The 72,089-nt window shown below is 44.9% G+C and overlaps 1 pseudogene; it reads left to right on the top strand.

The window, feature by feature from the left end:
- The first annotated feature begins 47,838 nt into the window (after positions 1–47,838).
- LOC141095347 (CCR4-NOT transcription complex subunit 2 pseudogene) lies at positions 47,839–48,759 on the top strand (annotated as a pseudogene).
- The last annotated feature ends 23,330 nt before the right edge of the window (positions 48,760–72,089 follow it).

The following is a 72,089-nucleotide window of genomic DNA, read 5'->3' as shown; positions in this document are numbered from 1 at the left end:
ACCCCAAAAGTTGTTGTTCAATTTGTCCTGAGTACGCTGATACCTCATATGTGGGAGAAAACTACTGTATGGGCACACGTCGGGGCTCGGAAGGGAAGTAGTGACGTTTTGGAATGCAGACTTTGATGGATTGGTATGCGGGTGTCATGTGCGTTTGGAGAGCCCCTGATGTACCTAAACTATTGAAACTCCCCACAAGTGACCCCATTTTGGAAACTAGACCCCCCACGGAGCTTATCTAGATGTGTGGAGAGCACTTTGAACCCCCAAGTGCTTCACAGAAGTTTATAACGCCTGGGCGTGAAAATAAAAATAACATTTTTTTCCGCAAAATTATATTTTTGCCCCCAATTTTTTATTTTCCTAAGGGTAACAGGAGAAATTGGACCCCAAAAGTTGTTTTGTAATTTGTCCTGAGTAGGCTGATACCCTACATGTGGGGGTAAAACACTGTTTGGGCACATGGCAGAGCTTGGAAGGGAAGGAGCACCATTTGACTTTTTCAATGCAGAATTGGCTGGAATTGAGATCAGACGCCATGTTGCCTTTGGAGAGCACCTGATGTGCCCAAACAGTGGAAACCCCCAATTATAACTCCAACCCTAACCTCAACACACCCCTAACCCTAATCTGAGCCCTAGCCCTAACCCTAGCCCTAACCCTAACCCTAGCCCTAACCCTAGCCCTAACCCTAGCCCTAACCCTAGCCCTAACCCTAACCCTAGCCTTAGCCCTAACCCTAGCCCTAGCCCTAACCCTAGCCCTAGCCCTAACCCTAGCCCTAACCCTAGCCCTAACCCTAACCCTACCCTAACCCTAACCCTAGCGGGAAAATGGAAATAAATACATTTTCTTTTAGTTTTATTATTTTTCCCTAACTAAGGGTGTGATAACGGGGGGGTTTGATTTACTATTTATGGCGGTTTTTATGTTTGGCGGCTGTCGCACGCTAAAAGACGCTTTTTATTGTAAAAATAGTTTTTGCATCACCACATATTGTGAGCTATAATTTTTCCGTATTTTGACCCACCTAGTCATGTGAGGTCTTATTTTTTGCGGGACGAGTTGACGTTTTTATAGGTACCATTTTCGGGCACGTGACATTTTTTGATCGCTTTTTATTCCGATTTTTGGGACCCAGAATGAACAAAAACCAGCGTTTCATGAATTTCTTTTGGGGGGTGCGTTTACACCGTTCCGCGTGCGGTAAAATTGATAACGCGTTTTTATTCTTCGGGTCAGTACGGTTACAGCGATACCTCATTTAGGTTGTTTTTTTATGTTTTGTCGGTTTTTTGCAATGAAAACAATTTTATGTAAAAAATAATTATTTTTGTATCGCTTTATTCTGCGAGCTATAACTTTTTTATTTTTTTGTGGATGATGCTGTATGGCGGCTCGATTTTTGCGGGACAAGATGACGTTTTCAGCGGTACCATGCATATTTATATGCGTCTATTTGATCGCGCGTTATTGCACTTTTTGTTCGGTGGTATGATAATAAATCATTATTTTTTGCTTCGTTTTTTATTTTTATTTTTTAAGGGGTTCGCTAAAGGGGTTAACTAATGGGACAGTTTTATAGGGCAGGTCATTACGGACGCGGCGATACCAAATATGTGTACTTTTATTGTTTTTGGTTTTTTTTATTTTGAAAAAATGGATTTATTGGGGAATTTTTTTTTTTTTTTTTACTAATTTATTTAGCGATTTTTTTTAAAATTATTTTTAACACTTTTTTTTTTTTTTTGTACTTTATTACCTTGTCCCAGGTGGGACATCACTGTCCTGTGACAGATTGCTGATCTGTCACATCACAGATCACTGTGACAGATCAGCGATCTGTCACAGGCACTGCTGCAGACTTCCTCATGCCTGCGCTTTGCAGGCAGTGAGGAAGTCAGCTCCCTGCAGGCCCCCGTCGCCATCTTGGATCCGGGGGCCTGTAGGGAAAGAGCCCCCCGCAGCAGCGCTGCACATTGCGCTGCCGTAGGGGGCTCAGGGAAGCACAGAGGGAGCCCCCTCCCTGCCGATGCTTCCCTTTAACCCCCGGTACACCGCGATCGCGTTTGATCGTGGTGTGCAAGGGGTTAACATGTCGGGGGCAGTCCGTGACCGCCCCTGACACATTGTGCCGGGTGTCAGCTATGATAATTAGCTGACACTCGGCCGCGATCAGCGGCGTTCACCACGTAGGCGCCGCTGATCGCGATGACGTAATATTCCGTCCATGGTAATTAGGTCCATGGTCACATGGACGGAATATTACGTCAATTGTAGGTAAGGGGTTAATGACCTATCGTCAGGGCTCATACACATGACCGTAAAAATCGGATGAGTGCTATCCGTCATTTTGACAAATAGCACTCGTTCCCATGTTATTCAATGTGGCCATGCACATTTCAGATTTTTTTTCCTCAGACCTAGTGGTCTGAGGAAAAAAAATCACAGCATACACGTTTTTCCTCCCATAATCGGCCATTCAAGTGTATGGACCCTTGAAAAAAATCAGGCCACACTCAGAGGACAAACTTCTTTTTTTAAGTTTTCCTCATCCGAGAAAATTAGATCACACTCTGATTTGCATAATTGGACCGTTTTTTTTTCGGATGAGAAGAAAATAGCCGTGTAGCCGTGGCCTTAGCCAGTACTCAATAAAGACCTTCACCTGGGACTTGGAAGATGTCTTTCACTACTTACTGGATTATCTTCAATTGGAAAAGACAATTTCTGCACCAGCATAGAAGAGGGTTCTTCACGGTAAGAGCAGTGAGGCTCTGGAATTCTCTTCCTGAGGAAGTGGTGATGGCCAACTCACTGAATGAATTTAAGAAAGGAATGGATGCTTTTCTTGTGAGTAACAGTATAGAAGGTTACGAATAACATAATATTATAGGTAGATGGTTGACCCAGCTTAGGGGAAGGAATTTTTTTCCCTATGGAGAAAATTGGCTTCTACTCTGTGGGTTTTTTGCCTTCCCCAGGATTAACAATGCAGAACAGCTGCACTAAAAATAGGCTGAACTAGATGGACATAAGGTCTTCCTTCCGCCTTCAAAACTATGTTACTATGTTACTATGGTTCCTTTTAGTTTTTGACTTTGTGTCCATTGATAGAGTGCTGCTGGTTGCTTTCTTCATTCCTGTCCTAGTCATAGAATATGTCATCAATATCAGATTGATGAGGGTCCAACCAGTGTCGGACTGGGGTGCCAAGGGCCCACCAGTAACATTGACTTTGGGGGCCCACTTTTCACCTGTATACAAATTTTACACCACCCTTGTTCACAAATTTATCTATATCTCTATATAATAATACACTGTATAATTTGGTTAATGAATGATGTAATGCTGCTTTTTTTGGAACATAGTGAATCAAGTGAATTACGACAAGTACTGCCCAAACAGTGGGATTGGGGCCCTGATTTGCACAGGGGCCCACCAGGGGATTCCCCTGTTCTCCTATGGGCCAGTCCAAGTCTGGGTCCAATGCTTGACACCCCGCTGATCAGCTGCTGTCAATTCTGGTGGTGGTCAGATGTAAACAGTGAACAGAGCTGGAACATCACAGCTCTGTAGACTGTATATTAGCCATTCTCAGTATCTGCAGCTCAGCTCCTATTGATGTGAATTTGGACTGAGCTGCATGACCCAAAATTGGCCACTATTCAGGAAAGGAAACTGCGCTCTTCCTGCCCCAGCACTGTAAACATCTGATTGCTGTCAGAGCTGAAAAAAGCTGATCACAGGGGGTGACGGGTCTCAGTGTCTCTATCAATCCGATATTGGTGGCCTATCGTGTGGAAAGGCCAACAATATTGTATGCCTTTAAATAAAACATTCATTCAACAGTTTTCTCATGTACAGTATCTGGTAAACTAAAGGCTAGAAGTTCTAGGAAGTTTCCACTTTAGCCATGTAATCAATGGAGTACTAAACACTGGGATGTCTGTGTGCTCCATGATTTATGTGTTCCCAACCTACAACCACGGTACAGGAATAGTCCCTTTTTGATTGTAAAGCCAGTTGCACACTAATGAAAGATTTGTAGTTCTTATGTGCATTGTATATGTTTATGCATATGAAGTCCATGTGAACAGATGAGGACTCGGAGCTCGTCAATGGCACGTTCTAGCAAAACTGATGATTTCCTTTAGCTCAGAAGATGACTAGAACTATCTATGTTGCAGAACAAAGAAAGATCTTGCAGAAGTAATCTACTTTATTACATATGACCCCGTATAGTAGGCATTGGCCTTTATGCCCTAAATTTTTTTTACAAAAAGAAATGCCATGTTCACCTTAGATATATCTCGCCAGTTTTTTTATGCTTGAGACACATACAGCTGATGAAAAAGCTATACATTTTATGCAACAGTCCAGTGTCCATAGCTGTACAGAATAAAAAAACATTGAAGGCAACTTTTGTGGTTCAGAACCAGGACCTAACTGAGATGTGCTGGCTGGATGTCAGAAATGATTGCATTAAAATTGGAATTAATTGGCATCAGTTTCATTCTGGCATTTCTGTACCATATCAGAGTAGAAAAACGCCAGAGAATACATGGCGCTTGAACCATGAATCAAGGGATGAGAAGTTAGGCAGGGTTTAGCAGGGAGAGCTTCAGCGCATCTGCTTTGGAGGGAGACTATCAGAGAAATCTATGTCCGGCCCATAGATCTTGGCAGCTCATTTACATATTAACCCCTTTACCCTCAAGGGTGGTTTGCACGTTCATGACCGGGCCAATTTTTACAATTCTGACCACTGTCCCTTTATGAGGTAATAACTCTGGAAAACTTCCATGGATCCCAGTGATTCTGACCTTGTTTTCTCGTGACATATTGTACTTCATGTTAGTTGTAAAATTTCATTCATATAACTTGCGTTTATTTGTGAAAAAACAGAATTTTGGCGAAAATTTTGAAAATTTTGCAATTTTCCAACTTTGAATTTTTTTGCCCTTTAATCACAGAGATATGGCACACAAAAAACTTAATAAGTAACAGTTCTCACATATTTACTTTACATCAGCACAATTTTGGAACAAAAATTTTTTTTTTTAGGAAGTTATAAGGGTTAAATTTGACCAGCGATTTCTCATTTTTACACCACCATTTTTTTTAGGGACCACATCACATTTGAAGTCACTTTGAGGGGTCTATATGATAGAAAATACCGAAAAGTGACACCATTCTAAAAACTGCACCCCTCAAGGTGCTGAAAACCACATTAAAGAAGTTTATTAACCCTTCAGGTGCTTCACAGGAATTTTTTGAATGTTTAAAAAAATGAACATTTAACTTTTTTTCACAAAAAAAATTACTTCAGGTCCATTTTTTTTAATTTTGCAAAAGTTATTGTGCAATTTGTCCTGAGTACGCTGATACCTGATATGTGGGGGGGAACCACTGTTTCGGCGTATGGCAGAGCTCAGAAGGGAAGAAGCGCCGTTTGACTTTTTCAAATTGGCTGGAAATCAGATCGGACGCCATGTCACATTTGGAGAGCCCCTGATGTGCCTAAACAGTGGAAACCCCCAACAAGTGACCCCATTTTGGAAATTAGACCCCCCAAGGAACTTATCTAGATAGTGGTGAGAACTTTGAACCCCCAAGGGCTTCACAGAAGTTTATAATGTACAGCCGTACAATTAAAAAATCACATTTTTCCACAAAAATGATCTTTTTACACCCAATGTTTATTATCCCAAGGGTAACAGGACCCCAAAAGTTATTGTGCAAATTGTCCTGAGTATGCTGATACCCCATATGTGGGGGTAAGCGACTATTTGGGCGCATGGCAGAGCTCGGAAGGGAAGCAGCGCCATTTGACTTTTTTGGCTGGAATTGAGATCGGATGCCATGTCGTGTTTGGAAAGCCCCTGATGTGCCTAGACAGTGGAAACCCCCCACAAATGACACCATTTTGTAAACTAGATCCCCCAAGGAACTTATCTAGATGTGTGGTGAGCTCTTTAAACCCCCGAGGGCTTCACAGAAGTTTATAACGCCCCGGGCGTGAAAATAAAAAAAAATCACATTTTTTCCACAAACATGATCTTTTAGTCCCCAATTTTTTTATTTTCCCAAGTGTAACAGGAGAAATTAGACCCCAAAAGTTGTTGTCCAATTTGTCCTGAGTATGCTCATATCCCATATGTGGGAGGAAACTACTGTATGGGCACACGTCGGGGCTCGGAAGGGAAGTAGTGACGTTTTGGAATGATATTTTTGCCCCAATTTTTTATTTTCCCAAGGGTAGCAGGAGAAAATGGACCCCAAAAGTTGTTGTGCAATTTGTCCTGAATAGGCTGATACCCCATATGTGGGGGTAAACCACTGTTTGGGCGCATGGCAGAGCTTGGAAGGGAAGGAGCATCGTTTGACTTTTTCAATGCAGAATTGGCTGGAATTGAGATCAGACGCCATGTTGCGTTTGGAGAGCCCCTTGTCGTAGCTGCTTTTGTTCTGACCAAGCGTCAGCTGTCCATATCACCAGTGAGTCCGAATTGTGAGGTTTTTCGCCCTTTCTGTTGCAAGCGCTTGGAGACAAAGAGACTTCAACACACAAGCCGTGGTCAAATCACTTTATCTGACGTAATGAAATATAAGACATGTTTTTATACCATTTACAACAATATGTGACTCTGGAGCTCATTTGGCCCCCACCATCACCTCAGGGTCGTACGTACCTTGTTTACAATATACCCAGAACACGTTGTTGAGAACAAATATGATAACAAGTATAGTTTCCTTGAAGACAGAGACTACTAGTCTACATAAGAATAATTCTAGCAATAATAAGGCAAAAGGCAATTGAAGTCTTAAAGGCATTTAAATTGATATAAAAGCAAACCATTAACTCTTCTATATCAATTTCCCCCTTTTGTAAATGGTATAACCTTTGCCACAGGGTCAGGTGATGTCCACAAAGGAGCTACTATCTCATGGGTCTAGTACCCATAAGGGGGCTTCCTACCTGCTTCGCCCATCCACCCTCAGTGTGGACACTCACCTTCCCCATCAGCAATGGCTACCTGGGGTCTATGATACACTACAGAAGGTTCAGCCTTAGATTTTTTTTTTCCACACATACATTATTCAGTAGCTTAAGTAATACATATATTAGCGCTTTTACGGCTACATAAAACAATAAGCAAAACAACAACATTTGCATACAAGTCTGCAAAATGCCAAAAATCCATCCTGCTAAGCCATTAAACCAATTTGCTGGATTTAGGAAAGAGAATGTGTTACCCCACCAGGAGTCTCTGTTTGCACTGTGTTGCTTTAACCATTGGTCTCTAAGTTCACCTATTTTGTTTATACCGGCCCTGATCTGGAGATTGCCAGCAGGGTCGACATAATTACAACAGGTGGGACCAATTATCTGACACATTCCTCCTTCTTTTGCGGTCAGGTAATCTAGTACTATAGTATGTTGGTTAGTAACTACGATTAATTGTCTCTGTATTGTATTAGTTTCATTAAGAACTTCCAAGAATCTGGAAAATCTGATCGTCCAGGTAGTCGGTAGCTTCCACTAATTTATCCCACATTTGAGCTATGAAGGGATATATTAGCATACTACTGAATATTTTATTTGTTATCCCCATTTCTACTAGATGCGGCCTACCATGTGGCTTATTGTCTGCAGCCCTTCTATACGAGGTGTGAATTGGAACTGCTGCAGTGTCTATTTTACTATGAGGAACTATGAAAGTGGCTAGTGTCAGTTTAGCAAGAGTGCAGACCCCTTTTATGTCCGGGCTCACCCACCTGTAGGCACGATGTCCGCAAACCAAGAATACTCAGTCAGGGAGAACACAAACGTGACCCGGGGTCTGTATACATTGGTATAAACTCAAAAGTCCTGACCTACTGTAGGATTATGGGCACAGCAATTATTATTCATTTGTTTTTCAATTACACCAGATGTACATTTACCCCTTTCTTTCCTTATTATTTTATCCATAGATGATTTACAGCCTTCAATACCATCCTGGTACATCGTCTTATTAACCTGTGTTTGATCATGAGTGTATATGCGGAAGCAATTATTGTCCTCACCACAGGTGTCTGCTCCAGTGTGTTGAAGACTGAACCACAGTCCATTATTGGTAATGGGGTCTGAGTGAGGGATTTCAGTCCTCCTCCTTGCGACCATATTTCCGACATCTGAATCATATTCCCGCCACCACATTTGTACCTTTAGGCCACGTTATATTAAACTGAAACCAGGGATTAGCGGCCCATTCGACTATAGCCAATGAGGCAGATATATCACGGGGCACACCTAGATTGAGTCCAAGTCTCATTGTGTATGCAGTTTGGGGTTAATACCTCCCATGTCTCCAGAGGTAAGGCTAAGAACGGCATAGTCCTCGCGGATACAGGGCTGTGTGTACAGATCCAACAGTCTTTCGGTTTCTGTCCTTCCATGTCCTTTATAAGAAGAGCATGATACCGAATAAGTTTGTTGTCCCAATCAGCATTTAAGAGTTTGTCCTGTGTCTCTGTAGAGTGCAGTAACCCTGTCACTGCCAGCAAGGTGATGAGGAGAACAGTCATTCTGCTGTTGACAGGACCTTCTTGCAGTGACTGGCGTGGATCCAGGTGGACTTTCCCTCAAGTTTTACTGAAGTGGATGTGGTCAGCTGGACTTGGAAGGGGCCGTCAAATCGTGGGTCCAGGCTCCTTCTCACGTGTCTGCGTATAACCACCCAATCACCTGGATTCAGCTGATGCACATCTGCACTGGCATTAGGATCTGGAATGTATGAGAACACATGTTTATGCACCACATTAAGTCTTTCCTGCAAGGCCTGGACGTAGGCTGTCATAGCACTGTGTTGCATTTGTAGCACCTGTGGGAAGTACAGACCAGTCTTTGGTCGGTGTGGTTTATTTTAGTTCATGTATCGTGGTTTTTGATTTCTGGAATGTTGTTTCTGTTTGTCTTATGTATTATGTATTGTGTTTTTGATATTTTTATAATAAAAGAGATACAGACCACCAGTCTTTGGTGCACTACCAAGAGGACTTCAGGAGACAAGCCTGTGTTTCTATTTGGAGTGTGTCTGACTGAAAAGAGTGCAAGAGGCGAGCTCTCCACCCAGCTCTTTCCTGTGTCTGCCATGGCCTTTTGAATTTTCAGTTTAAGTGTCCCATTTAGTCTTTCCACTTTCCCACTACTTTGTGGCCTATATGGTGTATGAAATGTTTGCTGTACACCCGGGGCCTGCATGACTTCCCTCAATATTTCTCCCGTGAAGTGTGTACCCCTATCTGTTTCTGTGGCTTCTGGGACACCATACCTGCAGATCAGTTCTTTCATCAGTTTGTCTGTAGTCATTTTAGCATTTGCACATTTTACCGGATAGGCTTCCGGCCAACCAGAGAAGAGATCTACACATACTAGGATATTTGCATACACTCCTACCTTGGTAGCTGTATGTCGTCAATCTGCAGTCTCTGAAACGGGTAGAGAGGCCTAGATGTCGCTTTCTTAGGGACTTTTACTGTTTTACCTGGGTTGTGCTGTGCACAGATGAGGCATGATTGTACAAGTTTCGCTGCATAACTGAAACCAGGAGCGATCCAGAAGGCATCTACCATGGCACACATGTGACTTTTTGAGGTGTGAGTGGGGCCATGTGCTGCTTGCGCCATGATTGGGAACAGGGACTTTGGTGGGCACATTTTATCCTTATTCTCCCATACTCCATTTGAGTTCAGCTCAGCTCCCAGTCTCCCCTGGTGTACCTTCTCTGTTTGGGCAGCCTTTTGCCGGAGGGATTTCAGGACATCTAGACCCAATGTGGCTGGAATACGCTGACTCCCCGCCACCGTCCACTGCTCTCTCTAGGCCGCCTTGTGCTATTTTAGCAGCCTCGTTCGCCCTTCTATTGCCCTCTACCTCCACGGAGTCACCTTTGTGTGTGCTTTTACCTTGACAATGCCAACCTGGACTGGTAACATCAATGCCTCCATCAATTGTTTCACCAGCTCTGCATTTTTAATGGGCTTCGAATCTGTGAAAATATTAGCGACTTTACCTGCAGCGGCTCTACACGCCTCAGTGAGTGCCTTCAACTCTGCCTCCTGCGCCGACATGTGAGGAGAGAGTGGTTCCGCTCGGATTACCTCATGTGAGGATACTACTGCATATCCAGTGTAGAATCGTCCATCCTGGTGGTATCTGGGGCCATCTCCAAATAGAAACTCAAAGTCTGCATTAGGAACAGGTTTTTCATGAACGTGTGCAAACCCAACTGTCTCCTGACTCATCAGTTCTATGCAGACATGTTCATGCGTCATGTCAAAGTATCCTTCCTCACTCGCCAATACGGTCACCAATTCCCCCTTTTCTGAATCCACAGGCAGGAGGGTGGCTGGATTCAGAACGTTACACCTTTTGAGGGTGACATACTCAGGAATTAGTAGAGCACACTCTAGTCGGAGCAATCTGGGCATAGACAGATGTTTTGGTTGAACTTGTACGAGTATGGCATGGATGTCATGTGGGGAATAGATTGTCAAAAGAAACGTCAGTGTGATCTCACATGCCTTTCCTAGTAGTAGTGCAGCTGCTCCTACCGCACGGACACAATCAATTGTATTTTGTGTGAGGTCCTGGGTCTGATGACAAGCAGTCATAAAGTGGTTGGAATATTTGTGAAGCGGACCTTATCCAAGGCCTACTGTAGGTCACTAAACCTAGGAAAGTGCATAGATGCTGATGTGACCTGGGTAGAGGGAGATCTCGAATTGCCTGTTTCCTGTCAGGTGTGTGGTACCTTCGGCAATACAATGTCCCAACAAATGTCACCTTTTGTTTGTAATACTGTAATTTGTCACGTGAGACCTTGCAACCCTTAGGGTCATCCACGTACTGTAATAGTACAATCAGCGGATGAGGTGATTGCCACTACTCAAGGATCCCTGCCATTGCTGCTGAATAGATGGCAAGGGATTTCTTTCCCCCTTTGTGGGAGGACTGTCCAACTATATTGTTCACTTCTATGAGTAAAGGAGAAAGACACTGACAGTCAGGGTGCAGGGGTACAGAGAAGAATGCATCTGCTAAATCAATGACTGTGAAACATTCTGACATTACTGGGATCTGTGACAGTATTGTGTGTGTGTGTTAGGGACGATTGAGGTCACACTCACTGTATCATCATTAATATCCCTTAAATCATGAACCTTTCTGTAAGTGTCAGCAAACCCTTGAGTCCTTTTTTTCCTAATGGGATACAAAGAGGTGTCGCAGGGGGAAGATCTTTGCAGTCCAGGGGGGGTTTCTTTGCACCAGAACCCCTGCCTTAACATACTCTCTAATATCTCTACTCAGGGCCATTGATTTGGCTAGGCTCAAGGGGTATTGCTTAAAACAAGGAGGAGTGGTTCCTTCTTTCATTTTAATCATGACAGGGGGAATGGGCAGCCGACCCACATCATTTTTCCCCCCCCTTGCCCATACAGTGCCGGGCCCCTGTCCCATTTCCTCATCCTCAGGCATTTTGGTGTCAGGTGTTAGTTTCACCGCTTTTGTCATATACATCATTGCCACAATCTTACACAAATGTTTATCTGAGAGGGGACTTGTGACTGTAATACCCTTAGGAGAGTACTGTATGGTGGCCGGGATCGCACTCAGCACATCTGCTCCCAGTAATTTCATAGAGGTATTGTCACTAACAATAAGTTTTGTAAGTACCACAATTCCAGCACCTCACTGTTTCTATGTCCTTAGGTCCCTTATTACGTCTCCACTTTTTTTCCTTGTGCTCCAGCATACATGACAGGTCATCTTATTGTCCTTGTCTGCTCAATTTCTTTAGCTACCTTAAGGAGGTCTTTCGGATCTACATGTCTCCATTCAGGTCTGGCTGTCTGTACTGCGTCTCGTAAGTCTTTGTTCATACCGTCAATGAATGCATTCACCAGTATTCTAACATCAAGTGGGTTTATGCAAATGTACCCCATGTCTGCCCATTTCAGCTGCAACCGTCCAAAGTACATCTCTACACTCTCTCCTTTTTGCTGTGTCACATTAGTCAGGAGTACGGACTGCTCTGATTGTTTCACTATAGCCCATTGTTTTAGTGACTCACAGTACGTCTCCCCAGACAGTGCAGATTTATCATCCATGCCCCAAGCCTGATTCTTTGTCACATCTGTGTGTGTCTTAATTATATGTCCTAGTGCGTCACCTGCCTTTAAACTCACCAACCTCTCTAGGTCTGCCCAGGTACACTTATATGTCTGCTGTACTTCCTTTATGTGTCTGTAAAACGGGAATGGTTGGTCTTCAGGGTCAGGCAGCTGCTTCAGCAAAGCTAGCTGGTCAGAGGGGCTCCAGGGATAATACACCTGCATCTTTCTTATTCTAGTCACACTTCTAGGTCCTGATGGGGTTGGTCGTCTGATGTCTACTGTCAGCTTACTCCTCAAAGGTCAATGTCCCCACTACCCACTATCCACACTATTATGTCACCTTCTTATAATCTTGTCTGGACAGGATCTAGTGCAACTCGCTTAGGTCAGTAGCACAGGTCACACAAGTAGCTATTCAGTCTGGGTTTGTCTGAGTCTGATCACAGTGTTTACAAGTCCATCTGTTTTGTCTGGGTCTCTGGTTACACTTTGTAAATCAAAACATTCATAATACACCTTCCACATGGCTGCACATTCATTCTCAAGCATCATTTATTCACTTGCTATTTTCTTCCCTTGTCTGTGCCTTTTTGTACATCCAAACATTCACACTCTGTTATTTTTGCCTTTTTTTAAATATTGGTCCAACCCTGTTTTACTGCTTCCTTTCTTCTCTGTCTTTTACAATTTGCATAGCTGTCTTGGGTCTCATTGGGGGCACCGACAGTACACAGAAAAAGTTGCCATGGCTTCAACCTTTTTCTGCCGACACCTCACCTTTCTTCTGAAATGCCCTCCCAGTGTGCCTGGACCTCTGTCTTACAGGCCACACTTAGCAAGTCAGAGAGAGCCTGCCAAGGTGTAGCGGGAAGGCTCCTTGCCTCTCACCCGGTAGACCTACAGGATGTAACGGGAAGGCTCTCTGCCTCTCACCCGCTAGATCAGCTGACTAGATAGGAATAGGCCCTTTTCCTTCTAGCCCAGCTCCATGGATTGTGGGAAGGCTACTTCAACTTAGACAGCTCACCTTTCTTCTGAAATGCCCTTCTGTGTGTCTGGACCTCTATCTTACAGCCCACACATAGCAAGTCAGAGTGAGCCTGCCAAGATATATCCAGAGGGCTCCTCGCCCTCGCCTCTCACCCACAACAAAAAACCCGCTGACTAAAGTAAGAAGGCCCAGGTGTGATAGGCCTCTGACCTACTTTATCAGCCGTACAGTCGGCTACCTCCTCTGTTGCTCCAATTTGCTATCCAAATCAATCACACAACTAGAAGCAGGTTCAAACACATTAATGACCAAACAATCACTTACATTTACCAAACAATCACTTATAATGACCAAACAATCACTTACAATTCCCTTCTAAATTAGGCACCATATTTTACTTTTAACTTCCAACTTCAATTAAGTACTGTTGCTTTAAAATGCACAAATCTTTCAGCGCGTACCTTACGGATAGAATTACAGAGAATTTTGAGCACAGCTCACACACAGCAGAGATAAGAGCGAAGGGAGAAGAAAAACTGCGCATCAGAGCGTCCTTCACAGAGTTCCGTAGTTCTTTAGACTTATCAAAATCAATTTCTACAAAGAAAACTCAAAATCACGGGATTTCACTGTAAGAGCAGATAACTGTATAATGAGATTAACCATGCCTTGCCCTTTTTCTGGCCAAATGCATTCAGGAAACTTTACAATGTAATGCCACATATAACACGAGCTATATCATTACTCAGTTCATTCAGTCTCAGATGTAGATTTGAAATATCTATAACGCATCTGTCCGGGATTCCACCACAACTAGAAAGGTAACAAATCTCTTGATCCAAAAATTATGTGTGATGATTCATTCATCACATTCAGGGACTTTTTTTATACTCAATTACTCATCTCTCATCTTATTCAGAGGTTCTCATAGACATAAATAACAGCCTGACTATCTTGCACTTTGGATTTGATTGACACTTTAACCTACAGCAGTGTCCACTGACACTCCGAGAACACCAAAGCCAACTTCTTACACAAGAAACATTGAAAACCAGAGCAACCAAAAACCACAGCCTTATACAAATTTACTGGCAATCCAAAATAACCACTGCACAGAGTCTATCCCAGACTTTGTGCTACACAGTACACCAGTACACAACCAGTTAGTATATTAGTATATTGCCAGAACAGTTTAACAGATAATACAGATGACAATTATTATCTTATTACTCTATTATTCAACTCTCATACAGACATACTCACCACTCACTGGTGATGTGGGTTCTTTTGAACCGTGCTGTTACAGTCTTACCCAGAGATATGTAGACATCCTTAGAGAGGTTGCAGATGCAGAATCAATGTAAGAATAAATGTTCTCACCTGCTGCAGCCTGGATTCTGCATTTTCAACCCTCCAGGAAGCTCCCACATACGGATTCCGAATAGACTGGTTTCCACGGCCCCACGTTGGGCGCCAAAACTGTCGTAGCTGCTTTTGTTCTGACCAAGCGTCAGCTGTCCATATCACCAGTGAGTCCGAATTGTGAGGTTTTTCGCCCTTTCTGTTGCAAGCGCTTGGAGACAAAGAGACTTCAACACACAAGCCGTGGTCAAATCACTTTATCTGACGTAATGAAATATAAGACATGTTTTTATACCATTTACAACAATATGTGACTCTGGAGCTCATTTGGCCCCCACCATCACCTCAGGGTCGTACGTACCTTGTTTACAATATACCCAGAACACGTTGTTGAGAACAAATATGATAACAAGTATAGTTTCCTTGAAGACAGAGACTACTAGTCTACATAAGAATAATTCTAGCAATAATAAGGCAAAAGGCAATTGAAGTCTTAAAGGCATTTAAATGGATATAAAAGCAAACCATTAACTCTTCTATATCACCCTGATGTGCCTAGACAGTGGAAACCCCTCAATTCTAACTCCAATCCTAGCCCCAACACACTCCTAACCCTAATCTCAGCCCTAACCCTAGCCCTAACACTAACCCTAATGGGAAAATGGAAATAAATACTTTTTTTTAAATTTTATTATTTTTCCCTAACTAAGGGGGTGATAAAGGGGGGGTTTGAGTTACTATTTATGCGGGTTTTTATGTTTGGCTGCTGTCATACGCTAAAAGACACTTTTTATTGTAAAAATAGCGTTAGGTGTCAGCTTCCTGTTGCTGCACAGCAGGAATCCTGAGCCTTGCATCCGGCAGTCTCCCATTCCTCTCCGGCCACAGAGGAGCCTGCTCAGCAGACTCGTCAATCCCGGTGCTCTGCTCAAACCAGCTCTGTGGGTTTGGTTGCTGCTGCCACCTCTGGCCCAGCTATAGCAACGCATACTGGTCAGCAGCGAGCTACTCCAGGGACAAAGTCCTTCTTTCGGTCCACTGAGCATGCCCGTGGGACGATCTCTGATTGGAGATCGGAGGTCACATGCTCAGGTCCTTCTCCAGCTCGGACTGGACCATCAGAAAGGTCAGGAAGGTCCTGGAAGGACGTGGCTATAAAAGGTTTGCATGGCTGCTCGGCCATGCACTAGTATAGACTGCATTATCAGACTATGATGAGTGATTGTCGTATGTATGTATGAATGTCTCTGGTGAATGACTCATTAAGTAACCCCTACCCTTGGTATGCATGTTTTGTGCAGCCTAGCCTGTTAAGAACCCAGGCTTAGGTGTAGGTAGGACAGAGTCTGAGACAGGCATCAGTGTCCACGGTGTACGTGCTCGACACTCCATAGTCAGTGTCAACAGTGGCGTCCGCAGGTGCGATGCCGCGCGCTCAGAAGGTCTAGAGGGACTCTGACCCCGTGTCCTTGGGGCAGAATTCTGTGACCGCTTTTTGTGCGCTCCATGGCCAGGCTCTGTGAGCTAAACAGACACCGGCATTTATGTTCTGTGGTGGCGCGGCTCTGTGAGTTAACAGAGTTCGCTTCTGTTCACCCTGGGTGACGTTAACCCACGTGTGACCTTTGGTACACCACTTTATACTTCCGCCATTACTAAGCAGCAGTTTACCACCCCTGCACGGTGGACCCCGGGCTGTGAACGCACCTACTATTATTTTATTATTTGGTGCGTTCTGCCAGCCCTAACATTATAGTAGCGCCAGGGTCTGGCTGGTAATGGCGGACAAACAGCGACTGCTGCAGTACATCCGGCAGCTGGAGGGCAGGTAGGCGGCTCTCGAGCGTTCAACCACTGCTGCGGATGTTACTGCGGTCGCTGCCCAAGCAGCTGCGGAGGCTGTCTCACGTGTCCCCACTATCATCCCTGCACCGATGTTATCCCACCTCCCGCTGCCCAAGAAGTTCTTGGGCGATAGTGCCTCCTGCAGGGGCTTCGGGAGCCAGTGCGCTGTTCAGTTAGAGCTGCTGGCTGCGCGATTCCCCTCTGAGCAGGCTAAGGTGGGATTCATCATTTCCCTTTTGGCTGGCAGGGCTCTGGAGTGGGCCACCCCACTGTTGGAGCATGGTGACTCCATGGTACAGAGAGCCTTTCAGTTCCTAGTCTCTTAGAAGCAGGTTTTTCTGGGTCCACAGGTTACACACGATACCGCGCTCCAGTTGTTGGCTCTGACACAGGGTTCGTCTCCGGTCAGCCAGTATGCCATCCATTTTCGGATGCTGGCTTCTGAGTTGGAATGGTCAGACAAGGCCCTTATACCAATTTTTTGGAGGGGTTTGGCTGACCACGTTAAGCACACTCTGGCCACTCGGGAGGTTCACGTCACTCTGGAGGAGCTTATTACCATCTCACCCACATTAATCTCCGATTCTTAGTGTGAGGGTTGGATCGCTCCCAGTCCAGAGGTTTAGGTTGGCTCCAACTTTTGCTAAAACTCTGGAAACACCGGATCGAGCGTCCGAGCCGTCGGTGGCTATTGAGGTGCCTTGCACGGGCTCTAAGTCCCGCTCTGCTCAAACCTCCACAGCCCGTTCCCATTGCTGACAGTGTGGTCACTTAGCGAATAGGTGCCCACAGCGCTCGGAGAAACGCCCGCATCTAGTGGCAATAGGAGGAGGTCTACTAGACACTACACCATTCTCCTCGAAGCTAACCTTCAAGGGGATGCTAGAGTTCGGCTCTCCACTCTGGCGGTAGAGGTTTGCGTTGATTCCGAAGCGAAGGGTAATTTTATGTCCTCAGCCTTCGCTCTCCAGCATGCAATCCCCTTGGTTATGCTACCTCAGCCGGTCACCATCAGAGTGGTGAACGGCTCGACACTACCCTCCCAGATTACCCATCAGTCTGCTCCACTAAGGCTCTCGCTGTCTCCATCCCATCACGAGACAGTGTCCCTCCTTATAATGCCTGAGGGTATCGATCAGGTTCTCTTGAGGGTTCCCTGGTTGCGTTGCCACTCTCCCCACATAGAGTGGTCCTCGGGGAAAATTCTTAGTTGGAGTAAGTCCTGTGAGGGTAGATGTCTGAGCTAGTGTGTACAAGTTGCCTCCACTGTGGCCCCCGCAGATCTTTCTTCGCTCCCTAAACACTATCAGCAGTATGCAGACGTGTTCTCCAAGAGAGCGGCGGAGACTCTTCCGCCGCACCGCCTCTATGACTGTTCTATAGACCTGCAGAGCCTCCTCGGGGTCTTGTGTATCCCTTGTCTCTCCCAGAGACGGAGGCCATGTCACAGTATATCAGGGAGAATCTGGCAAGAGGATTTATTAGGAAGTCGGTGTCACCAGCAGGGGCGGGATTCTTCTTTGTTCAGAAGAAGAATGGAGAATTATGGCCTTGCATCGATTACAGGGGTCTTAACGCCATCACCATTAAGAATAAGTACCCTCTGCCCCTGATATCAGAACTGTTTGATAGGTTGCATGGAGCGAGAGTGTTTACCAAGCTCGATTTGCGGGGGGCTTACAGCCTGATACGCATATGTGAGGGAGATGAGTGGAAGACGGCTTTTAATACCAGGGATGGCCATTATGAGCCCTTTGGCCTCTGTAATGCCCCGGCTGTCTTCCAAGACTTTGTAAACGACATCTTCCGAGATATGCTTTCCTCTTTAGTGGTGGTCTATCTGGATGATATCCTCATCTTTTCTCTAGATATGGATTTCCACCGGAGAGAGGTTTGCAAAGTCTTCGATCTCCTACGGGCAAACTCCCTATATGCCAAGTTGGAGAAGTGTGTGTTTGAGCAGGAGTCCTTGCCTTTCCTGGGCTAAATCATTTCGGCCCAGGGGTTGGCCATGGATCCTGCCAAACTACAGGCGGTGATGGATTGGCAGGAGCCTCACTCCCTCAAAGCAGTGCAGCGCTTAATGGGATTTATTAACTACTACCGCCAATTCATCCCGCACTTCTCGACTTTGGTAGCTCCCTTGGTTGCCTTCACCAAGAAGGGAGTGAATCCTAAATTGTGGTCAGAGGAGGTCTCCAAGGCCTTCCTCTCCATCAAGTCCCACTTCGCTAGTGCTTTCATTTTACATCGCCTCAATGTGGATAAGCCATTTATTTTAGAGGTGGATGCCTCATCCTTCGGTGCTGGAGCAGTCCTGTTCCAAAAGGATGCTCAAGGTCAGAAGCATCCTTGCTTCTTCTTTTCAAAGACCTTCTCGCCAGCGGAGACGAACTATTCCATTGGGGACAGGGAGTTGTTAGCCATGAAGTTGGCCTTTTCTGAATGGAGACACCTCCTGGAGGGGGCTCACTATCCCTTCCAAGTTTACACTGACCGTAAAAACTTGGTCTATCTCCAAACCGCCCAGCGGTTATATTCGCGCCAAGCCCGATGGTCTCTCTTCTTCTCCCGGTTCCACTTCACCCTACATTTCCTTTCCGGTGAGAAGTATGTCTGGGCCAATGCGCTCTCTCGCTCCGTGGTGTCAGCGGAGGAGGAGGAGCCTCGGTTAATTGTACCATCTGAGAGCCTGAGGACAGTGGCTCTGGTTGCCCTTGAGTCTGTACTCCCGGGCAAGACTTTTGTCCCTGCCCGTTTGCATCCAGAGGTCCTCTCATGGGCTCACGCATCCAGGGTGGGTGGACATTTTGGTACTAAGAGGACAGTTGAGCTTTTGGCGAGGACGTACTGGTGACCGCATATTGCTCGTGACGTCAAAGAATATATTCAGGCGTGCGTCTCCTGCGTCAAGAAAAAGCCTTCCGGGCAATGACCCGCTGGGTTACTTTACCCCTTATGGTTGGCATGGACTTTGTGGTGGGTCTACCCAAGTCCAGTGGCAGCACAGTTATTTCGGTCATCACGGACTATTTTCTAAAATGGTGCACTTGGTGCCTCTCTCTCAGCTACCTTCCGCACGGAGCCTAGCAGTGTTGTTCATCAAACACGTTTTCCGGTTACACGGCATGCCAGACAAGATTGTCAGTGACCGGGGTCCCTAGTTTGCATCTCAGTTCTGGAGAGAGCTCTGTCTCTTGCTCAGTATTGAGCTGAATCTCTCCTCGGCCTATCATCCTGAGACGAACGGGTTGGTAGAGAGGGCCAACCAGACCCTGGTCACATATCTCTGACATTTTTGTCTCAGCCAGGCAGGATGACAGGGCACCCTTGTCGCCGTGGGCAGAGTTCACCTTGAACAACACTGTGGCCGATTCCACCGGCCAGACCCCATTCCTCCTTAACTACGGCCAACATCCTCATGTTCCTGTCCCCATGCCCTTGTCATCCACCGACTGTAGGGTGACAGACTGGGCGGTGGAGGCACGTGATATTTGGGAACGCACCCAGGAGGCTATTCGGGTCTCCACAGACACACACCGGCATCCTGCTCCCACCTTCTCCCCTGACAACTTAGTGTGGCTCTCCGCCCGTAACATCAGGCTGCAAGTCCACTCCCTGTTACATTGGTCCTTTTAACGTTCTTGAACAGATCAGCTTAGTGGTGTATCATCTGGCCCTTCCACCACACTTGCCTATCTCTGACACCTTCCACGTGTCCCTCCTTAAACCTGTGCACATGTCTCGGTTCTCCAAGTCATCTGCCGGGACATCAGACCTGTCTTTGGACAAGTTTGAGGTCAATGCCATTGTGAGATGTAGGGTAGTGTGTGGTACAAAGTTTTATTTGATGGATTATGGTCCAGAGGCTCAGACCCAGTGGAGAATATCTACGCTCCACTCCTTATTGCTGCATTTGAGTGTAGCAAGGCTCAGAGGGGAGGGGGGGGTAATGTTAGGCATCAGATTCCTGTCGCTGCACAGCAGGAATCCCAAGCCTTGCATCCGGCAGTCTCCCATTCTTCTTCAGCCGCAGAGGAGCCTGCTCAGCGAGCTCATTGATCCCAGTGCACTGCTCAAACCTGCTCTGTGGGTTTGGTTGCTGCTGCCACCTCTGGCTCAGCTATAGCAACGCATGCTGGTCAGCAGCGAGCTACTCCAGGGACAAAGTCCTCCTTTCGGTCCACTGAGCATGTCCGTGGGATGATCTTGCATTGGAGATCAGAGGTCACATGCTCAGGTATAGACTGCATTATCAGACTATGAGGAGTGAGTGTCGTATGCATGTATGAATGTCTCTGGTGAATGACTCATTAAGTAACCCCTACCCTTGGTACGCATGTGTTGTGCAGCCTAGCCTGTTAAGCGCCCAGGCTTAGGTGTAGGTAGGATGGAGTCTGAGACAGGCATCAGTGTCCACGGTGCACGTGCTCGACACTCCATAGTCAGCGTCTATAATGGCGTCCGCAGGTGCGACGCCTCGCGCTCAAAAGGTCTAGAGCAGTGTTTCTCAACTCCAGTCCTCAAGACCCACCAACAGGTCCAGTTTTCAGGATATCCGTAGCATTGCACAGGTGATTTCAACACCTGCTCAAGTATTAATTCCATCACCTGTGCAATACTAAGGAAATCCTGAAAACATGACCTGTTGGTGGGTCTTGAGGACTGGAGTTGAGAAACACTGGTCTAGAGGGACTCTGAGCCCGTGTCCCTGGGGCAGAGTTCTGTGACCGCTTTTTGTGCGCTCCGTGGCCGGGCTCTGTGAGCTAAACAGGCACCGGCATTTATGTTCTGCGGTAGCGCGGCTCTGTGAGTTAACAGAGTTCGCTTCTGTTCACACTGGGTGACGTTAGCCCACGTGTGACCTTTGGTACACCGCTTTATACTTCCGCCATTACTAAGCAGCAGTTTACCACCCCTGCACGGTGGACCCCGGACTGCGAACGCACCTACTATTATTTTATTATTTGGTGCGTTCCGCCAGCCCTAACAAATAGTTTTTGCATCACTACATTTTGAAAGCTATAATTTTTCCATATTTTGACCTACCAAGTCATGTGAGGTCTTATTTTTTGCTGGACGAGTTGACGTTTTTATTGGTACCATTTTCGGGCACGTGACATTTTTTGATCGCTTTTTATTCTGATTTTTGGGACACAGAATGAACCAAAACCAGCATTTCATGAATTTCTTTTGTGGGGTGCGTTTACACCGTTCCGCGTGTGGTAAAATTGATAAAGCGGTTTTATTCTTCGGGTCAGTACAATTGCAGCTATAGCTCATTTATGTCTTTTTTTATGTTTTGGCGCTTTTATGCAATAAAAACAATTTTATATAAAAAATAATGATTTTTGCATCGCTTTATTCTGCGAGCTATAACTTTTTTATTTTGTTTCCTCATGATGCTGTATGGCGGCTTGTTTTTTGCGGAAAAAGATGTTTTCAGTGGTACCATGTTTATTTATATATGTCTTTTTGATTGCGTGTTATTGCACTTTTTGTTCTGCGGTATGATTATAAAGCATTGTTTTTTGACTTTTTTTTTTTTTTGAAGGGGTTCACTAAAGGGGTTAACTAGTGGGACAGTTTTATAGGGCGGGTTGTTTTTTTTTTGTTTATTTACAAAAAAAAAGAATTTATTAGGGATTTTTTTTAATATTTATTTAGAGATTTTTTTATAAATGATTTTTATACTTGTTTTTTTTTTTCACTTTATTATATTGTCCCAATGTGGGACATTACAATAAAGTGTCAGATCGCTGATCTTACACATTGCAGTGCCCTGTGTCAGATCAGCGATCTGACAGGCGCTGCACAGGCTTTCTCTGTGCCTCCTCCCTGCACGATTCTTCCCTAATCCCCCGGTACACTGCAATCATGTTCCGTGACCGCCCCTGACACATAGTGCCGGTTGTCAGCTGTGATAATCAGCTGACACCCTGTCGCGATCAGCGCCCCCCCCCCATCAAGAGCGCCGCTGATCGCTATGACGTACTATCCCGTCCCCGGTCATACGGGCCCAGGTACCGTGGATGGGATAGTACGTCAGATGTCAGAAAGGGGTTAAAGAAAATGTGGGTTTCCCTGGAATATGACATCAGATCACTGATATCAAGGTGTCATTTTATTCAACTTCCTATGACCTACATGCCCATATAGGCGGCTTAGGAGGATTGATCCTACTGACAGAATCCCTTTAAATAACTCATCAAATCCCAGGTCTTCATTTCCTAAACAGCATAAATAAAATAAACCTGAAATCTGATTAGATGTAAGTAAGGCTGGTTTCACATTTGCGTTTTTTAGCGCTGGAAAAAAACGCTAACCTGCGCATGCGTTTTTTCCCCTATCTTTAACATGGGTGCGCATACTTGCGCGCTTGTAAGCGCATGTATGCGATTTTCATGCGCTGCGTTTTTTTGGGGTGTGCGATTGGATTTTCCAGACGCATCATGTTGCATTTTTTGGCCCTGCAAAAAAGCGCATGCGCACATATGCGCACGTTTTGCGCTAAAAAGGGCCATTATAGCCTATGGATGCGCATATGTGCGCACTGGCATGCTCATGTAAGCGTTTTTTTGCATATGCGTTTTTTTTTTTTAACCATGGAATTTAGGGGTTTGAGTTAGAGTTAGGGTTAGTTAAGGGGGTTTAGGGTTAGGGTTAGGGTCAGGGTCAGGGTTAGGGTTGGGTTTTGGGTCAGGGTTAGGGTTTAGTATGGTTTGGTTAAGGGTTAGGGTCAGGGTTAGGATTAGGGTTAAGTATGGTTTTGTTAAGGGTTAGGGTCAGGGTTAGGGTTAGGGTTAGGGTTAGGGTCAGGGTTAGGGTTAGGGTTAGGGTCAGGGTTAGGGTTAGGGTCAGGGTTAGGGTTAAGTATGGTTTTGTTAAGGATTAGGGTCAGGGTTAGGGTCAGGATTAGGGTTAAGTATGGTTTTGTTAAGGGTTAGGGTCAGGGTTAGGGTTAGGGTTAGGGTTAGGGTCAGGGTTAGGGTTAGGGTTAGGGTCAGGGTTAGGGTTAGGGTCAGGGTTAGGGTTAAGTATGGTTTTGTTAAGGATTAGGGTCAGGGTTAGGGTCAGGATTAGGGTTAAGTATGGTTTTGTTAAGGATTAGGGTCAGGGTTAGGGTTAGGGTTAGGGTTAGGGTCAGGGTCAGGGTTAGGGTTAGGGTTAGGGTTAGGGTTAGGGTTAGGGTTAGGGTTAGGGTCAGGGTCAGGGTTAGGGTTAAGTATGGTTTTGTTAAGGGTTAGGGTCAGGGTTAGGGTTAGGGTTAGGGTCAGGGTTAGGGTTAGGGTTAGGGTTAGGGTCAGGGTCAGGGTTAGGGTTAGGGTTAGTTAGGGTTTAGGGTTTGGGTTAGGGTTAAGTATGATTTGGTTAAGGGTTAGGGTCAGGGTTAGGGTTAGGGTCAGGGTTAGGGTTAGGGTTAGGGTCAGGGTTAGGGTTAGTAAAGTCATGGTTTGGGTAGTGTGAGGGGCCACCTAAAAATGTTGGAAAAAAACGCAAACGCGGTAAAAACGCGCTAAAAACGCATACAAACGCATAAAAACGCTGCGTTTTTTTCATGCATGCTCATAAAAATGCTTGAAAAAAACGCAGCAGTTGTATGCTTATGTATGCGTTTTTTCAATGCGTTTTTTTGCGGGAAAAACGCGCTGCAAAAAAAAGCAAGTGTGAAACTAGCCTAATACTGAGTCTTTTTGCTAGATTCCCCCACAGGAAAGTATTCTATTACGATAGGTGAGTCAGTTTTCTAGCTTGGGAAAATGGTAGTTTTTTCACAACCTACTTTTGTACAAAATAATATGCAGCTTTTTTCAATTTTTTACTGCCCTCATCACATTGTAAAAGTCAGATAAAGAATATATAAACCAGGCTAAGATATATTCATTCTATGCACATTTCTAGCACTTGATTCTGTATATAAAAAAAGCTCACAATGCCATAAAGATTTATTAAGAAACCAACACAGAATTTTGAACTAATACATGACTTAAAGAGTTAAAGGGTTTCACTTCCATACGGGGGAACAGTGTGCTTATCATAAAAATAAGGAATATGAGGAATCTTTCATGATTTACAAGACAATGGTTTCATGATGACAAGTGAGATAGCGGACAGTTCTGCAATGTCTCCCTACTTTCCAATTCAGTAGTATGACATTTGGGTTTCTATTCTGCAATTCTGTAAAAACACAACAGAGGTCAAGTCGCAGAATATTTTCAGTTCTAAGCAGATAATTGCAGAAGCAGCCAAGCAAAACCCATCATTATACTTGTAATCTAAAAACTATATATGTTATTGGTCGTCTGGTATATTCTATCTGATGCTTACTCATTAGCACCCAATGCTCAAGTGACCTCACGTAGGTAGGAGCATTTATTAAAGGGAGTCTGTCAGCAGTTTTTTTTTTACTATTTTATCTTATAGCAGCATAATTTAGAGGCCCAGAGTCCAGCGATGTATCACTTACTCGGCTGCTTGCTATAGTTTCAATATAATCAGTGTTTTATCACCAGCAGATAATCACTGAAGAACTAGTTGCCTTGTGACCCTTTTGTCCTCCTGCTCTGTGTAGCCTCACCCCCAACATTAATTAGCAGCTTTCTGCCTATGCACAGTGTACACAGAAAGCTGCCAATCAGAGGTGTGGGCAGAGTCATACATACAGTAGCAGTAAAAAATGTACAGTACGTCTCAGCTGTATACCAAACAGTGTGCACAGAGCTTGAAACAGGTATTTTATTCCCCATTCATCATCTCTGGCAGAGCTGATGTTTTTCCATGGTATGAAAATCATCCACGAGAAGAATGAGCATGTTCTTTCCCTGCGAGGGTCAACGGCACACGCATGGCAGAAATACTAGTGTCACCCTTAGATTTCTACAACACATCTTCTTGTAAAATACATGTTGAATTACGGAATCCAATAAAAGATAAGATAAGATAATCCTTTAATCGTCCCACCATGGGGAAATTCAGAGCATTACAGCAGCAAGGCAGGAACAAGTACAGATGCATAAAGGCATTACATTGACATAGGTACATATACGAGAAAAAAAAAAAAAAGATATAACCGGATTATCACAACTTTGGATCTATCAGTTTACTGTTTGGGTCGTTCTCCGTTTTGGACAGTGCTGGTTATACAGCCTAACTGCAGCAGGAAGAAAGGACTTTCGATAGCGCTCCCTCTCACATTACGGATGAAGTAGCCGGTCACTGACAGTACTGCACATCTTTGTCACGGTCTCATGCATGGGATGGGAATCATTCTGCACCATGTAGCTCACCTTGGCCAGTATCCTCCTGTCGCCTACTTCCTGAACTGGATCAAGGGGGCATCCCAGGACAGAGCTGGCCCTTCTAATCAGTTTGTCCAGCCTATTCCTGTCCCTGGTTGATATGCCACTACCCCAGAATGCCACACCAAAGCAGATGACTGATGCCACAACAGAGTAGAAGAAGGATGCAAGGAGTGCCCCCCTAACTCCGAAGGCTCTCAGCCTTCTGAGCAGATAAAGCCCACTGTGGCCCTTCCTGTACACTGCATCCAAGTGATGGGCCCAGTCAAGCTTATTATTGAGGATCACACCAAGGTACTTATAGGTGTCGACTATCTCAATGTCATTTCCCTAAATGTTCACCACTACTGGTGGATTTTTTCCCTTGCGAAAGTCCACCACCAATTCCTTGGTCTTCCCGGAATTAATCCTAAGGTGGTTCCTCTGACACCACTCCACAAAAGCTTGGTTAGTATCTCTGTACTCTCTTTCATCTCCTGCTGTGATGAGGCCTACTATTGCAGAGTCATCAGAATACTTCTGCAAGTAGCAGCTAGATGAGTTGCACTTAAAAGCCGCAGTGTACAGTGTGAAGAGAAAAGGGGCAAGAACTGTACCTTGAGGTGCCCCTATATTGCAGATCACCATGTCTGACACACTGTCCCGAACCTTTACAAACTGAGGTCGGTTCGGGAGGTAGTTAAGGATCCAGGTGGAGAGTTGGAGGTCCACACCAACAAGGCCCAGCTTGTCTCTCAGTAGACCTGGCTGTATGGTATTAAAAGCACTAGAGAAATCGAAGAACATTATTCTCACAGTGTTCCCAGGTTTCTCCAGGTGAGAGAGAGTCCTATCTAGAAGGTGGATAATGGCATCATCCACACCAATGCCCGGCCTGTAGGCAAACTGGAGAGGGTCCATATCCGAGCTCACTAGAGGACGGAGACGTGTGAGAACCAATCTCTCTAGTACCTTCATCAGGTGTGATGTCAATGCTACAGGTCTATAGTCATTAAGGTCTTTCGGATAAGGTTTCTTTGGAACTGGTACCACACACGATAATTTCCACAGTTGTGGTACTATACCTATTCTCAGGCTCATATTGAACAGATATGTAATGATCTCACTCAGCTGGTGCCCGCCGGTTCTGATTAGCCTTGCACTGATGCCGTCAGGACCTGAAGCCTTCAAAACTTTGATCTTATCCAGTTCTTTTGCAACCTGGGTACTTGTGAAGAACAGACCCTGGCTCAGTTGACAAGTTGCAGCAGGGGGTGAGGTTATTGTAGCAGAGAGGTATGAATGGTATGCAGGGGCAGGAGTCTGATAAATAATAACAGACAATGACACAAGAACGATAGCATTTTTAAAGGTTTCCGGCAAATTTTACTATAATACCACATTTCAATTTGCCAAATCCCATAATTACAATGTGTAGACAAACTCTAATCTCCAAATCTAATCTAAATAATGGCACGAGGACACAACCCTTATGTATGTAATATCCTTTTTTTATTTTCCGATGTTTTCTTTCCTTCTGAGACATGACAATAATTTTATCTAATTATCCAGATTGATCCTAGCAATTCTTAAAACCGTAAATTAGCGCACACCTATAATCTATAAAGGTGCAAAACACACAAAACACTGCATGCAATACAATAATCACCGTGATCTACGCAAGATACAAAGAAGGTATTAGTTTACATGAATTTCATTTACATTGCATGTAGCTAAGCGTACATGGAGATGGTAATTGTAGCACCTGTCATCTGCTAGTTCATTCTGTGAAAAAAACACCTGCTTTTAGTAATTCAAGCTACAATGTCCGTCCAGCTACCTCGCAAGGCTAGGTGAACCTCTGTGGTGTAGCTGTATACTCTTTGGTTGTGGGCAAGGATGCATCCTTGGATGCAATTATCAGGATAGCAGGTATAGCAGCTGGGACCCACCAAGTAGGAGGCGATGACTATGGCAATGAATGAAATAATATAATTTGTTATCCTTAGCTCAAAGGACATTCATGCTGGCATTTATCTTCATGCTAGGTTTACCTTCTTAAATTGTCCTTTTTTTCTGGAGTCACAGAAAGCAAAAGGTTACTAAAATTGCTCATTAATTATCGATGTACATTAGGCTATTGGATATACTCATTTATCACTGTGTATATGTAAGCTACCAGTATTAGGGAACGTGCAGTACCTAAATAGTCCACAAGATGGGGGCCTAATAGTGTTTAGTTATTCAGCACACTGTAAACAGTTAATATAGGAGGAGCTGTCTGCAGGTAAGCAGGAGGGATTCTTGATAGTGAGTTAGTAGGGCTTTAGAGGCTGTACAGGGCAGACAGTTATGCAATGTTAAAGTGGAAAGTCCAGCTGTCCAGGGCCTAAGGTGGCCAGAAAGTACAACAAAGCAGGAAGGCAGGTCACTCCGTTATGTAGCAGCTGACTACTTGGGCTGATGCCCTTTTGTCCAGGGTGAAATCGACAGGGGGGAACTACTGAGAGTAGGAAAGCTGGGCAGGGAGGATGCTGTTGTGCTGAACGAGTCTGTACGGGCCTGGAAGAGGCTGAAGGAAGCAGGACAGTGTACAGGGAAAGTGAAAGAAGTGCACTATTTGGAAACTGTATCTGATGCTGTAATGGGTGTGGATGTGCTGAGACTAAATGCTAGTAAAGTTGACCGTTTTAAGTTTAAGCTGGACTCCATCTCTGTTTATGTGCAAATGCCTGGGGAGAGCTTGCAATGGGCTAGAAGTGAACCTGACGGAGCAGAGGACAAAACGACAGGTACATTGTTATTGTGACTGCAGACTTATCATTTTAGACAGGACAGTATAGTCCTACAATAGTATTATGGGCACCACATAGTCCTCAATTCTGTATTAAGGACACCATATTGTCCTACATATAGCATTATGGACACTACATAGTCCTCAATACAGAATTATGGGACCCCATAGTCCTTCATACAGAATTATGGGACCCCATAGTCCTCCATACAGTGTTATGGGCCCCATATATTGCTCTATACCGTATAATGCTCCCATATATTGCTCCATACAGTATTATGGATGCCATATATTGCTCCATACAGTATTATGGGTCCCATATATTGCTCCATATAGTATAATGGGTCCCTTATCTTTCCACCGACAAGGCCAATTTACTTTACTGAACCTGGCGGTGCCACTTTGTGCTTTGCCTGACCTCATTTTTGACAGTGTCCACCTTTTCCAGGCAAGCGCAAAAAAGCCATCAGTCACAATCAATCACAATTCTGTGCCTACCTGAAAGTAGTACTGCTAAAAATCAGATGGAATAGAGCACAAAGACTCTACCTACTTCTTTAAAGTTAATGGACTTGTCGGCCAGAATCTCATTTTTGAGTGTTTTAGACAGAAGCCCCAACAGGGCCTCTGATGTGTAGCTAAAAAGTAACATGAGCCTGGCCTTGCCTGAGTCTTGAGCTGGTGATAATGTTGTCATGCATGGAATCTTTATAACATCTTACATTTTTGCTAACTCTTCATTTTCATCATGAGTCTGACCAGATGGCAGACCTCCTTGGTTTTCATGTAGTTGTGCAGTCTGCAGGTAGTACAGAACTGAGAAAATATGCTCATTCAGCAAAGAAAATCAGACAGTGTGGGATAATTGTTGAATTTCTGTAAAACAAGATGAGGCCGTGATGATTAATAATTTGGGCTAAAAAGGCAATCACTTCCAGCTGTTTGCAGTCAGTATTAGATTACTGGAAAACTCGGAATGAAAATAACATGTTTTCTACACTTTTATCTTTCTACTATTTTTATATTCAAGTTTACATTATTTAAAAAAAGTTTTGAAACCAAGTAGACATTTATTTCCAATTCTAAAACTTTTGTATGATGAGTGTGCAAAGTTACTTCTATAGCAGAAGACAATTACTTTCTTGGGAAAGAAATGAAACTTTTAGTAGTTTTGCAAGTAGTGAAATATTTCAGAAACTTAAATGTTTAATGAGGCAGCTGTAGACTACTGATTCAGGTAGCAAGATGAACAGAAAAATAAAATAACAATAAACGGTATCGTCTCGTTAAAAGTCACCTCGCAGACCTGTGACCATGTAAATGCATGAGGCTGGAGGCTATGTGCCTCTATAAAGGTAATGGTACTTGGAGGTGACATAGAATAGCCTAAGTATTTCACAATTGAAGGGTTCACAAACCTCCTTTTTTAAAAAATATGTCTGCAGCAGCCAGCCTGTATTTTAATGTTTTGGCTAAACTGGGAAACAAAGCTGACTCCACCACACACTGTTATTTTTTCTTCCCCTAGTTCAGCCATTAAGTTTTAAAACAGGCGAATTGTTTAAATAGTAACTATTAGCTATTCCACATAAGATGCATATGACAAAAAAAGGGAAAGGAGTTAGGAATATATGTTTTTTTGAAAATACATATATGAAAAGTATTTAGTAAACTAAAAGAGCATAAAGTATGAAGACCATAAAATCCTGGACATTGGTAACAGAGCAGTGAATGTACTGTTGTAAAAGTAGGTACAATAACTGAATGCATAAGGATTTCAAATAATGAGCACAGTGGTCAAATATATGAGTTATATATAAAGACATAAGCATGGCAATTCATAAGTAAAGTCATGGCCAAAAGTGTTGGCACCCTTGAAATTTCTCCCAGAAAATGATTGCAGTTACACGTTTTGCTATACACATGTTTATTTCATTTTTGTGCATTAGAATAACATAATTTCACACAAAACTCCAAAAATGGGCTAGACTAAATTGTGGGTAAAGAACTTTGTTTCAAGCATGTAATGCTCAATCAAATTCACCTATAGCAAGTAACAGGTGTGAGCAATATAAAAATCTCACTAAAATCAGATAATAAGTGTAAAGTTGACTCAGTCTTTGCATTGTGTCTGTGTGTGCCAGACTAAGCAAGGAGAGCAGAAAGAGAAAAGAACTGCGGACTTGAGAACCAAAATTGTTAAAAGATATCAACAATTTCAAGCCTCCAGAGATCTTGATGATCCTTTGTCCACAGTGTGCAACATAGTCAAGAAGTTTACAACCAATGGCACTGTAGCTAATCTCCCTGGATGTGAATGGAAGAAAAATTGATGAAAGGTTGCAACACAAGATAATCTGGATAGTATATAAGCAGCCCTAATCAAGTTTCAAAGAAATTCAAGCTATCCAGCAGGCTCAGGATGCATCAGTGTTAGCGTGATCTATCCATCGACATTTGAATGAAATGAAACGCTATGGCAGGAGACCCAGGAGGAAAAAAGCTAGACTGCAGCTTGCTAAAATGAATACGAGTAAGCCAAAATCCTTCTTAGAAAGCGACTTGTAGACAGATGAAACCAAGATAAAGCATTTTGTTAAAGCAAATCATTCTACTGTTTACCGAAAATTGAATGAGACCTACAAAGAAAAAAACACAGAACCTACAGCCAAATATGGTGGAGGTTCAAAGATGTGTTGCGGCTTCTGGCACTGGGTGCCTTAAATGTGTGCAAGGCTTCATGAAATCAGAAGATTACCAAAGAATTTTGGGTCACAATGTAGTGCCCAGTGTCAGAATGCTGGGTTTGCATCCCAGCTAATTTGTCTTCCAGCAGGACAATGACCCCAAACATACTTCAAGAAGCACCCAGAAATGGATGTAAACAAATGTAAACAAAGCAATAGAGAGATCTGAAGTGGCCAGCAATGAGTCCAGATCTAAATCCCATTGAACACCTGTGGAGAGATCTTAAATTTGCTGTTGGGAGAAGGTGACCTTCAAATGAGAGAACTGGAGCAGTTTATAAAAGAAGAGTGGTTCAAAATTCCATTTGAGAGTTATAAGAAGCTTCTAATGGTTATAGGAAGCGATTGATTATGTTATTTATTCTAAAGCAATATTAAGTTGAGCGTGCCAACAATTTTGTTTTACCTATTTTGGAGTTTGTGTGTGAAATTATGTCTGATTTGCTTTTTTTCTGTTTCTTTTTGCTTTGTTCCAATACACATAAAGGAAATAAACATGTGTATAACAAAACATGTGTAATTGCAATAATTTTCTGGCAGAAATACTTCATTTTCTGAAAAAATGTCATGGGTTCCAACACTTTCAGCCATAACAGTATATGATAAAGATACTGTGACCAATAATGTAGTGCAGACTGCAAAGTTATCATATGAACAAAATCTACGAAGCACTTTTCGCTTGTTTAGTTTTCTCAGGGGGTACTTGCTCATGTCCTTTCCCTTTTTTGTCACATTCTGTATATTATTTCTATGAAAGCCTATAGGAAATTGCAAACAAATGCCAGAACTAGAGCATTCTGACCCCAAAATGCATGAGAAGCAAGTAAAAAAAACAACAAAAATACCTCGTTCTGGCTCTCATTGACTTGCAATGAGAGCCTGTTACATAGCTTCTGATTTCCGGCCAGTCAAAAGCTGGGCTCATAAGACCGCGCCATGGGACAGGAGTGGTGCCAAGAAATGGTGAAGATGCTGGAGAGTGAGGATATGAACAGGAGCAGGTGAATTTAGTACCACTCCAATGGCAAAAAAACACAAAACAATGGAGTGTTGCTTTAAAGTATGATCTGTGGTGTGGTCCTAGATGGAGTTTCTATTTTGGCATCTAGCCTAAAAACAGGGTTCTGTATTTTGAGAGTTGCACCACAGCTTCTATCATTGTCCTCAAACGAGGCTTTATCAAAAGGCGGTGATAGAAGCAGTGTAAGTGACACCTGCATTGCCCCCTGTTGATGATTAATTTAAGGGTGGATTTAGGACATCTTCAAAAGATGGTAAAGAAAGAAGTTGTGGTAAGTGACAGCGGGGAAATCAGTGCAGCCCCAACCTTCTGATGACACCTCATTTGACACGCCTCTAAAACAAAATTAAAGTAAATAACACATTTCAGTATTGGGTGGATAGTGAGAAGAATAGGGAATTTTACAATAATGCAAATTGTAAAATTGTAAACTTGTTTAGTTTGTAAAAATAGATATTAATAAAGGACATTTTAGGTATCAGACCACTCACTTAAGGAAGAATATAGGCAAAGATACAGTCTATTAGTTTTGGATGATATGCTAGTATTATAGTTAGCTGCTAGTGTTATCTTGTCACTATATAACTGTATTGTGGTATTTTGTGGGCTAAAATTGCAGGGCGGTGAAGGGTTTTCATTGCCACTTGTTTGTTGCATAAGGTTCCATTCTTTTTAAAGCCAATACTAATGTTACAGATGTAGTACCGTATTTGTTTTTAGTGTGATATTTGCTCTCTTCAACTAACTTGGATTGTAGAGAAAAAGCTTGAAATGTAAAATTTATACCTGGGTCCTTCACCTACACTAACCTGTCATTAATAATACTGGTGGGCTCTTACATGGAAGAAGGGTCTTTGGGCCTCGTCAGGCACCAGGGCCTAGATGTGACTTCCATCTCTGCGCCACTTACAAATATTCCCCTGGTCAGACACATAATAAAGAGGTTGTAATTCTTCTGAATAGACGTAGAGGTTATGTGCGGTAACCAATTACATGAACTGCAAGGGAGCGGAGTTGGGCTCTAATTGAAACTTTTTCTTCAAGGGAAGAGGGGAGTGAAGATAATGTACTTGTTTATTGTTAAATTTCCATTCACTTACCGTACCCATGTTACTGGCACCTGACCAGCCTTGCCTATTGCCAGCACATCTTCTTTATGACAACATTTAATTATTCTATAGAACTAGTGTTCATTTTGAGTCACATTGAAATGTAATTGTATTAAAAAGTACAAGGGGCTTTCATGTAATTACAGTACGGCACAGAAGCAGCAGCCTCTTGGTGAACAATAAAAGGTGTTTCTCCTGCTGTGAAATTAGCAGTTCAGCAAGTCAAATGAAATTAATGATGTTTCTGCACATTTCTACACGTCTAACACAAAGAGTTCGGAAAAAGGAAAGAAAAGAATTAACTACAAATATCATACTGTAAAGGTACTGTCACACTTAGCGATGCACCAGCGATCCAGACCAGCGATATGACGCAGTCAGGATCGCTGGTGCATCGCTAAGTGGTCGCTAGTGAGCTGCCACACAGGCAGATCTCACCAGCGACATCGCTGGGGACGGGGGTCGCTACTTACCTGTCACACTAGGCGATCCTGACGTCTTCCCGCCCGCGTCCACGGGTCGCTCGTCTCTCCACAGGAAGCTGACGACGAGAAACAGTCCTGGACGTTCTCGCGCGATCAGCGTTAACCAGCGGGGGAGCGGGTCGTAGGTAAGTATCACACACAGCGATATCGCTATAACATCACAAGTTATAGCGATATTGCTAGAGATTTCACTTAGGGTGACAGGCCCTTAAGGGGTGCTTCACACATAGCGAGATCGCTAGTGAGATTGCCGAAACGTCACAGGTTTTGTGACGCAACAGCGACCTCACCAGCGATCTCGCTACGTGTGACACATAGCGGCGACCGGCCCCCCGCTGCGATATCGCTGATCGTGCTCAAATGTCCTGGGCCATTTTTTGATCGTTGGTGTCCCACTGGCCAGCATGCACCTCTGTGTTGGCTTTTGTTTTTTCATATTATTATCTGTGCCCAGTGGACACCTACTTTATTTAACCCCTTAGTGACCACCAATACATCTTTTACTGACCTACGATATAAGAGTAGCATCCCCTGAGGGGTGACAATCCTGTAGCGGTCGGCTGTACAGTATAGCTGACATCTTTCTGCATCAGCCACGATCAATGTTGGAACAGATTATGGTCGTTTAACGCCTTAAATGTTTCTGTCAATAGTTACTACAGCATCTAGATGGTTAACAGGGTGTGGAGCTTCCTCTTTAACCCCAATGGCACCCTAAGATCTTGATCGTGTGGCCCTGATGTTTGCCATGGCTGTTCACTGCCAAATAATGGGCTTAACCCCTTTACTCCCAAGGGTGGTTTGCACGTTAATGACTGGGCCAGTTTTTACAATTCTGACCACTGTCCCTTTATGAGGTAATAACTCCAGAATGCTTCCATGGATCCTGATGATTCTGACATTGTTTTCTCGTGACATATTGTACTTCATGCTAGTGGTAAAATTTTATTCATATAACTTGTGTTTATTTGTGAAAAAAACGAAAATTTTGAAAATTTCGCAATTTTCCAACTTTGAATTTTTATGCCCTTTAATCACAGAGATATGGCACACAAAAAACTTAAGTAACAGTTCTCACATGTTTCCTTTACATCAGCACAATTTTGGAACAAAAATTTTTTTTGTTAGGAAGTTATAAGGGTTAAAAGTTGACCAGCGATTTCTCATTTTTACAACACCATTTTTTTTAAGGGACCACATCACATTTGAAGTCACTTTGAGGGGTCTATATGACAGAAAATACCCAAAAGTGACACCATTCTAAAAACTGCACCCCTTAAGGTGCTCAAAACCACATTCAAGAAGTTTATTAACCCTTCAGGTGCTTCAAAGGAATTTTTTGAATGCTTAAAAAAAATGAACATTTAACTTTTTTTCACAAAAAAATTACTTCAGGTCCAATTTTTTTATTTTACCAAGGGTAACAGGAGAAATTGGACTGCAAAAGTTATTGTGCAATTTGTCCTGAGTACGCTGATAGAGACATAAAAATACAAAAAATCATATTTTTTTTCCACAAAAATGATATTTTTGCCCCAATTTTTTATTTTCCCAAGGGTAACAAGAGAAATTGGACCCCAAAAGTTGTTGTGCAATTTGTCCTGAGTAGGTTAATACCCCTTATGTGGGGGGAACCACTGTTTCGGAGCATGGCAGAGCTCGGAAAGGAACGAGCGCCGTTTGACTTTTTCAACGCAAAATTGGCTGGAGTTGAGATTGGGTGCCATGTCATGTTTGGAGAGCCCCTGATATGCCTAAACAGCCGTACAATTAAAAAAATCATATTTTTTTCCACAAAAATGATATTTTCACCCTCAATTTTCATTTTCCCAAGGGAAACAGGACTCCAAAAGTAGATGTGCAATTATTCCTGAGTACGCTGATACCCCATAATGTGGGGGTAAACCACTGTTTGGGCCATTGGCAGAGCTCAGAAGGGAATGTGCGCTGATTGACTTTTTCAACACAGAATTGGCTTGACGCTATATCGCATTTGGAGAGCCCATGATGTGTCTAAACAGTGGAAACCCCCACAAATGACACCATTTTGGAAACAAGACCCCCCAAGGAACTTACTTCAGGTCCAATTTTTTTTATTTTTCCAAGGGTAACAGGAGAAATTGGGCTGCAAAAGTTATTGTGCAATTTGTCCTGAGTACGCTGATACCTGATATGTGAGGGTAAATCACTGTTTGGGTGTATGGCAGAGATCAGAAGGGAAAGAGCGCCGTTTGACTTTTTCAAAGCACAATTAGCTGGAATTGAGATTGTCCATGTCGCGTTTGGAGAGCCCCTGATGTGCCTAAACACTGGAAATCCCCCACAAGTGACCCCATTTTGGAAACTATACACCCCAAAGAACTTATCTATATGTGTGGTGAGAACTTTGAACCCCCAAGAGCTTCACAGACATTTATAACGTAGAGGCTTAAAAATAAAAAAAATCATATTTTTTTCCACAAAAATGATATTTTTGCCCCAATTTTTTATTTTCCCAAGGGTAACAGGAGAAATTGGACCCCAAAAGTTGTTGTTCAATTTGTCCTGAGTAGGTTAATACCCCTTATGTGGGGGTAAACCACTGTTTGGGCGCATGGCAAAGCTTGGAAGGGAAGGAGCACCGTTTGACTTTTTCAACGCAAAATTGGCTGGAATTGAGATCAGATGCCATGTCGCTTTCAGAGAGCCCCTGATGTGCCTAAACAGTGGAAACCCCTCCAAATCTAACCCCAACCCTAACCCCCACACACCCCTAACCCTAATCTCAACCCTAGCCCTAACCCTAGCGGGAAAATGGAAATAAATACATTTTTTTTATTTTTTTATTTTTCCCTAACTAAGGGGGTGAGAAAGGGAGGCTTGATTTACTATTTATGGCGGGTTTTTATGTTTGGCAGCTGTCACGTGCTAAAAGACACTTTTTATTGTAAAAATAGTTTTTGCATCACCACATTTTGAGAGCTATAATTTTTCCATATTTTGACCCACAATGTCATATGAGGTCTTATTTTTTGCAGGACGACTTGACATTTTTATTGGTACCATTTTTGGGCATGTACATTTTTTGATTGTTTTTTATTCTGATTTTTGGGATGCAGAATGAACAAAAACCAGCATTTCATGAATTTCTACAATAAAAACGATTTTATATAAAAAAATTATTTTTGCATCTCTTTATTCTGCGAGCTATAAAATTTTATTTTTCTGCTGATGATGCTGTATCATGGCTCATTTTTTGCAGGACAAGATGACGTTTTTAGCGGTACCATGTTTATTTATATTCGTCTTTTTCATTGCGTGTTATTGCACTTTTTGTTCGATGGTATGATGATAAAGCATTATTTTTTGCCTTGTTTTTTTTTTGAAGGGATTCACTAAAGGGGTTAACTAGTGGGAGAGTTTTATAGGGCGCGTCGTTACGGACGCGACAATACTAAATACAGTATGTGTAGTTTTGGTTTTTTTGTTTATATATATCTCAGTGACACACATATATACTGTATATCTTTATATTTCATAGAGAGATAGATAGAACATTAGCTAGTAATTCATTTGTCGGCTTCTGTAAAATCAATGCAGGAGCTGACAGGATAGAAGACATGGATTACATACACTAAATAGATGCAGAATAGGTAGATATACACTGGGTGCAGAATTATTAGGCAAATGAGTATTTTGATCACATCATCCTTTTTATACATGTTGTCCTACTCCAAGCTGTATAGGCTTGAAAGCCAACTGCCAGTTATGTAAATCAGGTGATTTGCATCTCTGTATGGAGGAGGGGTGTGGTCTAATGACATCAACACCCTATATAAGGTGTGCTTAATTATTAGGCAACTTCCTTTCCTTTGGCAAAATGGGTCTGAAGAAAGATTTGACGGACTCTGAAAAGTCAAAAAATGTTAGGAGTCGGATTTCTGCGTTTATTCAGCAGGGATCCAGATCCTCACATTCTGCACTCTCCTCCGATTTTTCCACTGCAGAGGAGATTGCCTTGCAGCAAATCTCTCCTGAGGCTAAGTCCTTCTGTCCTCTTACTGGGCATGCTCAAGGGACGATCTCCCATTGGAGATCGGGAGTCATGTGCTCAGGTCCCGCTCCAGTTCTCATTGGTCCATCTCAGAGATCTGGAAGCGTGCAGAAGGTCCCGGCTACTATAAAAGGCGTGCATGGCTGTTCCGCCATGCGCTAGTATAGACTATACTTGCTATGTGTGAATGGTGACGGATGTATGACTTTGGTGACTGACTCACACTTCCCTCTGATATTACGCATGGTGATAGGGAATTAGTTTAGTAGTCAGCGCCAGCCAGTGGCAAGCCTTAAGCCACTGGGCTCACCGCACCGCTACGCTAGCGTCCGACATCGCGATTGCTATCTGGCTTTGTCGTTGAGTTGCAGTGTCCTACGCCGCGCTGCAGTTGCAGCCCTTCTTGGCGTTTGCAGCAGCGACGTTGCACACATGGTAGGTCTAGAGGGACACAGCTCCCCTGTCTTGGGTCCTGCTCCTGTGACCAGATACTGTGTGTGCATTTACCTGGAGCCTGTGTCTCTAACAGGTTCAGCATTTTGTATGCTACCTGAAGCCTGTGTCACTAACAGGTTCAGTGTTTTGTATGTTCTTGCTGCGGCGCCTCTGGGTGTGATCAGAGCCCGCTCTGCACACTCCGGGTGAAGTTGAACCCGTGTGCATCATACTGCCATATTGCTCCTCTGTCATCACTCAGCAGCGGTTGTCACACCTACTGCACGGTGGACCCCGAGCGGCGAACGCACTTTATTATTTATTTATATTTAGTGCTTTCCACCGTTCCTAACATTATACTAGTGCCAGGGTCTGGCTAGTGATGGCAGAACAGCAGCAACTCTTACAGTGTATTCAGCTGCTTGAGGGCCGGCTGGCCACTCTTGAGAGGGCTCTCTCAGCTGCACAATCCACCGAAGCTGCTGTAAAGGCAATCACAGACGCGGTTTCCCGTATGTCCACGTCCTCCCCCGCACCGACAGTTACCCGCCTCCCGTTGCCCGATAAATTTTCTGGCGATGGCGCCTCCTGTAGGGGTTTCATCAGCCAGTGCTCCATTCAGCTGGAGTTACTGGCTGCGCGATTCCCTATGGAACGGGCCAAGGTGGCGTTTATTGTTTCCCTGCTGTCGGGCAAAGCGTTGGAGTGGGCTACGCCACTATGGGAGCGTGGTGACCCAGAGGTCCGGACCGCTGCTCACTTTCTAACAGCTATTAAGCAGGTCTTCCTCGGTCCATGGGTCACGCACGATACCTCTCTTCAGCTTCTTGCTTTGACTCAGGGTGCTCTCTCGGTTAGTCAGTATGCCGCCCGTTTTCGGACACTGGCTTCTGAGTTGGAGTGGTCCGATAAAGCCCTCATCCCTGTGTTTTAGAGAGGTTTGGCGGAGCACGTTAAAGATGCTCTCTCCACTAGAGAGGTTCCTGCCAGTTTGGAAGAGCTGATTGCCATTTCCACCCGCATTGACCTCCGTTTTTCAGAGCGCGATATGAAACGTGCTCAATCCAAACGGAAGGTTACTCCGGCTCCCAATATTTTTGAGCCTCTGGAACTACCCGAGCCAGAGGTTCCACCCCCAGAGCCCATGGAGGTGTCTTGTGCCGTTCTCCAGGCGTGTCCGGCACAAGACTCCAGTCGCGGTCTTATTTGTCAACACGCGGTGTCTCAGAACAACAGTGCCCCGCAACAGCCAAATTCTGTACCACCGGGTAAGACCCTTGTTCCTCCCCACCTTCGGCCGAAGTTTCTTGCCTGGGCACACACATCCAGGAGGGGTGGTCACTGTGGCTATATGCAGACCACAAAACTCCTGGCAGGGTCTTACTGGTGGCCACACAGGGCTCGGGATGTTAAAAAATATATTCGGGCCTGCGCCTTTTGTGCTCGGAATAGCCTCCTTAAGCGAAGAGCGGAGACGCCTGCTGACACACGGTGGCGTTCCACTTTAACTTCCGCTCCCGCTGTCTCCCACGGGTCCCTTCTCAGACCTGGCGATCTTGCCACCCCTGAGGCCTTCCACGTTTCCTGGGTCTCTCTGTCATCTACTGGGACATCAGACTTGCCTGCGGACGAGTCTGAGGCCTATACCTCTTACGGGCACAAGTTGGTGGATCGTAAGGCCCAGGGAGGGGGGCCCTAGGAGGGGGGGTAAATGTTAGGAGTCGGATTTCTGCGTTTACTCAGCAGGGATCCAGAGCCTCACATTCTGGACTCTCCTCCTATTTTTCCACTGCAGGGGAGATTGCAGAGGAGATTGCCTTGCAGCAAATCTCTCCTGAGGCTAAGTCCTTCTGTCCTCTCACTGGGCATGCTCATGGGACGATCTCCCATTGGAGATCGGGAGTCATGTGCTCAGGCCCCGCTCCAGTTCTCATTGGTCCATCTCAGAGATCTGGAAGCGTGCAGAAGGTCCCGGCTACTATAAAAGGCGTGCATGGTTGTTCCGCCATGCGCTAGTATAGACTATACTTGCTATGTGTGAATGGTGATGGATGTATGAATCTGGTGACTGACTCATTTGAAACCCCTTCCCACTGATATTACGCATGGTGATAGGGAATTAGTTTAGTAGTCAACGCCAGTCAGTGGCAAGCCTTAAGTCACTGTGCTCACCGCACCGCTACGCTAGCGTCCGACTTCGCGCTTGCTATCCGGCTTTGTCGTTGAGCGGCAGTGTCCTACGCCGCGCTGCAGTTGCAGCCCTTCTTGGCATTCGCAGCAGCAATGTCGCACACACGGTAGGTCTAGAGGGACGCAGCTCCCCCTGTCTTGGGTCCTGCTCCTGTGACCAGATACCGTGTGTGCATTTACCTGAAGCCTGTGTCTCTAACAGGTTCAGCGTTTTGTATGTTTTTGTTGCGGCGCCTCTGTATGTGAACAGAGCCCGCTCTGCACACTCTGGGTGAAGTTGAACCCGTGTGCATCATACCACCATATTGCTCCTCTGTCATCACTCAGCAGTGGTTGTTACACCTACTGCACGGTGGACCCCGAGTGGCGAACGCACTTTATTATTTATTTTTATTTACTGCGTTCCACCGTTCCTAACAAAAATTGTGAGATGTCTTGCAGAGGGATGCAGCAGTCTTGAAATTGCCAAACTTTTGAAGCGTGATCACCGAACAATCAAGCATTTCATGGCAAATATCCAACAGGGTCGCAAGAAGCGTGTCGATAAAAAAAGGCGCAAAATAACTGCCCAGGAATTGAGGAAAATCAAGCGTGAAGCTGCCAAGATGCCACTTGGCACCAGTTTTGGCATATCTCAGAGCTGCAACGTTACTGGAGTATCAAAAAGCTCAAGGTGTGCCATACTCAGGGATATAGCCAAGCTAAGGAAGGCTGAAAAACGACCACCTTTCAACAAGAAACATAAGATAAAACGTCAAGACTGGGCAAAGAAATATCTTAACACTGATTTTTCTAAGGTTTTATGGACTGATGAAATGAGAGCGACTCTTGATTGGCCAGATGGATGGGCCCAAGGCTGGATCAGTAAAGGGCAGAGAGCTCCACTCCAACTCAAATGCCAGCAAGGTGGAGGTGGGGTACTGGTATGGGCTGGTATCATCAAAGATGAACTTGTGGGACCTTTTCAGGTTGAGGATGGTGTGAAGCTCAACTCCCAGACCTACTGGCAGTTTCTGGAAGACACCTTCTTCAAGCAGTGGTACAGGAAGAAGTCGGTATTGTTCAAGAAAAACATGATTTTCATGCAGGACAATGCTCCATCACATGCATCCAAATACTCCACAGAGTGGCTGCCCAATAAATGTCTAAAAGAAGAAAAAATAATGACATGGCCCCCTTGTTCACCTGATCCTGTGGTCTCTCATAAAATGTGAGATCTACAGGGAGTGAAAACAGTACACCTCTGGGAACAGTGTCTGGGAGGCTGTGGTGGCTGCTGCACGCAATGTTGATCGTAAACAAATCAAGCAGCTGACAGAATCTATGGATGGAAGGCTTTTGAGTGTCATCGTAAAGAAAGGTGGCTATATGGGCCACTGATTTTTTATGTTTTGTTTTTGAATGTCAGAAATGTTTATTTCTAAATTTTGTGTTGCTCTATTGGTTTACCTGGTGAAAATAAACAAGTGAGATGGGTATATATTTGGCTTTTATTAAGTTGCCTAATAATTCTGCACTGTAATAGTTACATGCACAAACAGATATCCTCCTAAGATAGCCTCATGTTAAGGAGCTGAAACTCTTAAACCCTTCATCCAATTTTATTGTGGATAACCTCAAATGAAAGCTGAAAGTCTGAACTTCAACTGCATCTGAATTGTTTTGTTTAAAATTCATTGTGGTAATGTCTCGAACCAAAATTAGAAAAATGTTGTCTCTGTCCAAATATATATGGACCAAACTGTATATAAGGCAAAATAAATAACCCCAGGCCAAAATGTTCCTCCACCACTTGGGCTATGTTCAGACGCAGCGTTTTTGAAGCGTTTTTCAACTTTAACATTGCTTTCAACCAAAACAAATGCATTCACTGTGAAATGTCATTGTATCATTTACCAACCCTAGCTGGCCATGTGGTGTGTGACACATAAGCAGACATATCTTGTTTCATTTATGAAGGAGCGACTCTTAAAGTAACAGAGCCTATTTTTACAGGGGCATCAGGCAGCAGTAATCTGCTTAAAGGGCCATTATTAAACAGTGGTCTCCAAAACTCTCATAACCTATGCAGTGAGTGGATGGGCTGCCAAGAATTACGATGCACCCCAATACCCCTTTCACGAGATATCCAGGATGGCTTCCATAAAAAATGTTGCATTGAATGCAAGGCCTGCCCTGCTACCAAGTCATATGCACCCCAATAAGCCTTTGAACCCAGGTACTGGATTGTGCCAGGAAAATCCATTCACATTATTCATTTTGTACTCCCATTCTGTTTTCTTATGCATTGACTGCAAGGCCTGGCCTGCTACCAAGTGATATGCACCCCAATAGGCCTTTGAACCCAGGTACTCGATTAGCCCAGGAAAATCCACTTCACATTATTCATTTTGTAGTTTCATTCTGTTTTCTTATGCATTGACTGCAAGGCCTGCCTTTCTACCAAGTCATATGCACCCCAATAAGCCTTTGAACCCAGGTACTGGATGGACCCAGGAAAATCCACTTCACATTATTCATTTTGTCCTCCCATTCTGTTTTCTTTTGTCCTCCTCCTCCTCTTCCTCTTGTTCCCTGTCCTCAGGCCATCCATGATGAACAGACGGTATGACAGTTGTGGTTGTAGTCCCGTCTATAGCGCATAAAAGTAGCTCCTGTTCTTCCTCCTTCTCCTCTTCCTCACTGTCAACCAATCCACGTTGGGATGACACGAGGCTGGGCTGTGTGTCATCACCCTGTATGGTTCCTTGATCCATGTCTTCGCGCTCTGCCAGCAATGCCTCCTATTTCATTGTGAGCAGAGAGCTTTTCAGAATGCAGAAGAGCGGGATGGTGACTCATTATGGCGCCATCGCCGCTCACCATCTTGGTGGACTCCTCAAAGTTTTGGAGGATGCTACATATATCTGACATCCATGTCCACTCCTGAAGTCTTATGTGTGGTGTCAAACCTGAAACACGACAGCCTTGTTGATGCTGGTATTCAACAACTGCCCACTTCTGCTCACAAATCCTTTCTAGCATATGCAGTGTAGAGTTCCAACGCGTGGGGACATCACACACCAGTCGGTCAGCCGGAATCTGCAATCGCTGCTGAAGCACGGCAAGGGCGGCAGAAGCTGTAGCTGACTTTCTACAATGTGTACACAGGCGGCGTACTTTAACCAGCAGATCCGGCAGCTCCGGATAGCTTTTTAGAAAACGTTGAACAGCAAGGTTCAGAACATGGGCTAGGCATAATACGTGTGCCAGTTCGCCTCGCCTCAAAGCCACCACCAGGTTCCTGCCATTGTCACACACAACCATGCCTGGCTGGAGATTTAACGGTATCAGCCACACATCTGCCTGCTCTTTCAGAGCTGTCAACAACTCTTCAGCATTGTGCATTTTGTCACCTAAGCAAATTAGCTTCAGCACAGCCTGTTGCTGCTTTGCTTTAGCAGTGCTGCAGTGCTTCCAGCTTGTGACTGATGTGCTCATTCCTGACATGGAGGCTGAAGAGGAGGAGGAGGTGCAGGAGCTGTACACAGTGGGGGCAATCCTGATTGACGTAGGGCCCGCAATCCTTGGGAGGATGTGTTCCATTCCAAGGTCTGACTGGGTCCTGGCTTCCACTATGTTAGCCCAGTGTGCCGTCAGCGAGATGTACCATCCCTGGCCACAAGCACTTGTCCATGTGTCTGTGGTTAGGTGTACTTTCCCAGTAACTGCATTGTTGAAGGCACGGGTAATATTGTGGGACACGTGCTTGTGTAATGCCGGGATGGCACAGCGGAAGAAATAGTGGCGGCTGTGGATAGAGTACCTTGGGACAGCCGCCGCCATCAGGTTGCGGAAAGCTTCCATCTCCATGAGCCTAAAAGTCAACATTTTGCCCGCAAACAATCAAGAGATATGAGAATTAAGTACTTTGGCCTGTGGGGTGTTGGCTGCCTATTTCCGCTTACGTTCCAATGACTGGGGTATGGACAACTGAAGGCTGCGCTGGGACAAGGACGTGGACGTGCTTGATGATGGTGCTATTTGATTGTGGGCAATGGCAGGTGCAGGGCAGGAGGCATCTTTCATGCAGCGTGGACAGGGGATTGGCTTGCACTCACAACACTGGAAGAAGCAGTGGTGTTACCCGCAGACACTGTTCCTGGAGTCAGGGGTTGGGCCCACAAAGTCGGGTGCTTTGCTGCCATGTGCCTGATCATGCTGGTGGTGGTAAGGCTTGTAGTTTTGCTACCTCTGCTGATGCTGGCATGACAGGTGTTGTAAATGGCCTGTTTGGGGTTATCAGCAGAGTCTTTAAAAAATAACCAGACTCGGGAAGACCTAAGAGTTGGACTGGCAACTTCCGTCAGGTTGGTGTTACGGGGAACGGTTGCATGCCTTCTGTCTGCAGCCACCACACTGCTTCTTCCTGTCTGAAGTGATGCGACACCTACCTCCCCCTGTGTGCTGCTGTCCTCGCTCTGCATGTCCTCCTGCCAGATTGGGTCTGTTACTACATCATCCACCACCTCATCTTCCACTTCCCCACCCTGGTCCTCATCCTGACTTTCCGGCAATTGTGTCTCATCATCGTCCACCTCTTGTGACAGTGGCTGCTTGCCCCGCTTCTAGTGGACAGGTGAGAGGCACGAATCTCCAAATGGAAAACTGAACAGCTCTTCGGAGTGTCGGAGTGTGGGATCAGTTGTCTCAGGGCACTCAGCATGGTGGGAGGAAGGAGGATCAGGGTAAGGAATATGCGGTCCAGATTCACGGCTACTGTGACTTGACCATCTTGAAGACGGTGCTGGTGGTGGTGGAAAAGTAACTGGATGTATTATCTGTTATCCAACCAACAACCTTTTCACACAGCTCGGGCTTCAATAGTGCTGTCTTGCCGTGGTCCCCTAGGACTTCGGACACTAAGGTTCAGTGAGAAGATATGGGTGTTTTTGGTGGGCCAATTTCAGCTTGCCCACGGCCTCAGCCTGCACCATCACCATCACGTCCACTTCCCTGTCCCTTGCTACGCGCCTTGCCCATTGCAAATGGAATAGAATATTTTACACGTTCACTACAAAAGGGTGATTTTGGAGTCAACTTGTATGTGATACGTGTGCTTGAAAACCATACTTTTACCTATCTGAACTTTAGGTAAAAATGTTTTTGGCCTTATCAGATTTAATAATTACGTTAACAGACTGCAAAAAAATACAATATTTTGGCCCAAACTGGCCAAACTTTGAGGACACACAGATATCAGCTGGCACGACGATACCACTATGACAAATGTGTGCCCTGTTTTTTTTTCTTTTTTGGGGGGGCTAACTAGTGCTGTATATCAGTACTGTGACACCCAGGACAAAAAAAGGAAAACTGACCTAAACTGGCTAAACTTTGAGCACACACAGATATGAGCTGGCACGTAGATAGCACTTCGACAAATTGACAAATGCGTGGGCTGTATTTTTTTATGGCTAAATACTGCTGAATTTAAGTACAGTGACAGCCAGGACAGAAAAAGAAACCCGCCGTAAACTGGCCAAACTTTGAGCATGCACAGATATGAGCTGACACGGAGATACCACTAAAACAAATGTTTTTTTTGGCTAAATAGTGCTGTATATAAGTACAGTTTCACCCAGGACAAAAAAAGAAAACTGCCGTAAACTGGCCAAACTGAGCATGCCCAGATATGAGCTGGCATGGAGATACCACTACGACAAATGTGTGCCCTCTTTTTTTAATTTTTGGGCTAACTAGTGCTGTATATCAGTACTTTGACACCAAGGAGAAAAAAAGGAAAACCTGCCTAAACTGGCCAAACTTTGAGCAAGCACAGATTTGAGCTGGCACAGAAATACCACTACGACAAATGTGTGGCCTGTATTTTTTTTATTTTTTTGCTAAATACTGCTGTATGTAAGTACAGTGACAGCCAGGACAAAAAAAGAAAACTGCCATAAACTGGCCAAACTTTGAGCACGCACAGATCTGAGCTGGCACGGAGACATCAGTACGACAAATGTGTGTTTTGTTTTATTTTTTGGAGGGGGTAAATACTGCTGTATATAAGTACAGCGTCACCCAAGACAAAAAAGAAAACCACCGTTAACTGGCCAAACTTTGAGCAAGCACAGATATGAGCTGGAATGGAGATACCACATCAAAAAATGTGTAGCCTGTATTCCAATTACACCTGGGGCTAGCTATATACAGCCAATATATCCTAGAGATAGCAGCAGCACAAGAACACAGGAAGGGAATGGACCCTCTTGATGTATGCAATGATCTATATACACACATACAGTGCCTGCAGGCCTTGCACTGATATGTATAGAGCGACATACACCAACCTGCCTACCTAACACTGGGACCTATATTCTCTGGAATTAGTCCTTAGAAGGACTGTTGGTTTAGCTGGATTTGAGTAGTTTAGGATGGTAGACCCCACACTAACTAATAAATCCCCAATTCTGACTCTATATTGGCAGCAGCTCTCCCTACACTATCTCAATCCAGATCTGAATGCGCCGAGCAGGGCGGCGTCCGGACCCTTATACCCCTCATGATGCTGTGCGGCCAGCCAATCACTGCATGACTACAACAAAGATGGCTGCAGTGTTTCATTGCCTGGCAGACAATCCCTTCATCATGATTAGGTCTGTAAAGTCCTCCAAAAAAGCTGGGTGGAGACCCGAGTCCCCGCTGAGTAATCCTGGAAATGCTCGGTGCTCACCGAGTACCGTGATACTCGAGCGAGTAACGAGTAGTGACGAGCATGTTCACTCATCACTAGACCATGGTTATTCCCCCCCTGGCAATAAACATCTGCCCCCAGCCGCCCCAGAAATGGCACATCTCTAAGATGCGCCAATTCCCACACTTAGCCTCTCTCTTCCTACTTACCCAGTAGTGGTGGCAAGTAGGGTAATAGTTGTGGGGTTCATGTCACCTTTGTATTGTAAGGTGACATCAAGCCCACGGCTTAGTAATGGAGAGGTGTCAATTTGACGCCTATCCATTACTAATCCAATAGTTTTTAAGGGGTTAAATAAAGACACAGCCGGAATAAAGTATTTTAATGAAATCAAAAACAACACAGTTTCCCATCTCTATTGTACTCCTAATTCCTGCGACTCCCTCGTTCTCCTGTAATAAACATAAAACAATAAAGCAACAATATACCATACCTGTCTGTCGTTCTGTCCCACGCCATAATCCATATCTGGGGTATATACAGTTTAGAGATTGACCCAGACAGCGTGCAGGATGGAGACAGATTGTTAAAGGAGCAATTAATAGGGGGACTCCTGTCCAGCACCCACTGGACACAGCTGTGCATCATGGCCCTACAAAACCCTGACCTGAACTTTGCAGACTTCAAAGATAGGGCTATCCGGGTTGGAAACACAGCCATCTTGGTTTTGCGAGACAAGAAAATTCATGCGGTGACATACAGCATGTTTGGTGCTTCAAGAACGAAGTTTGTAGAAGGGGTCGAAAGTGACTACCATGATGAGAATATGTATTATAGCCAGTCCTCGATGTTTCCACATTGGTCTGAGAAAGACATGCTGGCATCTCCATCACCATCTGCATCGGGTCAGCTGTCCCAATTTGGGGCTAGTTTATACGGGTAACAAAGTGCACTAGGCCTTCCAATGAGGGGGATGAGCAACAATACTCCTCAGTTAAACCGCAGCTTATCACAAGGCACTCAATTACCAAACCATGTAACACCGACAACAGGGGTACCAACAATGTCACTTCATACACCACCATCGCCAAGCAGGGGTATCTTGCCGATGAATCCCAGGAACATGATGAACCACTCCCAGGTTGGTCAGGGCATTGGAATTCCCAGCAGGACGAATAACATGAGCAGTTCAGGTTTAGGTAGTCCAAACAGAAGCTCGCCCAGCATAATATGTATGCCAAAGCAGCCATCATCCCGGCAACCTTTTACTGTGAACAGCATGTCTGGGTTTCGTATGAACGGAAATCAGGCGTTTGGTTTGAACAATTCATTATCAAGTAATATTTTTAATGGGACAGATGGAAGTGAAAATGTGACCGGTTTGGACCTTTCAGATTTCCCTGCACTAGCTGATAGAAATCGAAGGGAAGGAAGTGGCAACCCTACACCGTTAATAAACCCTTTGGCTGGAAGAGCTCCCTATGTCGGTATGGTGACAAAGCCAGCAAGTGAGCAGTCTCAGGACTTCTCAATACACAACGAGGACTTCCCTGCATTACCAGGCTCCAGCTATAAGGATCCAACATCGAGCAATGATGACAATCTAATTTAAATACACCCGGAAACACAGCATTCCAAGAAAAACACTTGCTACCCACAGTAAAATTTGGTGGATGTTCCATCATGCTTTGGGGCTGTGTGGCCAATGCCGGCACCGGGAATCTTGTTAAAGTTAAGGGTCGCATGGATTCAACTCAGTATCAGCAGATTCTTGACAATAATGTGCAAGAATCAGTGACGAAGTTGAAGTTACGCAGGGGATGGATATTTCAGCAAGACAATGATCCAAAACACCGCTCCAAATCTACTCAGGCATTCATGAAGAGGAACAATTACAATGTTCTGGAATGGCCATCCCAGTCCCCAGACCTGAATATCATTGAACATCTGTGTGATTTGAAGTGGGCTGTCCATGCTCGGCGACCATCAAACTTAACTGAACTGGAATTGTTTTGTAAACAGGAATGGTCACAAATACCTTCATCCAGGATCCAGGAACTCATTAATAGCTACAGGAAGCGACTAGAGGCTGTTATTTTTGCAAAAGGAGGATCTGCGAAATATTAATGTCGCTTTTATGTTGAGGTGCCCATACTTTTGCACCGGTCAAATTTTGTTTAAATGAAGATTGCACATTTTCTGTTAGTACAATAAACTTCATTTGAATCCAGAAATATAACTGAGTCCATCAGTTATTATATATATGAAACTGAAATAGCTGTTGCAAAAACCAAAACTGTTATAAAGAAAAAAGGTTAACATTAATAGGGGTGCCCAAACTTTAACAAATGACTGTAAATTGTGGGGAGGAGGAGGCCACACTACCTCAGTATGCCACCATTGCCAAGCTGTTCACTGTCAATCATAACTCAATTCAGACAGGGGAACCCTTAGTCTTGTCCAACCAGAGGGAGGACAATGACTCTATGAAACAGCTGGAGGATTGGTGTCAGTAGCTGCACGTAGGCACTGACTCCACCCTTCCACACCAAAAGAATAGTAGTCCAAGAGTTTGAACGGGTATTCGGCAAACACCCTTTAGACTTTGGGCAGGTAAAAGGGGTCCAACATTATATCCCCACTGGAAATCATCCGCCCATTAACGAGAGGAACCGGCCTGTACCCCCAGCTCATTATCAATGTGCCAAGAGTATGTTACGAGAGATGAAGGCTGGGGTGATCAGAGACAGTTGTAACCCATGGGCAGCTCCGCTAGTCCTCGTTGGAAAGAAAGATGGAACAATGAGGATGTGTGTTGATTACAGGAAAATTAACAGCATTACCCACAAGGATGCCTATCCATTACCTAGGATAGAGGAATCACTGGCTGCACTAGAACCGCTAACTATTTCTCTACCTTGGATCTCACCAGTGGGTATTGGCAGGTTCCTGTGGCAGAGGCAGACAAAGAAAAGACCGCCTCCGCAACACCAATGGGCCTCTCAGAATTCATCTACATGCCATTCGGGCTTTGCAATGCGCCAGGAACATTCCAGAGGTTGATGGAGTGCTGCCTTGGACACAAGAACTTCGAGACAGTTCTGTTGTACCTTGATGACATCATTGTCTTCTCCAAGACTTACGAAGACCATTTGGAGCACCTGGCCGAGGTGTTCGAAGCCCTGTCCAACTTTGGCCTGAAAGTGAAACCGTCCAAATGCCACCACCTGAAGCTCAAGGTGCAGTACTTGGGCCAGGTAGTGAACGCTGAATGCGTGGCACCAGACCCCGACAAAGTCACTGTTATTCTGGACTGGCAGAGGCCCAGCAACATTTATGAAATACGTCAGTTCCTTGGGTTGGTAGGCTATTACCAAAGGTTTATCAAGGGCTTCACTGAAATAGCTGCACCCCTGCAAAGCCTTCTCGTGGGCCAGCCCAAGGAGGCCACGAAGAAGAGTCCTACATTTGACTGGAATGATGAACTGGAAAGGTCCTTCACTCGGTTGAAGTTGGCTCTCCCAGGAAATGAAGTTCTGGCCTATCTAGACTATGACCAACCATTCATGCTCTATACTGATGCCAGCAACGTGGGACTGGGAGCAGTACTGTCGCAGGTACAGAAAGGTAAAGAAAGGGTAATCTCCTACCCCAGCAGGAGCTTCGTCCCACTGAAAGGAACCCTGACAACAACAGCTTCTTTAAAACTGGAGTTCCTCACTGTAGTCTGAGCTGTGACTGAGCGATTCAAACACTATCTAGCTGCAGCAAAGTTTACCATCTTCACGGACAACAATCCGCTGACTCACTTGGAAACCACAAAGTTTGGTGCGCTGGAGCAGCGATGGATGGCCCGGCTGTCCAACTACGATTTTACCATCAAGTACCGAGTGGGACATAAAAATGCCAATGCTGATGCGCTGTCCAGAAGGCCCAACTTGCCAGATGGGGAGAAGATCTAGTAGCACTCAAAGAAATCGAGTTACCTGCCTTTCATAGGCCAGTTGCGGCTCAATGTGCCCAAGGGGTGAAAAACAAGTGCTATATCATGAAAGAGGCCACACTAAACCCATTGCCCCACCATGAGTGTGCAGAGACGCAGGACAGTGACCCAGGAATCCATCTGGTGAAGGCGTTACTGATGCAAGCTGACTCATGCCCCGGTCCAGATGCTCCACAAGAGACCCATCAGTTGTGGAAAGAAAGAGGCAGGCTATTCATCTATGAGGAAAGCTATGCTGGAGGAGTGTCAACGCCTGAACTCACGAACTGGTCTGGCAGGTGGTAATCCCAAAGCGAGATGCATCAATGGTCCTGGAAGCATACCACAATGGAGCAGGACACTTCAGAAGGAAGAAGTTGGAGGCCCTACTTCGCGAAAGATTCTACTTGGCTGGTATGAGGAAGACCATAGAAGATAGGAGTGTGGACCATGCAACCTGCTCAGGAAGGACCGTAACATCCAGCGAGCCCCATTACAGCCAATAATCACCAAACAGCTGCTTGAGTTGGTAGCCTTAGACCATGTGAAGCTGGTCCCAAGCCGTTCATGCTATGTCTACACCCTCACCATCATTGAACATTACTCAAGGTTCTTGGTAGTCATGCCTGTCCAGGACCAAACAGCAAAGACAGCGGTCAAAGCATTTCAACAGTACTTTTGGTGACCACACGGTTATCCTGAACGAGTGCTTACAAACTAAGGCCCAGCCTTTGAAGCAGAAGTGTTCAAGGAGTCCTGTAATCTGTACGGGTGCAAGAAAACCAGGACAACGCAGTATCATCTACAGACAAATGGCATGTGTGAGAAAATGAACCAAGTAGTAAATGACCTACTGAAGAACTTGCCCTTGGAAGACAGAAACCAGTGGCCAGAGAGATTGCCAGATCTGGTAGATCTCTACAATCATAACCCTGTAGACTCCTCCAACTGTACTCCAGCCTACTTGATGAGAGCAAGCCCTGGCAAGTTACCCATTGAATTGGATATGGGAGCCCTGAAACCTGAGGTAACATCGCCAGATGCAGATTGGGATACAGAGCGGCAGCAACAGTACCGCAAAGTGCAAGAGTGTGTAGAACGAAGCTTGTCTCAAGCAAGACAGAAGCAAGAAAGAAACTACAATCAGCAGGCGCCTGCAGTTCCCTTGTCGCCTGGAGAACAGGTACTCAAAAGAAAGACGACTTGATGATCAGTGGGAAACTGAACCATACACCATCATGCCTTCAAACTTTGACAATACCAAGGTGTGCCTTTAACAGCAAAGATGGAGGAGGAACCTCAACAGCAGTGTTAAGGGATCACCTAAAACCATGTCCTGGCCAACTGAAGGAAAAGATTGAAGATAAGGATGTTCTTCAACCAGTAAAAGAAGAAAAGATCAGCACTGTTCTCGGCAAGTTCCTTTCAAATTGGACAAAGGTGAATCAAGCCATCATAGTTCCTGTCCTAATCTTTTCCCAGCCTATTGCACCTGAAGTAGCAGAGACTCAAGACTTGTCGGCTCCAGTAGCATATGCCACATCAGCAGAAGATCGGGAAAATCTGCCCCCTGCTAGAGGTGAATCTGTCAGACTCATGGTGAGTCTAAGGGTTTGCAGACAGTTGCCCAGTTTACCAACATCAACAACAGGCACGCTAAACCAAATTAGGCCATTAGAGGTACCCATGCTACGTAGATCTACCTGTAGTGCAAAAGGTGAGATCCCAGCTCGGTATAGAGACTAAACTGCAAACAGAATATGTAAATCTGAAATGTAAATAAGTTAAAAATGTTTATAATTGCAACTACTAAGTATATGAGCCTACAGAGACTACTGTAAGAAATTTTGAGCATTCTTATGGACGATTGGGTCACTGGACTCTTAGTGACCAGGACAATGCTTGCAAATAGTTAGCACTAATGACCACAGAACAAAAACAGTTTGGCGTGGCTGAAGATGTAGTCCAAAAGGGAGACCAGCCATGCCTTGTAGCCCGCCCAAGGCCTACGTTGAGAGTTTGAGATGGGTTCCCTCATATTGTACTTTGTAGGGTGAAAAGGACACCCCATATCAAGACTTTGCCAAAGTTATGTATCTGTTGTTAACATTCTGTAAAAAGTTATGCTTTATTTCCCTTAGGTTTCCTCAGTCCGGGAGTAATGAATTGTACTAGGGGGGAATGTAGCACCCCAAGAGTTTAGTTGCCACAATGGCCTCCCTCCAGGGGCAAGTGATGTCATGACTGGAAACAAGGAAGGAATCCCTTTATCAGTTAGTTCCAGCACACAACACAGTTCCTGCTCCAGTCCATCAGGGGAGCTCTAAACCCAACTTCAGGGGAGCTGCTCTCTCTGGTCCGGAGGAGGAAGTTAGTGAGTAGTTAATGCCTGAACAGGGTCGAGACAGGACATGCAGAGAGAAGCTGGAGACAAGAGCCATAGCCGAGCTCATCCCCAGGCTTGAGCGCCAGAGACCGGACCCCAGAATCCGAGGCTGTGTGGGTACTAAAGTCCCCACAGCAGAATCTGGAGGACAGAAGACAGCAGATCCTCTGTCCCCAACTGAGACTCAATGACACAGCAGCATGTGTGAGTCGGAGACATCGGATAGGAGCAATCCCTGAAGCAGGCTACAGCTGCCTGTCATGCGAGTGGAGTTCTGCCTAAGTAGAAGATAGCGAGAGGAAATTGAATGGAGTTCACAGCAGCAAGTACCTCATAGAATAGCGCTAGAGAGGAGGCCTCACATTCCACCTGAATAAGGAGATTTCCAAATTGCTTCCAGGCTGACCGACTCCAGAACTATCTGTAACCTGAGCCCTGGACCGTACCTGCACAGCTAAGTAAAAGGTAAAGGAAACTTCACTCCATTGTGTCCTCTAATTATTACTGCATCACCTATCCAACTTTGCTACATCTATCATCCTCAAACACAACATCCTCATTACCACAACTGCCCTGGGACAAAGCTCTGCCTGTGGAGAGCTATACCAACTCTGCTGCATCACCATCAGTCCCAGAGGATCTGCCCTGCAGTGCTGGTCACCTCTGATCAGACACCACAGGTGGCGTCACGAACACTTCTTACAAACTTTATAAACTTTATCCATTGTAAATATCCCCCTTTTTTTGGACGCCCAGGTCCACGGACCGGGTCACCGCTGCCGTGAAACTGCCCTTTCAGAAGTGGCCTGGGATCGAGTATTCCCCACTGCCCTGGTGGGCGCTCCAGGAAACTGTTGTCTAGCTATGTGTCTTGTTTTCAACAAGTCATAATGGCCAAAGATGCTCTGCTAAGTGCAAAAGGTCTTATCATGATGGGATTGAATCATTCTGGGACTGAAGTAGACAGGTAAAGTGAAATATTGTGTTGAATTTGGAGGAAACACTTTTTATATTAGTTATGTTGATTTTATTCTTGATTGGTTTATTGAAAACAGTAGAAAACTTGTACATTTAGGTAATAAACTTAATTTACAATGGGGTTTGAATAATTTGGATCACAACTGTATATATTCTGTGCATGTCCCTCTCCGTTGAAATCTCTGGAAGTTATGACTTATGAAAGTAACAGTTTATACAACTCACATTGCCTTCAATGCAGGAGGCCTTGGACAAATCTCCATTTATTCTAAGGTGGGACGTGTCCTGTCTAAATTGGTTAATGCGGAGGGGGATGTGCCATATTTTATGGCTATGCCATAAATGAGCTTAGAATAAGAACAGGTCTTAGCCAGAGATATAGATAGGGGTTCAGCTTAGAATGGGCGAAACATCTGAGTGAGCCTCTAACCCGTAACAGGATAACAATTATGGTGGCGCAACCTAATTGTGGGTATAGGGGAACCCCAGCAGATGACCGTTTTGTTACTGAAAACAAATCTCTACAAAAACACCAACACTGAGTGGTAGATACCAGTCCTACAGAACATAATAGATTACAGTATTATTATTATAGCGCCATTTATTCCATGGCGCTTTACATGTGAGGAGGGGGTATACATAATAAAAACAAATACAGTAATCTTAAAGAATACAAGTCACCGGCTGGTACAGGAGCAGAGAGGACCCTGCCCATGAGGGCTCACAATCTACAAGGAATGGGTGAGGATACAGTAGGCGAGGGTAGAGCTGGTCATGCAGTGGTTTGGTCCATCGGTGGTAACTGTAGGTTGTAGGCTTGTCGGAAAAGGTAGGTCTTCAGGTTCTTTTTGAAGGTTTCCATGGTACAGTTTCATATAGTGACTTACAGCAGACAATATTTCTGATGGAGTCGTTCACTTTTACCTTATTTTCCATCAGGCCCAGACCAACATGGCAACTTCTTCCAGCCATGACTCAACTGCAGAGATTACAACACATATGGCTTCTCACATTTCCTGCACGTCACAATGTATTCACAACCAGCATAAACTACTGATACCCCAATGCTGAACAGTGTGTCCGACCGGCTGAGGGGTCCCAGAGTGGACAACCCCTGACATACATTTTTTGAATACCGTTTGCAATGGGTGATAAAGTTTGACATATCATGTGCCCTTTTGGCGCCTTTATTTGAAAGCCAACTTCTCCTATAAAGCTGTCTGTTTGTTAATGCATCTTTATTGGGGTTGTATTCTGAGAAAATATTTCGATAACTTTGAAACACTTCGATAATAAAACTGCATGTCTTCAACCTCTGTGTATCAGCACCGCAGAAAAAACACTCAATTTTCCTTCACAGAACGCTCTTGGTTTTGGGACCTGTGGCTCTGCAGCAGCTGTTCTAATAAAGCTTTGAAATTGTTGTGGACTACACAACCTCATCAGGTGAGAAACTACTTTCCACTAATGTACCTTTTGCTATCGGATAAGGCCCTATTGCACTTTTTTGCTTGTTTTTCCTTTGATTAAAGCCACAGCACATTTTTCATCTTTTACTATATGGGCAGCACGGTTGCTCATTGGTTAGGATTCCTGTCTCGTCCTACATCCAAAGACATAGTGATAGGGAATCTAGATTATGAGCCCCGATGGGGACAGTGATGATGTCTGTAAAGTGCTGAAGAATATGAATACATAAACAAAGCATAATATTAAGCAACAAACTGACCTCCATTGCTTTCTGTCACTTTACTGCAGTTATCTTCCCAAATACTGTTACTAGACCTCAGATACGTTTTTTTTTTAATTTAATATTCACTAGGCGGGGATTATAATATTGGCTAAGAAGCAATCTAAGCAATTCGTAATGACTTGTAGGACAATTTAGCAAATGGACTTGAGCCTTTGTCTCCCTTTAGTCTAAGATTAAGGAAGACGTAAGAAATCTGTGATTAGGTCTAAGACATTAAGTAACGATAAATTGTTAATTATGGAAGAACTCACCATAAACAGTAAGAAAAATGTGAAAATCCTTTTAAGGCATGAGTATGACGGATCGGTTTGAATTTACCCTGCGTTATAAGCACTTAATATAGCACCATCTGTAGTAGCTACATACAACTCGCTGTTTAGCGCTCCTTAATGGCAGACCGATTGGGGATGGATTGAAATAGATTAATGTTATCTGCTGTATCCCGTAGAGAATATCTCTTTGTGGCTTCTAATCTATGCTGGCATTTCAGAAATTATCTGCTGTTCCTTTGCATTTGGCTTCAGCATGAAATTCTTTAGTTGAGCTTTTTCTTGTACATGGATTTCATCTGGTATTTTCCACAGTAATGTACAGATTTCACTTTTCTGTAAATAAAAACTATTAATGTGTCTATGTGCAATTGTTTCAGCTCATAAGTGAAGATACATTATTATTTTAAAGTATTAAAAGCCTTGGTGAATTTCTCGTCCTCAGCACATCAGATGCTGTACGTACAGCTAGCTCTATGCTTGGGAGCAATTTGCTGAATATATGTAGGATTTTACAGAAGGAATGGCTTCTAAGTTATTTTCTGACCTGACCAAGGAGGAGTAGTGGGGGATAATTACTTTATAATGTGCATGGCAGAGTATTTCTATGTCACTGGATTCTAGAGGAAGAATAAAATACAAAATTACTATTACAATAATGTCCTTTCTACTGCCCCTAAAAAAAAAAAAAAATAATAATCATTAAAAAAATCAGCAAATAACAGACCTATTTGGTGTACCTGTAATGGTAACAACCCCAACAACACAACAATCAGATTATTTATGGAGACCGGTAAATGGTGTAAAAAAAATGGCGCAATTGATATTTTTAACCTACAAAAAATGTAATAAAAATTTAAAGCTGGGACCATGTTCACACATAGTATTAATGGTGTATGTGTTTTTTCTACTGCTTTTTCTTTCTTTAGTTATCCATGCTACACAAAGCAGTAACAATCTTCTCTGTTTACTGACAGTGTTTCCTGCATTTCTGTTGTGCACAGTTTCCTCCATAATTCATGCAATTTTAGTGCACATATGAAGCAGAGTTTAACGTTTTTTATTCTGCACTTAAAAATCAAACAGCGTTTTTATTTTTCATGTGTTTTTTACAAGCTCCTTATTGAAGCTTATGGAGAAAAAAATACACCCAAACTACAGAGTTCAGCAGCATCTTTAGACTCACCGCAGACTTTTGCTTGGAAATTTAGGCTGTGTTCACATAGAGTGTAAATTCTATGAAGTTTCTACTTCTTTTTTTTGCACAGAAATTGTGCTGTGTTTAAGGTGTTGTGCGCACGTTGCGGATTTGCTTTTTTTCACGTGGATTTGTATGCATTTTTGTAAGCGAAATAAAGATATAATATTCTTTTTAAAAAATGAATTGTGATGTCATTGTTCAAGCTCATTTTTCATTGTCCATTGAAGACATAATATCATTGCATACCATGTTCAAATATATTTGCTTTGTGTGTGTAAACATTATAAGTGAATAAAGTGATATATATATATATATATATATACTGCTCAAAAAAAATAAAGGGAACACTTAAACAACAAAATGTAACTTCAAGTCAGTCACACTTCTGTGAAATCAACACTGATTGTGATTCAATTTCTACTGATGTCGTGCCAATGGAATAAACAACTGGTAGAAATGATAGTAAGGTCACTAACATCCATGTGTCTGCTCAGTAAGAGTGTCTAGTGTTCCCTTTATTTTTTTGAGTAGTGTGTGTATATATATTTTATGAGACCACTTTCAAAATTTCCAGTTTGTCTGCTGATTTTTCTCTTTATAGGTATATTTTTGAGTAAAATGCTCTTTTATTCTCTAAACTACTGACAACATGTCTCCGAATTTCCAAGCACTAAATTTTGTATTTATTTTCTGAGAATGAGAAATGGTAAAAATAACAAAAAAATGCAGTGCTTGCAGACCTCAAATAAGCTAAGAAAACAAGTTCATAATCATTTAGAAACAATACTAGTGTTTTAACTCAGGAAGAGTTCAGAAAACAATATTTTGTGGAATAATCATGATTTTTAATCACAGCTTTCATGGCATGCTTTCCACCAGTCTTTCACACTGCATTTGTTTGACCGTATGTCTTTGGCGTAGCTACCGTTTGTGGCGCCCGGGGCGGGCGAAAAAATTTGCCGCCCCTTTGGTCGTTGATAATCCGGAAGCATCCAAAGAGCCCACACTACACTCAAAGATCTAATTTTTAGTCTGCTACTAACTCTGCTGTTATTATTTCTAGACTTTCATCTTCTTGCAGTTCTCTATATATATGTATGTATTAGCTTGATGATGCTGGATGAAGACCTAATGGCTTTTTTAATAATAATTTTTAATAATGTGACAGACCTTACATATTGGATTATATAGAGCCCTGTTTTTATTACATACCGTCCTGTCTTGTTAGCTGTATAATGCAATGATGGCTGATGGAGCATGGGAAAGCTTCCTTTCTAATGGAGGAGCTGATGGACTGGTAGTTTGGTCACCGGCTCCTCGATCAGCAGTCATTTTATATCTAAAAAGAAAGGGGACTATGTAATAAAAGAGGGCACTGTAAATAACAAAATTAACAAGAATACACTATGTAAGAGACAGCACTATACATAACAGCAGAGGAAGCTATATAATAAGGGACGGCATCATATATAACTAGAGAGGATGGTACGTAATAAGGGATGGTGTTATACATAATAAAAGAGGAAACTATGTAACTAAGGATGTTAGTGTCAGAGACACCGCACTGAACTTGCTCACTGAGCCAGTGTGCGTGTCCTGAGTAAAGCGAAAGCGTGCTCAAAGCTACCTGTGGAGCGGGCAGCAACCGAATAGATGCGTACTTCAGAGCCGCAGGACCTGAAGCACGTGACTGCTAGAGGCGTGGCCGAAACTCCACAGAGCTAGGAGCTGCAAGACAATTCCTAGCAGAGTAACTGAGAGACAAAGTTACCCAGGGGCATAGACAGTGAGAATAGTCAGGACGTAGCCAATGAGTCACACACAGAGATAGCTGCAAGGTACCAATGGGGGCGAGCAGAGAGTAGTCAGGTCACAGGCAATGAGTCATACACAGATAATAACGCAGTACAAAATCAACAGGCAAACTCACAACGGGAAACAGAGCCGGGTCAGAACCATATAAACAAGCTATAGCAACAAACAGGCACACGGGGGTCAGCACACTAGGCCAAAGGCAAAAGTATAACTGGCAGGGATTGAAGCTACCCAGGGGTTTATGAAGCTCTCCCAGAACCAGAAAGAGGCCACAATCATTAACCCCAAGTGTGCAGGTCAAAACCTGCACAGAGCTCCAGACATTAACCCCCGGTGTGCAGCTCAAAAACCTGCACTGGGATCATGACAGTACCCCCCTCTCAACGGGGGGGGGCCCTCTGGACCCCCAGGCTTACCCGGGTACTTGGCATGGAACGCCTGAACCAGGCGATCTGCATGTACCGAGCGAGCAGGGACCCATGAGCGCTCTTCTGGTCCATATCCCTTCCAGTGGACCAGGTACTGCAAAGAGCGGCAAACCCGCCTAGAGTCTACAATATGTCCGACCTCATACTCCAATTGACCCTCCACCAGCACTGGAGGAACAACAGTCTCAGAGTTCTCTTTGACAGATCCTGCTGGTTTCAACAGAGACTTATGGAACACATTAGATATTTTTAAGGAGGCGGGGAGACGCAACCTATATGCCACAGGGTTGACTATCTCCATAATCTCGTACGGACCAATGAACTTTGGTCCCAACTTAACTGATGGTACCTTTAAGTTGATGTTACGCGTGGAGAGCCAAACCTTCTCTCCCACCTGAAACATGTCTCCCGAGGCTCTCTTTTTGTCTGCAAAATATTTGTATCTCCCCTGGGCCCGAGAGATATTACGCCGGACATCAGCCCAGAGGTTTTTTAACCGTTGAACGGACCCCTCTGCTCCTGGACAACCGGAATCCACCCGAGAAAACTCCCCAAAATGCGGATTAAAGCCATAGTTAATCAGGAATGGGGACATGTTGGTGGACTGACTCACCCGGTTGTTAAAAGCGAATTCAGCCAACTGTAATGCATCACACCAATCCTCCTGTCTGGTGGAGGTCAGACACCTGAGAATTTGTTCCAGGGATTGATTGGTGCGTTCTGTCTGACCATTGCTCTCCGGGTGATATGCCGACGAGAAGGAGAGTGAGATGCCCAATTTCATACAGAACGCCCTCCAAAATTTGGCCACAAACTGCACACCTCTGTCAGACACAACATTCAGGGGTACCCCATGCAATCGGACCACATGCTGCACAAACAACCTTGACAATGTTTCTGCTGAAGGTAATGCTGCCAAGGGAATGAAATGGGCCTGTTTAGTAAACCTATCCACCACCACCCAGATCACGGTATTGCCCCTGGAAGGTGGATGGCCGGTAATAAAATCCATGGAAAGATGAGGCCATGGCCTATCAGGAACCGGTAAACGTATGAGTTCCCCAGCCGGTCGGTTATGCGAACTTTTGGAACGGGCACACATGCCACAAGCAGAAACAAATTCCTTGACATCGGACATTAATGAAGGCCATCAAAAAACCCCTGGCTACTGCCTCTCTAGTGGCCGTGATACCTGGATGAGCACTCAGCCTAGAATCATGAAACTCCTGCAGAAGTCTAGGCCGCAATGAATCTGGAACAAACAGTTTATCGCTTGGCCTGGTTGCCGGAGCTAGGGCCTGAGCCCTTAGGATTTCTTGTTCCAACTCAGTTGAGACCCCCCCACTACCACCCCTGGGGGAAGAATGGAGGACGGCGGCTCAGGGGGAGACACTGGATCAAAACTTCTGGACAGGGCATCCGCTTTAACATTTTTGGACCCCGGTCGAAAAGTAATTGAGAACTGAAATCGTGAAAAAAAAAGTGACCAACGGGCCTGTCTAGGAGTAAGCCTCTTAGCAGATTCAAGGTATGCCAAATTTTTGTGATCCGTGACAACCGTGATAGGGTGAGCCGCCCCTTCCAAAAAGTGCCTCCATTCCTCAAACGCCAGCTTGACCGCAAGAAGTTCTCTATTGCCTACATCATAGTTTTTCTCAGCTGAAGAGAACTTCTTGGAGAAGAAGGCACAGGGTTTGAGATTGGTAAGGGTGGCCGGACCCTGGGACAGCACAGCCCCCACCCCCACTTCAGAAGCATCCACCTCCACAATGAATGGTTTGGACGGGTCAGGTTGCACCAACACCGGGGCAGACATAAAACATTTCTTAAATCGCTGAGAAGGATTCCTTAGCGAGTACAGACCAATTTTTTACATCAGCTCCCTTCTGGGTAAGATCCGTGAGGGGTTTAACCACTTGTGAGAAACCTTTAATGAATCTCCGGTAAAAGTTCGCAAATCCTAAGAAGCGCTGGAGCCCCTTGAGATCTCGAGGCTGAACCCAGTCAGCGATCGCCAGCACCTTCTTAGGATCCATACGAAACCCCTCACAGGACACAATCAACCCCAAAAAAGACAGCTCCTGTACAAAAAACGAACATTTTTCCAATTTGGCGAACAATTGGTTCTCCCTGAGTCTCTGGAGAACTGTCTTTAGATGTTGCAAGTGAGATTGACTGTCCGGGGAATACACCAAAATATCATCCAAATAAATAATAACAAAACGGCCTATCAGATCAGGAAACACAACATTGATGAAATTTTGGAAAATAGCGGGTGCATTAGTTAACCCAAATGGCATTACCAGGTTCTCAAAGAGTCCTTCTGATGTGAGGAATGCCGTTTTCCACTCGTCCCCTTCCCGAACCCTTATCAGATTATAGGCCCCCGCAGATCTAACTTGGAGAACCATTGGGCCCCAGCTAACTGGTTACATAAGTCTGGGATGAGGGGAAGCGGGTAAGAGTTCCTAACCGTTATCTTGTTCAGTTCCCAAAAGTCGAGGCACGGCCGCAAACCACCATCTTTTTTCTTCACAAAGAAGAACCCTGCTGCCACAGGTGACACAGAAGGCCTGATATGCCCTTTGCGGAGACTCTCAGCTATGTACTCCTTCATGGCTTGGCGCTCAGGCCCAGACAAATTGAACAATCGAGCCTTAGGTAACTTGGCTCCGGGTACTAAATCAATGGCACAATCATAGGGTCTATGTGGTGGCAGCGCCTCAGCCTCACTTTCGGAAAAAACGTCTTTGAAATCTTTCAGGTACTCCGGAATACCTTCCAGATCGACAGACGACACAGACACGGATTTAACAGCGTTAACAAGATGTCCCCGGTTACAACATTTATTATTGCATCCCCATTGAGTGATTTCCCCTGTAACCCAATCAATGGTAGGATTATGGCGTTGAAGCCAAGGCATCCCCAATACCAGTCCTGCAGGCATGTTATCTAGCACCAGACAACTTAGTTTCTCCACATGAGTGGAACCCACTTTTAGAGAAAAAAGTTCAGACCTGCAACAGATACCGTCTTGGGTAAGACGAGATGAGTCAATTGCCACAATTTTAACAGGATCGCGAAGCCTGACTATCCCTATCTTATTAAGAGTCATAACCTTGGTATCAATCAGGTTCACAGCCGAACCGCAGTCAATAAAAGCAGTAGTCTGAACAGGACCATAACCAAGTTCCAGTTCCACCTGCAGCACCATTTTGGCACATGAGGAAAATTGTACCTGAAGGTCTGGGTAGCCTCCTCGATTACTACCCAGACCTAGTCGTTTCCCGCCATCTTGGAGGATGATGGACAGGAGGGGCAGTCCTTCTTCCAATGTCCAGATTTCCCACAATAGAAGCACAACTGCTTTTCCCGGCGGCGTCTTCTTTCCTTTCCCTCACAGGTGACAGCGCTCACCTCCATAGCCATAGGAAGAGTCTGGGTCTCATCTCCACTGAAGAATAAGGGCGTTTCCCGTTGCATAATGCCTCTAGCCCGCAGCCTGCGATCCATGCGAACCGCTTGGACCATGGCATCCTCCAGGGAGTCAGGCGGAGGATGAATTGCCAAAGTATCCTTCAGACGTTCACACAGGCCTCTGTGGAACAGCCCCCTAAGGGCGGCATCACTCCAGGAAATCTCCGCTGCCCAACGTCTGAATTCAGTACAGAACCATTCGGCCAAGTGCTCCCCTGACAGACACTCATCACTTTGTCCTCAGCCAACCGCACTCTATCAGGCTCATCATAAATAAGCCCTAAGGCTTCAAAAAATGCATCCACAGACATTCTCTCAGGGGCAGAAGAGGAAAGCGAGAATGCCCAGGCTTGTGGGGACCCCCTAAGCAGGGACATCACCACCTCCACCCTCTGTTTCTCATCCCCAGAGGAGCGGGGTCTCAAAGAAAAAAAGCTTACAGCCCTCCTTAAATGCCCTGAAATCATCCTTGTTACCAGAAAATATATCTGGCAATTTAACCGGGGATTCAGGTGGGACTAAAATGACATCTCTATTCCCCACCCGCTGGAAGCCTGCGGAAAGCACCCACTGAACTGAGTCCTCCACCCGCCGTTGGGACTGGGCCAGAGCTTGGTGTTCCAAACTAAGCTTCTGCAGTGACTGAGTCAAGCTTTTCACCTGCTCAGATAAAGCACACATTGGGTCCATGCTGCAAAAGTGAGGAGAGAAAAAAAAATTGTAGGCCAGTTATAATGTCAGAGACACCGCACAGAACTTGCTCACTGAGCCAGTGTGTGTGTCCTGAGTAAAGCGAAAGCGTGCTCAAAGCTACCTGTGGAGCGGGCAGCAGCCGAATAGATGCGTACTTCAGAGCCGCAGGACCTGAAGCACTTGACTGCTAGAGGCGTGGCCTAAACTCCACTGAGCTAGGAGCTGCAAGACAATTCCTAGCAGAGTAACTGCGAGACAAAGTTACCCAGGGGCATAGACAGTGAGAATAGTCAGGACATAGCCAATGAGTCACACACAGAGATAGCTGCAAGGTACCAAAGGAGGCGAGCAGAGAGTAGTCAGGTCACAGGCAATGAGTCATACACAGATAATAACGCAGTACAAAATCAACAGGCAAACTCACAATGGGAAACAGAGCCGGGTCAGAACCATATAAACAAGCTATAGCAACAAACAGGCACACCGGGGTCAGCACACTAGGCCAAAGGCAAAAGTATAACTGGCAGGGATTGAAGCTACCCAGGGGTTTATGAAGCTCTCCCAGAACCAGAAAGAGGCCACAATCATTAACCCCAAGTGTGCAGGTCAAAACCTGCACAGAGCTCCAGACATTAACCCCCGGTGTGCAGCTCAAAAACCTGCACTGGGATCATGACAATTAGTGAGTACACTATATACTAAGGGACTGTGTTAGACATAATAAATGATAATATCTTACTCCACCTCCCCCTGTTCCTAAGGTCATTATAAGTCCCCCTTCCTCCCATCCCAATCCCCCACACCCCTCATTGTCCTCCTCCCCTCACATCCCATTATTGTCCTCTCCCCACCACATCATTGCCCTCTTCACCACCTCCATCATTTTCTTCTCCCCCACCACTATCTTTGCTTTCTCCCCCACCACTCCCATCATTGCCCATTCCACCACCTCCTTCATTTACTCCTCCTCTACCACCCCCATTTATTGCCCTTTCCACCACCACCATCATTGCATTCTCCCCCACCACCCCATCATTGCCCTCTCCATCACCCTCATCATTGCCTTCTCCCCATCATCCCCACCCTTGCCTTCTCCCCATCATTGCCTTCTCCTTCACCCTATCACTGCCTTCTCCCCATCACTCCCATCATTGCCTGCTCCATCACCCCAACATTGTCTTCTCCCCATCACTCCCATCATTGCCTGCTCCATCACCCCATCACTCCCATCATTGTCTGCTCCATCACCCCCATCATTGCTTGCTCCATCACTCCCATCATTGCCTTCTCCTTCACCCCATCACTGCCTTCTCCCCATCACTCCCATCATTGCCTGCTCCATCACCCCAACATTGTCTTCTCCCCATCACTCCCATCATTGCCTGCTCCATCACCCCATCATTGTCTTCTCCCCATCACTCCCATCATTGCCTGCTCCATCACCCCATCATTGTCTGCTCCATCACCCCCATCATTGCCTGCTCCATCACTCCCATCATTGCCTTCTCCTTCACCCCATCACTGCCTTCTCTCCATCACTCCCATCATTGCCTGCTCCATCACCCCATCATTGTCTTCTCCCCATCACTCCCATCATTGCCTTCTCCCCATCACTCCCATCATTGCCTGCTCCCCATCACTCCCATCATTGCCTGCTCCCCATCACTCCCATCATTGCCTGCTCCATCACCCCATCATTGTCTTCTCCCCATCACTCCCATCATTGCCTTCTCCATCACCCCATCACTGCCTTCTCCCCATCACTCCCATCATTGCCTGCTCCATCACCCCATCATTGTCTTCTCCATCACCCCATCGTCTTCTCCCCATCACTCCCATCGCTGTCTTCTCCCCATCACTCTCATCATTGCCTGCTCCACCACCCCATCATTGTCTTCTCCCCATCACTCCCATCATTGCCTTCTCCATCACCCGATCACTGCCTTCTCCACATCACTCCCATCATTGCCTTCTCCATCACCCCATCATTGTCTTCTCCCCATCACTCCCATCATTGCCTTCTCCATCACCCCATCACTGCCTTCTCCCCATGACTCCGATCATTGCCTGCTCCATCACTCCCATCATTGCCTTCTCTGCATCACCCCCATCATGGCCTTCTCCCATTACCCCAGGCCCAGGCATTATGGCCTTCTCTCTTCCCATCACAGTCTTCTCATGTCCCCATCTCCTCCAGGGTCAGGCTACCCCACACACACACACACACAGACACACACACACACACAGACAGACATACACACACACACACACATATACAGACACACACACACACACACACACATACACACAGACACCACCTCTCTCCTCTCACCTGTCCGCAGCATCGCCCGCTCTTCCTCGCTCACACAGCAGCGGCCGCTGAATGATGACGTCATTCAGCAGTGCTTCTGTGTCAAACAGGAAGCGCGGCCTCCGGACAGAAAGCGCGGCCTCCGGGCGGGAAGCAGGACGGACCCTTGCAGCTCCGCTCCTGCTATTCCTGCTTGCAGGCAGCGGAGCTGCTGTGATTGCTTCCAGCCCGCCGCTGCACTGCACTGTGCCTCACTGCCTCCGCGCTTCTCCCACAGAGAAATTGCTGCTGCGCCGCCCCCACACATGTGCCGCCTGGGGCGGATCGCCCCCCCCGCCCACCTCACGCTACGCCACTGCCGTATGTCACTCCTGGTAAAAAAAATATAAGCAGTTCTTCTTTGTTTGATGGCTAGTGACTATCCATCTTCCTCTTGATTACAATCCAGAGGTTTTCAATGGGGTTCCGGTCTGGGGATTGGGCTGGCCATGACAGGGATTTGATGTGGTGGTCCTTCATCCACACAATGATTGACATAGCTGTGTGGCATGGCACATTGTCCTGCTGGAAAAAACAGTCATCAGAGTTGGGGAACATTGCCTGAGCAGAAGGAATCAACTGTTTTTCCAAGATAACCTTGTATGCGGCTTGATTCATACATCCTTCGTAAAGATTAACCTGCCCAATTCCAGCCTTGCTGAAGCATCCCCAGATCATCACTGATCCTCCACCAAATTTCACAGTGGGTGCAAGACACCGTAGCTTGTACACCTCTCCAGGTCTCTGTCTAACCATTAGAAGACCAGTTGTTGGGCAAAGCTGAAAGTTAGGTAATCTTCTCTGATGAGTCTTTCTCCAGTCCTCTATGGTCCAATCTTTATGGTCTTTGGCAAACTTCAGCCTGGCTCTCCTTTGCTTCTCATTGATGATAGGCTTTTTTCTAGCTTTACATAACTTGAGCCCTGCCTCTAGGAGCCTGTTATGAACTGTTATTGCCATGCACTTCACCCCAGCTGCCATTTGCCATTCCTATTGTAGGTCACTTGATGTCATCCTGTGCTTGCTGAGTGACATTCGAATAAGATGACGGTCATCCTGGTCAGTGGAGAGTCGTTTTCGCTCTCTGCTGGTCTCTAGCTTTGTGGTCCCCAATGTCTGCTGCTTGACCTTGTTGTAATGGACTGCCATCTTAGAAATTTTAAGGATGGAGGCAACATGATGCTCACTGTATCCCTCTGCTTGTAAAGCCAGAATTTAGCCCTTCTTTTCCTCACTTAAGACTTTTCTTTTCAACTCCTTTGGCATGGTAAAAAGTTATTTTTTCATTCCTATTACTTTTGGGATATTAGTAGCACTTGTTTTGCCATCCAGCTTGTCCTATTGCAAGAGGATTGTGAAGATCACAGCAGGGTTTTTTATACTTTCCTTCATTAAATAAGATTTGGTTCAGGTGATCACCTAATCAGAAGCACACTAAGTAGAATAGGGTGTACTCTGGTTGGAATTCAACTTACTTTGGAATGGAATGGCTGACAGACATGTAGAGAAGCTATTTTTTATAAAACTGCGTAGGGGTCTCTTAATTTTTGCCAAAGCTTGCTCTCTCTCTCATATATATATATATAACCAAGCCCGAGGCTTAGTAATGAACAGGTGTCAGCCAGATACCCTCATTAATGAAATGGTACATAAAGAGTTAAATAAAAGACACACACACACTAAATCTGCTTGAAACGCAATATCGGTTGATTTTTTTAAAAACATTTAAAAAAAAAAAAAAATTGTGTGAGCTCCCATGTAATTATCTTAACCAGCAGGAGGAAAGCCGACAGCTGAGGACTGATGTAAATATTCTGGGTAGGAGCCAATAGCCATAAAGGTTCCCAGGCTATTATCAACTCACAGATGTTTGCTTAGCCTTTACTGGCTAGTTCACAGGGGAACCCTAGAAAAATATTTACATGGGGTCCCCTTAAAAAAAAAAAATCAGACCAGCAAAGGTTAGGCAGACAGCTGTGAGCTTATATTAATAGCCTGGGAAGGGGTCATGGATATTGGCACCCTCCCAGGCTAAAAACATCAGCTCCCATCCGCCCCAGAATTGGCGCATCTTACAGATGCGCCAATTCTGGAACTTAGCCTCGCTCTTCCCACTTGCCCTGTAGCGGTGGCAAGTGGGGTAATATTTGTGGGGTTGATGTCACCTTTGTATTGTCCGGTGACATCAAGCCCACAGATTAGTAAAGGAGAAGCGTCAATAAGACACCCACCAAGCCAGAATAAAGTCCTTTAATTCAAATAATCACAGACTCCTTTATTGAATCTTAATTTACCATACCTACTGCATTGCCTAATCCCCGACTCCCTCGTTCTCCTGCAACAAAAATAAAATAATAAACCAAAATATAATACTCCCTGTCTGACGTAGTCCATTTACCGAGTGTCCCACAACAATCTCACGTCTAGAACAGTCACATCAGGAGATGTGACTGCTCTACCTGGCCTCCAGTGATACACTAACAGGAGGTAATCCCTCCCGCAGTGTAACACTGAGAGTTCAGCGGAGTTCGTGCTCTCACTTACAGCACCACTGTGTGAGAATTTTCTAATGCAGCGGTGCGACAAGTGAAGTGAGAACCAGAGCTGATCAGCTAATTTTCTCCGGTGAACTCTCATGGCAGTGCAGTGATACACTATGGGAGGGATCACCTCTAGTTATTAAATGGACTATGGCAGACATGTTGGTTTATAATTTTATTTTTGTTGCAGGGATTAGGTGTTTGGTGAGTATGTATATTGTATGCAATTATGTAAATGTTTTGTTGTTTTTTTTTGCAATTGAGCACGGTCGCCGGATGATAGGACTATTCTCTCATGATTGGCTCATGCTGTCAGTTATATGTGACAGCAGACCTTGCCGGATGGAAGTAGTAGTCCCATGAGACGATGCCTGGGTACACACACACACACACACACACACACACACACACACACACACACACACACCCGCAGATGCCCGAAGACAGACACAGACAGACACACACATATTCTCCGCTCACACAGACTCTGGCGATCTGTAACCAAACCCCATCGGCACGCTAACAAATCCCCATTTTTAATTATAACAGAATAAAACTCATAAACCACGTTGATGGGTGAAGGTCAGTCACAGCTTTATTAAATGCTTTTAAAACAACCATTTAAATTGGCACTTAACTTTATTAAAACGCGCTCGCCGCCTAATGTCCTGCTGCCAAATCACAGGCAAGTCAGCCAGCGACCCGTAACTTTGTGCCTTTTTCTTCCTTTCACCGCCACAGAGGATCCTGTCTCAAACAGGACTCTGACCCCCACCCATCAACAACAAGGCTTGCTCAACACCATCCTGAAGCCCAGATAAAAAGATATCGAGCCCAATATCGTTCAAATGCACTCCATCTGTTCTTAAAAGACCCACATTATCACCCTCCAGCTGTCTGTGCCGGATGACTACACCAAACTTCTCCCTCACGAGCTTCGAGATGCAAATGTTGATTGTCCTTCTGGTCTGTTCATCTGACATTCCATCTCTGGCTCCTTGCCACACTGCCCTCGGGACAATCTCGGGCCACACCAACAGTAACTCCAGAAAAAAGCTGGGAAAACACTCAATATCTGTGCGCATCATAGTTACGAGTTCCGCTACCTTGTGGGAACACAGGTCGTCTCCCCCAACATGAATGACCAATATTACCGGACCAGAAGATCCTCTCACAATGTTCACCACTTCCGGTAGGACTTGAGGCCACAGCAAGCCCCTGATGCCCCGCCACAGAACATTCACCTCACGAAATCCCAGGTGCTTCCCACCTGGACAACACTCAGCACGCTGCACTGCCCAAAAGATATACGAATGTCCTAACAGCCAAACCGTTGACCTAACTGCATCTGTGGGTAAAACAAATTGTTAATACAACAGGTCAGGCCAAATATATCGAGCAAAGCATGACGAACGCCATCTCCCTATTCTCTGCACCTCAGCATCCGGCAAACCCGCCTTAGCAGCCTTGGTAGCAGCCCCAATGCGAAATGAATGAGTGCCATAATCCCTAGCTGACACCCCTGCAGCTGCTAAGCATTTGGAAAATACAGCCTGAAATTGATACCTACTTAACAGCGACAAATCTGCATGAGTTAAGAAGAACTTACCTCCTGTCCTGACGGCCGAATATGCCGACAGCAAAGACACCGGGCACGTCGAAGAAATCGCCGCATACAGAAGAACCCAAGCGCCCCGTCCCAAAGGGTCGGTTTTTGACTTACGAATCCGAAAAAAAACACTTCACCCACTAATAAACCACCCGTTACGCTGGACTTCGACTGCGGGACCAATTCACTGATCCTCAAGGCCCCAAAGAATGCTAAACCAAAAGCCGCCGATAAAAGGGCAGATTCAAAAGCAGAGCTACAAACAGATTCAGTGACTGCTATGAGACGACCAAGTAGGACTAACGAAATGGGACGCCTGCACTCATTGCTAGGCTGCAATCTCCTCCACCCCTTCATGGCCTGTCTAATAATAAAAGACTTGGTAATGTCCGATCAACCCAACAACTGGAACTGAAAAGCCAGACCCGACAACCGCTGCTGCGCTGACGTGCCCGACAGCCCTTTCTCATTCAGCTGACTAAGATATTCTATCATGACCTGCAATCTCACCTGATCGCACGCTTGGACTGGCCGAGAACCCACCAGCATGCACCATTCATCCCAAGCCTTACTGTATGCTTGCCAAGTCGATGAGGACACCGAAGAACGGACAAGAGGCATCAGCTGCTCGCGACCAAATCCCACAGAAGAGGAGGGCAAGGGGAACCCTCCGGAAGGGCATTGGGAAAAGTAACTCGGAAGACCTGCCAGTCAGAATGGATCAAAGGATTAGATGTCGGAGTATCAGTAACATGCACGAGTTGAGCCCGGAGCAAAATATTGAACTTCAAACACAGCAACGCCAACCTCCGCAGCAGGCTCAACACTGTCAAGGATTTGGACGACATGTGATTAATACAACGTGAAACACTCAAAGTGGTCGTTTGTAGATGGATTTCATGGTTGCTCAGAAAGGCACCGCAAAGTTCAACCGCGACAACAATCGGAAACACCTCACACAAATCTCTGTCATGACACAAAACCGGTAAGAATCGCGACCCCGGCCACGTATCTCGGCACCACTGGTTACCAAAAACTGCAACAAAGCCCGATGCAGCGTTACCCGGCGTAAACAACTCCAAATCCTGAGCCGTACAATGAGGTAACATGAAGTATGCCCGTTAAATGATCACAAAAAGGATAACCACACCTCCAGATCGCCCTTCATGACCTTCGTGATCCGTAGCCTGTGATTCGAACTCGACATGCCTTTTGTAACCAACGATAACCGACGAGAAAAAAACCCTACCAACCGGCAGGACTCTGCTAGCAAAAACCAGCAATCCCAACAAAGATTGCATCTGAAAAAGCGTAACCTTCTGAACCGACAGGAAACCCTCAAAGAAATCAGCTTCTGAATCTTCTCACTAGGTAAACGGTAGACCATCGCAATAGTGTCTATTTCAATACCCAGGAAAGACAAAACCTGCACCGGACCAATGGTCTTTTCACCAGACAACGGCATGCCGAATTC

Source organism: Dendrobates tinctorius, unplaced genomic scaffold (genome assembly GCF_039654945.1).
Source record: "Dendrobates tinctorius isolate UK_male_01 unplaced genomic scaffold, ASM3965494v1 ptg000069l, whole genome shotgun sequence".
In the NCBI taxonomy this organism is placed as follows: domain Eukaryota; kingdom Metazoa; phylum Chordata; class Amphibia; order Anura; family Dendrobatidae; genus Dendrobates; species Dendrobates tinctorius.
This window is presented reverse-complemented; position numbering and strand designations above follow the sequence as displayed.